Consider the following 71,338-nt stretch of genomic DNA (forward strand, 5'->3'; position numbering starts at 1 on the left):
AGGAAGGTGCCTAGCACTCGAGAAATCCTCTATGAAAGTTACAAAATACTTATACCCATCAAAAGATTCAAAAAATGGTCCCCATACATCCGAATGAACAAGTTCAAAACTTGTTTGGTCCTATTTAAGGATGAACCAAAAGGTAACCTAGTGGATTTACAAAAATGACAACTATCACACTGGATTACTTCTTTACATATATTTGGAAACAATCTTGACAAAACGGACTCAGATGGATGAGTTAGTCTTTGATGCCAAAGGTTTTGGTCTTGAATTAGGTTAGACTTGACTTGAAATCCCTTGAGAAATGAGGTCTCCTTGGATAGGTAATAGAGACCATCCAAGAAAAAACCTTCACCAATCTTCTTCTTGGTGATACAGTCTTAAAAAATGACAGTGTAAGGGGAGAAAGTAACTGAACAATTTAAGGTATGTGTGATTTTTCCAACTAAAAGAAGTTGAAAGGAAATAACGGAACGTACAAGGCTTTAGACTCTATATTGTCAGACAGTGGTTGTATCTTTCCCATACCTAACACTTTAGCTCCCTCCCCATTAGCAACATAAACATGTGAAGGTGTAGGAAGTTTTTTAAAATCATGGAGCTTGTAGAATTGGTTTGTCATGTGATTTGAGGCTCCGGAATCTATGACCCACAAATCATGCAATTGATTTATATTTAAAGCAGTTTTGAAGGCTGTCAATATACCTTGCATGTTGTCTTGTGTGAGCTTTTTCGAGTCAGCTAGAAAGCCTGCAAACTTTCCCAACAAAGTAGTTGAGTTGCCATTTCCTGAGGTAGTAGCCTCATCACTCCCAGAGACTTCCTTCTTCATTTGAAGGTACGCAGCGAACTCATTTATGAGTGTGGTGGGATTGGAGGTAAAATTCAGAAGATCCTCTGAGCCTCTAGTTGACGTGGATTAGACATGATTAGCTTTGTAACTAGGAAACTAAGGCTTCTTCTGAATAAACCTTTCATGTTTCATGAAGTCTAGTTTGAGCTCAGGATGAAGAATCCAACAATGATCCCTCACGTATCCGGTGGCATCACAATGTTTGCATTTGAGATGAGGATTTCTTCCCTTGTACTTCTTATCACTGGGGAAGTATTTCTTATCACTAGAAAAATAAGCTCTAGCTTCCGAATGAGTCATTGTGGTACCAGCGTTCGTAACCTTTTTCCTCACTTCTTCCCTTTGAATTGTTGTACAAATATTGACAAACGTGGGAAGTTCTGGATTCATGACAATGTGGCTGCGCAGATCCTCATACTCCGACCCCAAACTTGAAAGAAGCTAGAAAATTTTTGTCTTCTTCAGCCCTTTTAAGAAGTAGGGTTAAGTCTGTTGTAAATGGACGGTATACCTCCAACTCATTTCACATACCTTTAAGACTTCCAAAAAGCTAAACAAAAGGTTTTCCATCTTGTTGCTTGCTTGCGATATCTTTTTTAAGCTGAAACACATGGGCTGCATTATTTTGATTTCCACACATTTCTTGCACGAACTTCCATAGCTGGAGAGATGACTCAGAGTAGCTGAATATTTCAGCTATCTTACGCTCCATGGAGTTGAGGAGCTAGGACATGACCAACTAATCTTTGTTGAGCCAAGATTCATAAGTGGAAGAGGAAGCATTAGGAGCTTCAATACTTCCATTTATGAACCCTAGCTTTGATCTTCCTCCTAGGGGAAGGGAAATTGCCCTGTTGAACTCATTTAGAGGCATAGAACTCAACCCTTGATTTGGATTTACACCAATCTCCGGTTGATATTGGTGACCAGCTCCAAGTGAGCTATCAGCGTCGGACTCGAGAATAGGGTTTTCATCAACCATGGAAGAATGCTTGAAGAACAGAGTAACAAGTATCACAGAGACACGTTATTCCTGCTCTGATACCATGTTGAGATTTAAGTGTTTGTTTGTATTATGATTCATGAGGAAACAACCACACAAGGATACAAGATATATAGGGCAAGAAGTGATCAACACACTAATCACCTTTGAAACACTCCTACACGGCAGCTCCATAAAACAAAGAGCAGAAAGGTAAGTTGAGGGGTAAAGCAAAAAAAAGCTATAACCACCCTATAAGTATGGAAAAAAAAGAAGATACAATATCTTTGTAAGATATGACTAGAAGTAAGGTGATAACTACACCCTAATAATCAACCTAATTAATAGTTCCAAATAGCCACTCTTGACTTTCAATAACAATGGAGTGGTCGCTGACATTTGGAATAATTAAACTGAAGGAATGCAACTCCCGTATCAACAACGTTCATATCTTCACATTGAGCAAGCAATCCACGACTGCACTCAATATGGAATGAGCATTATCGCCTACTACACCAAACTCAAGGGGCTTTGGGACGATCGTGATGCATTACACGCCATCCCCACCTGCGAGTGTGGAACCATGAAGGAAGTCATGCAACACGAATTGGGGATTTCAACTCTTTTCCTTGTTTATCTTTACTGCGATAATTTAAGCACGACCTACGTGGCAGCTAACTCTGTGTTCCATGCACGTACCCGACACAGCTTGACTACCATTTTGTTTGTGAACGTGTTGAGTTGGGAAGTCATCAGGTTCGTTTTCTACCATCAGTTGATCAACCGGCAGAGTTACTGACCAAAGTACTGCTCAAGGCGAGCCACCTGCTACTGTCTTCCAAACTGGTTCATCCTCCAATGCTCGGTTTGCGGGAGGATGTTAAACAACAATCCTACTCGACCCTGGATTCTATCTAATTTTTAAATTCAAATGTAAAGTTGTTAATTTGTTTTAGAAATAAAAAGGTAACTAAGACTAGGACTCTATTGTACATCAGTATATTAACACGTTCAACAGTAATGAGAAAGATAACCTTTCATGCAATCTATTCTTTCTGTGCTTCTTTTCTCTATTTTCAAACACCCTGTTCTCTAATTTCTACAACAAGAGACCTGGAACTAAATTCTCCTTCCAAGGTTTTAATCTTTTTGTAACTCATTTTTTTTCTCCGTTTGCACTCTAAACTGACTATCTTATAATTTTTTTACACTCACAAATGAAGCACACAAGACCAAATGAGGCTTGTGAAAATCACTAACCATAAACTCTTAAAGGTCAAATAACTTATAATAATTTAATTTTGTGCAGAGCTTTTTGGGGAAAGACGAAAAGGAATTCCAGTTATACAAATCACATTTAGACAACTATATATGCTCTCTACTTGCAGGCACATCTAGTTTTCAGGCCCAATATACCTCCGGTAGTAAGCCACCCTGGGATCACAAGTCCGACTTATAGAAAGCACGTTCGTTCTTATTATACATAGAGCGTCCATATGTCATTGATAATACACCAATACAATCATCGTCGTGAATAAAACATACTGACATGTCATCGAAAAACATTTCTAATAGAATCATCTCATTATACTTCTGTATCAATTTTGTGCTTATATCCAAAACGATATCGCTTAATTACAGGACGGCAGTTCTACAAGGCAAGTGAGAGCAATCTCCAATATGTCACATCAGCATCACTCCTCCTAACATATGCAATGTATCTAAGTTTAAATGGAGGAGTGGTAACATGTGGATCCTCAAAATTAAGTCACATCAGAAACCCTAATCTTAAAGGCAAATAAGCAGGTAGACTACATTCTCGGTGACAATCCAGCAAATATGTCTTACAGGGTAGGGTTTGGGGACAAGTACCCGCAACATGTGCACCACAGGGCTTCTTCTCTCCATCGGTCCATGAGCATCCCGATCGAGTTAGCTGCATGCAACGATGGATTTCAGTATCTGAATGCGAAAAAAAAGCATACCTGCAAAGTTTAAAGCATCCAAACAATCAAATAATTAAATCAAAACTAATCGCAAATAAATTCAATCAAAACTAAATTGGAACAAAAAGTGAAGAGCAAAACACAAATTCGAACAACAAAGGTGAAATCGGAACAAAACTTACCTTCAAATATCGAAACTCAAATCATAAGCTAACAAATCCATCAAGAATCCAAAGGAAGCAATAAAGAGTAGGGAGAACGAAACAAAATTGGACGGAGAAGAACTAGATCTAAGCTAAGTTTCTCCCATCAGTCGCGATTTCAAAAGAAAACGAAAGGGCAATTTCATTACTTGAAACACTAACAGAAAAAACGCCCATACACATGCATAAAAATTGTCTATTTTCGAAATAATTTGAAAGTCTTGTCTCAATTTAAAAGTAAAAGCTAAAAGTATACCTTACGTATAATTTTTCCAGTAAATAACTACCAATATATGTGGCGGATCTAGGATTTTAATATTGGGTGGTCCCAATATAAATGTTCCAAAAAATATTAGACGAAATCAGTGTTCTAAAAATCGGCCTAAGCGCTAGGTGGTGAAGACCCACCCCAATTTAGGGCAAATCGTTTCAAAAAATTGGTTTAGAGTTAGGCGGTCGTAGGCGGCGCCTAGGCGGTCCTAGACGGATTTGGTTTCTTTTTATTTTTATTAATTGTGTGCTTTTTTGTTTTTAAGTTTCAAGGTGGTATACTTGTGGAAATGGTGTACCTAATTTGCAAATGATGGATTGACTACAAGTTCATCGAATTGTGAAATGACTTGGAGAAATTTTGAGAGGATACTTACAAAACAAAGATATAAACTAGATACAACAACGTTAAATAGTTTAGTCTATGTCCAATCCAATGCAAGGATCATGAACAAGAAGAATTTAATCTACCATCCAAGAATACTCCTCATTATGATTATATGCTTACTGTTTGTTAAATATTAAACTTGTTGGATGGATGTACTTTGTGTATTCTTCTACTTCTATTTTTGCATTTTGTCATTTTTTTATTATCCATACAAGTATAGTTTTTTTTTTTAAGTGTAAATAGACACTTTTACAAAATATATAATAAATTTACATAAATCCGTCTAGGGCCGCCTAGGTGCTAGGTCCTTGTCCGCCACCCGACTAGCGCCTAGCATTTTTTAAAACATTGGACGAAATATAACTTTGAAAAATTAAACGATAAATTACAATTTTTCATTCATAATATGTGTACAAACAACATTACAAGCTATAAAGACTAAATTTGCCTATGACGAGGTTTTATATTCTAATGATTTTCGCTTGTAATATCGTTTCATACTCCTAATTTCTACACATATCAATTAAGCAAAACATAAAAAAACCATATCAATTGATGAAGTAAAAAATATAAATGAACTAAGCAACACATGATCCAAACAATATAAAAAAATCATAACAAATTAACAATAACTATAATTTAACATTCTACGTGATTAATTTAGACTAAAACGAAAAATTTACTTAAATTTAAAAATGAAGAGATTAAATGGTGGTGGAGAAAAGACAGCTGACTGGTTGTCCGTGGACCTGGTCGTGGAGGAAGCGGGTGGAATTGGGGAATGGGATAGCCACTTAGGGTTGTTAGTATTGGAATTGGAAAAGTCAGATCTATGTGAAAGTTTGAATTTTTTTTTTTTTTTTTATTAATAAAAAATGGTAAAAACTATATATCAAATAACGGGCTTTAGTATAGGCTCAAAGGAGGGTGTCTTTTCAAACCATTTAATCGACCGCACTGTTTTAATTATATGACCTGCTCACAACCATAGTCTTCTTCTTCCTCCGGTTTCTAGGATGCAGAATACCAGAAACGATGTGCAGCCACGCTCCTCCCCCTTTACTACATGCCTAGACTTGGGTGGTCCTCGGAGGCCCTCACAACCACTTAACCGAACTTCCGGGTAGTCCCGGAACCACTGGGTCTCTTAATAGATTCGCCCCTGAATATATATGCACCAAGTGATCCACTATACTAGAGGGATTATTATCAACTATCAACCCATTCAAAGTCATGTCTTAGTTTGATTATACTTCTCTGTCACAATGAGAGAAATGAGTAACAAATATTGTCATCTTAAAAATTTGGATGCAGACTTCCATACCACACGATAGAACGAGTTGCACACTATCGAATTAAAAACATAACAAGGTTTTACAAACTTTATTTATAATCCAAGATTCTGCAACATGTGTTATGTGTTAACTAGACAATGCATGTCACTTATTCTACCAAGTAACAGAAAATCCCAATCAATCAAAATTATAATGAAATCTCAACAATCGCAAATTTGGTTAACCAGACAATAACGCATCCCCAAATGAATGTTAACCTCCAGCTTCAAACCAAGAAATCAAACCAACTAAGGCAACAAAGTAAGGACTCGTTTGGACAGTGTTTTTAAATAACTGAAAACATTTTTTGAGAATGTTTTTTAAACTAATTCCTAACAAAAATATAAGGTCATTATAAAAAAACATTTGAAGTAATGCAGGTAACTGATGCTTCTTGAACGAACCACTTAAATGCTTTTAGATCTCAAAAATATTTTCTCTCAAAGCGTCTTCGTCACAGCACATCTTCAACTGAGTCCTTAATTGCAATTAAACAAAAAAAAAACCCCAACCAAAAGGGAAAAAAAAAAAAAAGAAGAAGAAAGAAAATAGAATCTCACAAGAAAAAAAAAAAAAAAAAAAAAGGGAAAAAGAAAACAAAGCAAGAGGACAAGTCATCTTCTCCATTCGACGATTAAATCTCAGCAGTTCACACACAGAGATTTGCAGTCCCATAACCGACCCAAAACGATGTCGTTCGCCCCTCGCCAATTCCCACTTTTCCTCCTCTTCTCTCTTCTCGCCTTCTTCTCTCTCTGCTCCGCCGAGATCCGATTCTCCTCGATCCGGTCCGACTGGCGCCCAATCATCCCCTTCGATGAGTTCGGCTTCACCCACAAGGGCCTCCTGGAGCTCAACGTCTCCAACATCTTCCTCTTGGATCTTCCCCAACCGGATCCGGACCTCTCCAAAGTCGGATTCTTCCTCTGCACCCGCGATTCCTGGATCCACGTCTTCCAGCAGCTCGAGGAGCGTGAAATCCGCTGCGCCCTCGATTCGACCCTCGTCAAGCCCGTCTACACCTTCAAATCCCTGAACGGCGGCGATCGATTCTCCACCGTCTTCTCCGAGACCGACGCCGATCAGTACACCCTCCTCTTCGCCAACTGTCTCCAGCCGCTCAAGGTCTCCATGGACGTCAAATCGGCGTCGTACAACCTCGAGGGGAGGAAGAACGACCGCCGTGATTACCTATCCGCCGGTAAAACCATTCTCCCTAGCATTTACTTCCTGTTCTCTTTAGTCTACGCCTCTCTCGCCGGACTTTGGGTTTTCGTGCTTTACGAAAAACGACTTACCGTTTTTAGAATCCATTTCTTTATGCTCGCTGTCGTAATTCTCAAGGCCTTTAACTTGCTCTGTGAGGCGGAGGACAAGTCGTATATCAAGCGCACCGGTAGCGCTCACGGCTGGGATGTGTTGTTCTATATATTCAGCTTCTTAAAGGGTGTCACATTGTTTACTTTAATTGTTTTGATCGGAACCGGGTGGTCGTTTTTGAAACCCTTTTTGCAAGATAAGGAGAAGAAGGTGTTGATGATTGTGATTCCGCTTCAGGTGATAGCTAACATTGCGCAGGTTGTGATTGACGAGACCGGGCCTTTCGGGCATGATTGGGTTACTTGGAAGCAGGTGTTTCTGCTTGTCGATGTTGTTTGCTGCTGCGCAGTGTTGTTCCCGATTGTGTGGTCTATTAAAAACTTGAGGGAGGCGGCCAGGACCGATGGGAAAGCTGCGGTGAATTTGATGAAGCTGACTCTGTTCAGGCAGTATTACATTGTGGTTATATGCTACATTTACTTTACAAGAGTTGTAGTTTATGCATTGGAGACCATCACATCGTACCGGTACCTTTGGACCAGTGTGGTTGCTGCGGAGTTGGCCACGCTTGCTTTCTATGTGTTTACGGGGTACAAGTTCAAGCCGGAGGCGCACAATCCTTACTTTGTGATCGATGATGAGGAGGAAGAGGCTGCAGCTGAGCAGCTGAAGCTTGACGATGAGTTTGAATTGTGATTTAGTGTAGAGATGAAGGAAGATGGTGCCCTTGATCCAATTGGGAAGACCAAGGTAGAGTTTCGTTCATCACAGTGGGATATAGTTTGTGTGTTTTTTAGGTTTCATGTTGTTGACTGCCTGTTTTTTCTTATAATTCAAGTTAGTAGTTAATAGGATAATGTCACACCCTCGTAAATTTTTATGTGAATCGAAGAATATGTGTAACTACCAAAAAATAATGTCTGGCATGAATTTTTGCAAAATGGGTGCGTTATTTCATCATTTTTTTTTTCTTTTCGAATTTTACTTTTGTGGAGCCCTTTGATTCTGCATAAATTTGGTTCATGGTGGAGTGGCTACTTCTGCGAAGTGTATAGTTTTCATGTGGTAGAGAGGGGATTTGGAAAACAGAAACATGATCAATCTAGCCTTAATGGAAGAGAATAGAGATTATAAACCACACAAAGTGATCAAAGATTAATCAGTCCAATCATTTGCAATTTGGGATTGTTGTATGGTGTCGTTTGCATTGATCTTCTTGTGTATCAAATGACGGCATCATTTACTATTGTGTCCTTTGATTTCGCAATTTTTGTTATAACTGATTTCTTTATATTAAGCATCGTGAGATATAGCTAGTGTCTAACTTACCTGCGTACTAGAATTACTGTTGAATGCAAAATTGATACAGGTTAGTGGATGAAAAACGTAATTTGCGTTGTGGCTACGCTTCCTTGCTTCTTCCGTTTCCTTTTGATTTTGGAGTATAAGAGCTCGAGCATTTTTCTCGGTAAGGTGTATCAGTTTTTTCTTAAATTGTGATTACATATTTGCATCAGTCAATTTAGAATTTGTGCAACTTGAAATGATTCTTCTGTGCATGATTATACTGGTAGAAGGCATGTTCCATCCTGTGTTATTATTCAACTATATAAAATTATAACACTAATCTACCCAGAATCAAGCCCTACTTATCTCTAGTTTCATATTGTGTTTATTTCGTTTTCGGCATCCTTATTTTAGTAAATGCTCATGGAGTTGATCTAGATTTCGAATCTTCAAGTATGTGTGTGGCACTACGTCAATTGCTTTTATTTTTATTACAAAAGCAATGTTATTACTGCCACTTAGTACTACGGTCTGGTAATATTCTTCTTCCTTGGAAGTGAGAGATCTTAGGTTCGAATCTCGTGGATGGTGAATTTGATACCAAATTAGGTTGCCTATTGTGTGGTTTTGCCGAACTTCCTCTTCCCCTAGTGTAAAAATAAACATAATATTGTATAAGCCCATTTCTAACCTCACATTTGATAGATTGTCCAAACAAACGTCTTGTTTCGTTACGATGAAAAGAAATCGAACCTCCATCTTTATTTAATCGTGACTCATTTTCCATGTTCCATCATCACTTGATCTTATTAGCTATACCAGTGACTTTCAGGGTTTCAATCTCAACGTTTGCACTTCAAAATAGTCGTCCGTTCTTCTGCTATTGTTCTCCAAATTAAAAATTGAATAACAAAAGTACATCATGACTATTTTGGATTACGAGTGATGGCTCCATCCAGGCTGAGACTTATTTATAACTGGAATCATATTAGGTATCGTAAGATCATGTCAATTTTAAAATAGTGTATGATGTACTTCTTTTAAAGTTTTTTTCTGCATTCGATATGTGAAATTTTAAATTATAATAAACGCCTTAAACCAATAAAAAGCATGGTCAACCAACAACCACTTATAATAAATATTTAAATCAATAATAAATTAATAAAAAACATTTAAAAATTATTAAAAAAATATTTAAAGCTATTGTCAAATTTGAGAGCTAGGGGATTTTTGCTAATGCATGTTATGCCACATAAGAATGGGCATTTGGGTTGGAAAACACGTGTGTTGTCTTATTTTATTTTATTGTTAATTTGAACTTTTTGACATCTCATTTGAAGATGTTCTAAGTCTTGTGTGCGTTACTTTAAGAATTTCATTTTTCTGCCTAAAAAGCTAGGAATTTTCCACAGAATTTTTAGGATCCAATAGGTATGTGTACTAATGGACCAAAATAACAAGTTATAATTGAGCAAACATCTGAATTTTGGAATATAAGGGCATGTGAATGTAAGGGTTTCTCCTTAGAACATGGGAATATTACTAGTGTACATGGCATCGCCATTTCATGATCATCATATTTAATGGAACTCTTAGAGCATCTCTAGAGATGTTAATTAGACGAAATAATATTTGGCTACTCAAAGATGAATAGGAACTCCTTCTTAAGAGTCATAGAGTTTTGTGTTTATGATTAGAACTCTTCATATTATGAATCATAATATGAAGATCTATGCAAAAAATAAATTAAAACTAAGATTTTTTTAGTCAATCTATTGTAGCAAATACATAGACGGTTCGTAATGCTTTTACCAATATTGTTCATTTGTTTTAAACAGTTTGATTACTAAACAATCTTAATTTTAATTGATTTTTTGCAGAGCCGATTTTTATAGGGTGATTTATAATATAAACGGTTTTGATTATAAAAACGAAGTTCTCTAAATAGATAACAAACAATTTTGAGAAATTTTGAGTAGAGATTCCTACTAATCTTTGAATACCCAAGTATTGTTCAATTAGACGGAAAAGACATCAATGGTTTCTCAAAAGGAGATGTCATAATTGAAATGACAGCTAGTTATTTGACTACTTGCTTTGTAGCGGTTTCTTTTTTTTTTTTTTTTTTTTTTCAACAAACAAAATGAAGTCAATTTATTATTTAATGTGTGGGGTCCATAATTCACCAATAGGTTTGGAACTTTTAACTATATTAAATTACTTTTTCTTAAAAACTATAGTTGTGGTGACCAATATATAATAAAATAGTAAGTTAACACACTCATTGGAATAAAAGAAATATGACATCACTTTCAACTTGCCATATCATCCTTCAAATTAAATTTTGACAATTCAAATTTGAGCCTTTTCGAAGGTGTCAAATATTGAACATCAAATTTCAATTTGGTGATCTACATGTTAAATTTACACTCCAACCAATGTGTCTAATTATTATTTTATATTTTAATATATTAATTTTTCAAATCATAGAAATGCCAAAAGAAAATATAAATAGCTACACTTATACGAATGAGGATCGTAGAGATCCTTAAATCGTGTCCATTCATCATACATTGTGAGATAAGCTTTCATTAGATACTGTTCATATTTAATTTTAAATAAAAGTAAATAATTTATGAACATATAATGTACGATAAACATACATGATTTGAGAATCCTTAAGTTCCTCACGAAGAGGATCCTCATCTCACTTATACCAACCATTCATTGCATGGCTAGTCCAAAAGTTTTTATAAAAAAAATAAAGCAATTAAAATAATCAAAGTTTCACCTATACATATAATCCTGACATATCTCTAATTAAAATAAAAATAATAAAAAACAAAAAAAAATTTCCCACTCCCACGTTCTCTATCACTCTCTTCCTCTCTCTTTCTATTTCAAAAAAATAAAATAAAATAAAATCTCACATTTTGTGTGTGCCCATATGCTAGTAATAATAATGATAATGATAATATTAATAATAATAGTAATAGTAATAATATTAATATTTTGCAAATTGCAAGGATACCCTTACATATTTTACAAAATTATAATATTTGCTCCTACATTATTGTCTTTAATAATTATTATCTCACATTAAATACCATATTATTTTTAGGCATTTAATATATTCATATCAATTTATATAAAAGCACAGCAATATTTACCAAACACTCAGACACTGTTTTTTTTTTTTTTTTTTTTTTGTTAAAAACACTTTTATAAAAAAAATGTTTACCAAATACTCAACAACTTTATTTTACAGCTGTTTATTCTCATAACACAGCATAAACATTTTTTTTTTTTTAAAACACAGTAATACCAAACTAGCCCTAAATGGAAAACTTTACAAAAGGGCTCCTGAAAATAACTTTGATGGTTCAGTTATGAACTCTGCAACTACAATTGGTTTTATAATTACGAACGAAGATGAAACTTCGACTGTGGTTTGAGCTCGTTGTCTGGGGGATAACACAATCTTCATTACTGAAGGTTTTGCCTTTACAGACGCTCTTTGGATGGCAAACGGAAGAAGCTTTGCGATGCAGTAATTTAGTTGAGTGAAGAAAGATATATCCTCAATTGTAGCATACAGCAAATAAAACATATCGTGAAGTTGAGTGAAGAGCAATTCAAGAGGCTTAAAACAAAAAAAATTCAGCCCTTGCATATTTGTGCTCCAACCTCTGATTTGGACCCGCAACACATTGTTTCAAGGAGAACAACATCGAGAGCTAAAATTTTGTTCTTGACGATGTTTGGAAATTTTTTATTTTGTGTTTTTCTAGAGTTTGAAGTAGGTTCTAAAAGAAAGTGCAACAACAAAAGTACGTAAGGAGAGATTGAGACATGCTCATTATCGTGTTACAACCGATATAAAAAGTTTTGAAGGTGCATAGGGTACATCTAAGTGTTCTTTTTTTTTTCTTTTTTTTTTTTTTTTTTTTGTTTGAACAAAAGGGTACATCTAAATGTTAGGTTGGGAGTAATCAAATAATTTGGTTACTATTGAAAACCAAAGGAGGGGGCCATGGATTGAGTAAACAATTAAACAAGCAACACAAAGGGAGACCAACCATGTGGTGCTTGTACAATGTCCTTTCTCCATTAACTTTCATTAGTAGTCGGATTATATAAAATTGTTATTCATGACTGAATTATAAATTAAATATTAATTAACGTATTTATTTTTTATTAGTAATTTATCACATAATATACAAATTTAATCTACAAATTGATAAGCACGCATTACTCAAAAAAACTAGCCTATGATACCATTCAATTGTGCTGACCATGACAGCCTGGCATGTAGGTGAGCTCATTACATTGCACCACTATTTTAAGTCACTCCGAGTTTAAAGGAGAGGTGAACCATTAATAAGGAGAGTGAGAGAGACCAATTTAATGAGAAGTTTTATCATTATGATTTATGTGACATCGCTATGTAGTTTTTTTTTTTGTTTTTTAAGTACATCGATATTTTTACAATAGAGAGAGAGAGAGTTTGGTTTAGTCATACAATGGGCAACCTAATTTGGTATCGAATTCGTAATCTACGAGATTTGAACCTAAGATCTCTTCACTTCTAAGTGAAGAGGAATACCATCAAACCGTAGTACTGAGTGATCGCTATATAGTATTATGTATCAAGTATACTCATATTAGCATATTTAATAGAGATGAAAGCTATTTTGGAATGGGCATTTTATATTCTTACTGTCTGAAAATTCTCTAAAAGCTAGTACGTAATTATCTTGGTCCAAAAATGCAAGTAAAAATACAAATCTACTCCTTTTTTTTTATTTGTTAGTATCTTTACATATTTGTATTAACTGTAATACTCATATTATAACACGTCAACTAATAACAACATGCGACGGTGTGATTATCACATTTAAAAATTTCTCTAATTTAAGGTCACCTCAAATGTGATTTGATATTATTTTTTTTCTTTGACACAGTACATCCTCATCTCCAAAGTACCTTCTCTCAGATTAAATGGGCCTACCCCAATTGCCTTCCTGGCTGAAATAGTCCCCCTAGAAGAAAAAAAAAAGAGGTAGAAAGAAAGCAGCAGCCAAAAAAGGGATTTAAGAAGGAAAAAGACCACACAAAAGAAAAGAAGATAGGTAGGAGGAGATGTTCATGATGATGGGCACCAGTACTACTACTACTCCTAGCCCAGAAAATATCAGAAATATTGAAACCACCACCTCCACTTTCCCAACCTGGAAACTTTACGAAAACCCTTCATATAATTCTCAAAAACTTCATCAAAATCCACTCCCACGACAACAAAACCAGCAGCAGCAGTGCCGAAACTTTAGCAACAAGCAACAAGAAGTCCACCACTGCCTGCACCTCCCCATCTCCGCCCGGAAGCTCGCCGCTTCCTTCTGGGATCTCACCTTCTTCAAGCCGGCAATGGAGTCCGAGATGGATTACACGCGAGCCCAGATCACCGAAATGAAAGCGAAGCTCAAATACGAGCGAAAAGCGCGCAAGAAGGTGGAGAGTTCAAACAAGATGCTGGCAAAAGAGTTGGGGGAGGAGAGAAGGTTGAGAGAAGCGATCGAGAGGGTTTGCGAGGAGCTTGCCAGAGAGATTTCTTTCGGGAAGTCGGAGATCATTAGGAATAGGAAAGAGATCGAGGAGGAGAGGAAAATGCTTCGAATGGTGGAGATGCTGAGAGAGGAGAGGCTTCAGATGAAGCTCACCGAGGCGAGGCTTCTGTTCGAAGAGAAGGTGTTAGAACTGGAGGGGTGTAAACAAATGTTAAGCGCCGCAGAGAACTCACATTTCAAGATCAAACACAAGAGTGAGTACGCTAATGTTGCTAGTTTTAATAATTCGAGTGAAAAGTCTGGTGCTTTTAGTGGTGATCGAAACAATGACTCTGTTTCCAGTTTTTCTACTGCAACTTCAAGGGAAGTGCTTTTGGGTGAGAAAGCAGCTTTTAGTGAAAACAGTGGAGGTTTTTCATCAATGGCGGTTCAGAAAAGATCCTCACCAGAACCAGAAAATCCTCACATAAAGAGAGGGATCAAAGGATTTGTTGAATTCCCAAGAGTTGTCAGAGCAATTGGATCAAAAAGTAGGCATTGGGGTACAAAGCTGGAATGCCAAAAAGCTCAGCTCAGAATTCTGATGAAGCAAAAGAGCCCCATTAGATCCAATAGTTTCACTATTAGTTGAAAGATCATAATGTGAAATGGAAAATCGACCAAAATAATCGTTTTTTTAAATTTTAATTGCTGGAAATGATTAGTTTCTCAGTATGTCTCAATATGTCGTCCATATCTATTCGTTTTGCCATCCATTTTTATGGTTATGTCATTGATCAATCCAGCAATTAAGATTTGATTTCTGATTACTTTAGTCGATTTCTCATGTTAATTTATTCTTGATTATCTTTTTCTTATGTGGATTGTTGAAAGAGTGGTATGATTTTGTGCTTATTGTACATTTTATTGTATGATGAAATTAATCAGAAAAAAAAAAAAAAAGGCTTGCTTTGGATCTGATCCAACTTCAAAAATTTTGTAGACTTTTATAGTAAATGTGTGATGCTTTTGACTTGTGAAGAACACATACACATGCTTCAATTTTAGTCCACTCAAGTGTGTGTTTGTACATTTTTGAGTTTTGAAGACACTTACACATGCACTGATATGTACAAGCTTCATTTTTTATTTCACTTGAGACGCTGCATTTTTAGTAAATGAATAATTATATGGTTTATAAAACAGATTATATGGAAAATTGAGCAGGCGGAGGAATGAGACCTCGTGGGGGTGGAGGTGGTTCTAAGGAAGAAAACGAGGAAAGTTGTGAAATCATGTTTCCGAATTTCACTGTTATAATCTACGTATTTGTAGTATTGAGATTTTATATTATTTTTTGAGAATTTATATTAGTTTATTTGAAATTAGATTTCAATTAAACTAGTTACGAAGAGTGAAGTTTGGAAAATTATTATTTACTCGTTGACCTTTTGAAGTCACAAGTAACGTTTTCGAATAGGTCTCGAAGCCACGAGTGCATAAGCAAAAGCTGTTGGCGAGTTCGAATTATAACGGTATAGTTACGGACATTTGAAGTTGTGAAACTATAGATTGTGGGAATTATTTTAATTTCCACTTAGGGGTAAAAAGGCCCAAACACTTTTTGGGATGAAGGGACAGGCCATTATAAGTGGAAATGGGCAAAAATTAGATGGGGGAATTTGTTTCCATTCGGCTAACTAGGCACCATAACACCACATCTTCAGCCGATCCAAACTCAGCCATCTTCCACCATATTTTCAGGTAATCTTCAACCATCCCACACCTGCCACATCTTCCATCAGCTTCCATCTTCCATCTCCACCAAAAATCAAGGGTTTTAAGGCCTAATTCGGATAGAACTCCATAGGAGAAACTGGGGGTTCTCGACGATGAATTGTTGTTTCGGAGAGCATCACCATTCATCATCACCCTTAATCAACTTCCCTTGGACCCAGGAACTTGACCCAATAGGTTGTAAGGGCATTGGAACATCGAGGAAATCGAATTGAAGAACATCCACCTTAGGGTTTTCGGCGGTTCGTGGCCAGTTTGAGGTGTTTTCCGGCCAAATTGGCCTTGGGCGTAGGTATAAAGTTTACTCTACTTGTTGAGATCTTCATTCTTGTAAAATTTAAGAATTTTTGGAAAAAGTCGAATTTTTCGATATGTAACATTTGATTTAAGAAATGTTGTTGGTTGAATATATTTTCGATAAGGTCTGCCACTTGAATATTCTAACAATTGACAATCTTACCATTGAGTTGACACCAAATTTTAGTATGCTATTGTAGATATGGTTTACGGACCTTAGGGAATTACTAGTGAAAATCTAGTGGGCCTATATTGGTTAGATAGTGACTTGAATATATGAAATATGATTATTATCTTAAATTTTTATATTAGTATCATTTGTGAATATGAATTGGTCTTATAATTATGATTTCTATTGAAATGTGAATTTTATATATTTAGCCATAGACCTATGCTAATTAACTATGATTTGGCTTGTGTATTGTTGATGTTTGTGATATATATGTGTTTAATTAACATTTTAATAATGTGAATGATAATTATGATGAATGTTATGATAATTATGGGATCTAAATATTGTTTGATAATTATTTGGATATGCTTGCCAACTGAATACCTATTTGAACTTGGCACTATTACCTAACATGAGATGGAGATGGAAGTCGGGAGATGAGTTAGGTACTTTATTAGATTTTTAGTAGAAATAGTAATTAAGGGAATTCTTTGTGTTGTGCTCCATCTGACTAGATGCTAGTCGATATGTGGAATTGATAGCACGTATGCGTATAATTATGTTTAATGTGTGATGATGAGATTGCACCACATAGTTATGGTACATGGATGGTCATACTTGGTATATCCGTGATGGGGGGACCATATGTATTCAGAGGTGATCATGCTTGGTATATCCACGATGGGTGATCACTGCCTGCACGATGAGTTTATGCCTATGGTTCTACTCGGTATATCCGCGATGGGGGACCATACGCATTCTAGAGGCGATGATGATTAGTTGTACATGGTACATTTTGGGCTCATATTTGGTTTGGTTCCGTTGAGTGGTTCGGAACCTGAGGTTGTTGAATTTCGTGGAGTGGCCTAAAATCCCATTGTTTGGAGAAGTAGGCTTGGCTTAACTATGTCACTCTAGCCTTAGTTATATATATATTTGTGTCAATGGTTTCTAGAGTCTTGTGAATTGAGTTAGAAAAGATGTTGGACGTCTGAGTGACTCCTTCAGGATTTTCTATGATTCGATTATGATTTCATAAGGTATAAATTTAGAAGATATGAGAATGATTGTTATTACTTTGATCAAATTAATTAATTAATGCGGCTATATGATGGTTTTGTGTTTAGTCGGCTCTTAAATATGATGTGTGTTGTGAATTGCGATATCATGATGAAACATAATGATTTATATGTTGGATGTGAGAGAAATCATGTTTTCATGGAGATTGGTTATGTAGCCTGAGTCCAAGAATTATATGTTGTCAGGTTATATTGAATGATTGAGCAATACTAAGCTTTTTTGCTTGAACTTAGTGGAATAAACGTCTAATTTTGTGATAGTGAACTACGAATGGCTTGATCCCTATTGAGGGTACGTAGGCAGTCTAACGAGGAGGTTAGATGCAGCCATAAGGTAAATGAAAAATTTCTTTGCAATTTGATTCTCGAATTGTGATTTGCCATATTCCTGAGACGGTGAGTGGAATAAACGTCTGATTTTGTGATAGTGAACTACGAATGGCTTGATCTCTATTAAGGGTACGTAGACAGTCTAACGAGGAGGTTAGATGCAGCCATAAGGTAAACGAAAAATTTCTTTGCAATTTGATTCTCGAATTGTGATTTGCCATATTCCTGAGACGGGGTATGTGAGATATACAAGTAATTGGGTGACGTCACGTGTCGATCCTGGACGTATGTTGGGATTGGAGTGTGACAAAAGCTAATGCGACGAAATGGGTGGAGATGGAAGATGCGGCCATAGATAAAGTGGGTTGGAGCTGAATCTGGGTGGGGATTGAGCAATGGGGTTTCTAGGGCTTGGGATGATGCTCATTTGCAATTAAAGGTGAATTTCTTTGGTTTTTTTAGGGTTTGGAAGTGGAAGAAAGCAGAGGAGGAGGGTAAAAAATATGAAGGGTCCGCAGCGACGACGAGTACTGAGAGGTGGACGACAGCGGAGGCTTGCTGATGAATCTCAAGTCATTGTGCTTAAAGATGGGTTCTGGAGGTTCGTGACGGCGAAGAAGAAGGAATTGGAGGCTCTGAGGTCGCAGATGCCTCTGGCTTTGGGTGATTGTGTCGATCTGGCAAAGTTCGTGATGGAGGTGATATCGGAGGTTTTCTGGTGGACGATAGAGTAGAGAGGAGTGATATGGGGTATTAAAAGGAAAGGGGTTGCAGAGGAAAGAATGAGAGGGAGGGGGTTGGGGGGAGGTAAAAGACGATGTATGTGTTTTTATTTTTTTTAGATTTTTAAATTTCACGTGCGCTTTAATGACACGTGGCCTCCAGTTATTATCCACATGGACACTACGTCATCGATTAACGGCAGAGTTAACAGCTTGACTAACGGATGTATGAGACTGTCCCAAAATTTACACTTTAGGTATGATTCTGAGACAAAAAAAATTTGATTTACTAAATGTTGAAAACCATGAAACATGAAGATAGTAAACAGATATTTACCCAAAGAAATACTATAATTAATAACAGTAAGATTTAACCCCTAACTAAACTGAAAGTTAACATATATATATATATATATATATATTTTTTTTTTTTTTTTGAAATTAAATTTTAAAAAATTGATGACCCTTGGATTGGCTGAGATTTAATCTCAGCAGTCCAATGATTTTCTCTGCCCTAAATCAAACTTTCTCTCATTCTCAAAGGCTCAAATCAAAGCAATTGCTATTTCTCTATCTCTCTCTCTCTCTCTTTCTCTCGCTGAACTCTCGAAATTCAGTCTCGAACCTCAACTATGGCCAACCATGAGTCCACAACCACCCTTTCCAGTCTCCCTTCACCACACCATTGTCACCACATATGACCTAGTAACCCATCACCAGTCGATTTGCTAGTTTTGTCTCCGATTCTCTCTCTGGATCGACCGAATCTCGAGTCTTAATTGAAGTAATTGTTGATTCTTTCAAATTATTTTCAAAACATAGGGTTTTACTTCGAAATAATTTTCGAATTAAGATCGGTTTCGTTTTTTCAATTTGGGGTTTGTGAAAATTGGAGTTTTTTTTGTTTTAAATGAGTTTTCGAAGTAATATTATATGACAATGTTGTATGTCTAGATTTAGAAGAAAAAAAAAATATCTTAATAGGTCATAACGAGTTAAGTCATTTTACATGTTAGGTAAAATAATCCGACCTGTTAATAACCTATTAAAATAACATGTGTTACATAAAAGTAACACGAACATAACAAACATAACTCGTTTGCTAGATCTAGATATACATGTTGTTTGCAAGTACTGGCCTCTATTTATTACCATATTGAAGTCCAATCTCACTCGTTGGTACCTATAATCTCCTGCTTTTGGAAACTTAACACTGTTTGATTAGACGTGAAGTAAACGTTATGTGCCACATAGAGATCGAGAGAGAGAGAGGGGGCCTTGTTGCCAGCTGCTTTTACGAGTTTTGTCCTTATTTATAAGAGGAAGTTATGTTGGAAGCTTGGGTAGCAAAGCGCAACGCATGGCTAAAATGGCGGCACCACCATACTCTAGCAAAACCCCCCACCACACCACCACACTCACACACAGTAGAGAGAGAGCTAGCGTGGGTTGTATTTAAGGCTATTTTGTGTGTGAGAGAGAGAGAGGGAGAGAGAGCTAGCGTGGGTTGTATTTAATGCTATTTTCCTTTTGGGGTTTTGTGCGTTTGGACATTGAGGAGGAAGGCAGTGAGAGAAAAGCTGTTTATTTAAAAAAAAAAATTTCAATTTCTGAATTTGATTTCATATCATGGGACAAAGAAATGGGTTTGCTGAGAAGGGAGCAGCAGCAGAAACAGAGTGGCTGGGTTTGATGATGCAAAAATCCCAGCAAACCCAACAAACCCAGCAATCATTTCCTCGGAAGAAAACGATGATGGTGATGCATCACCATCATCATCATCATGATCCTCTGCTTGCCAGTGCAGGAAGAGAAGCTTGTGGGGTTTGGGATAACAGTCCTGCTTCTGGTGGTGGACTTTTGTTTTGCAACACGAGCAATCCAGTCTCGAGTTGTCCGACTGATTTATATCCTGTCGGTTCTGATTTTGTCCTCCCAAACTCTCTGCAGCACCATCTACCTTGCTCTGATCACAGCCTGGCTTTCAGTTCCACAGGTAGAGTTCCCACCTTTTTCTCTTCACGAAAACAACAAAGATTCCAACTTTAACGAACAGTTTAGTAATTTTCTGGTTTATTTTTTATTTTTTATTTTTTCCTGTTGGGTTTTATAAATTTTGAATTTGAATAGGTGGAATGGTGAATGCGAATGTGAGAGTTCCTTTTACATCAGCTCAAAGGGAAGAGCTTGAGAGACAGACAATGATTTACAAGTACATGGACTCTTCCCCTGCCCCTCCCCAATTACTTTTACCAATTTCCAAGTTCCCAAATTGTAAATATTTCTGCTTTTTTTGTTCATCTTTTTAAATCTTTCTACAATACACTGCAGTATTGCTTACTTCGGCACTTACAGCCGTTACATTCAACCCGTAGGTTGGATCTAACGGCTCTAAGTTCCCGAGAGCTCCGATATATTGTAGACAGACCCCCATCGTTTGGTCATTTTAATTCCTTGTCTTAAAAAAACTTCCTTTGTTGTTTGGTTTTTTGTTTAGTGGTGAAAGGTTCACTGGAGTTGGGGATTTCTGGGAGCTCAGATCCGGAGCCATGGAGGTGCAAAAGAACAGATGGAAAAAAATGGAGGTGTTCCCGAGATGTAGCTTTTGATCAGAAGTATTGTGAGAGACATGCTCACAAGACCAGGAACCGTTCAAGAAAGCCTGTGGATTCCCAAACCCTAAACCCCAACCTCCTCACCACCAACAACAACAACATGAGAAGTCCTAGGTCGAATTTTTTCAGACAAAACAGCATCAGCAGCCAGACAACTCCATTTTCCTGCAACGTGGTTCCTAGTACTGCTGCTGGTGGATCACATGTCCAACCCAGGTGGGTTTGGTTTTGGGTTAGGTTAGGTTTGGGTTCAATTTTGAATGCTCTGAAACATAGGACCCAAACCCATCAAGTTCTGTTGCTTTGTTCTTAATTATTGCCTCTGAATGTGCCAATTAGAGAAAATTACCTATAACAGAATGTCAATATAGCAGTATGTCAAGCCAATCAGTCACTGCAATGTGTTTTTAACGTTTTCACTTGGCGTAACATAACTGGCTTGTGATACAGTCACAGTAGCATCTCATGTTAGGGAAGATGGTTCTAAAGAAACTTACAACAGGAGGCCATTGTAGCGGTGCAATGTGTTTTAACTTTTGCAAGTGACCCTTTGCCACAGTGATAGAAAGGTGTTGAGTCATTGCATGACGGCGGGGGTTCGAACTTTGGCTAATCTAACATCTAACAAAATCTATCATTTGACAACAAAAAGAAAAAGATTTTATTTTTTTACTTGGCATTGCAAGAATGAATTGTGATATTGTAATAATGGCATCCCGTTGCATAAGTTCTCATGTGATTTGGTTCTTTCATGGATGTTTCCATTGTTTTGTGTAATAAATGTTGTTTTTTGTCCTTGACCATGGAAGGTCCTCGGCATGGTTCATGAATGGGGAAGCCCCAGCTGTGGGTGGTTCAAACCAAGAGTGGGAACAAATGATGCCATTCAAGTTGAGCCTAAAGAGGAGCAGCAGCAGCTGCCCCTACACCAAGCCTACTAACACAGATGTGGATATTCCGAAGCAGCAAACTGAAAGCTCACTAAATTTGCACACAGATTGCACGGGTGGAATCCAAGGCCTGCAAACTCAACAGACAAGGCATTTCATCGATGCATGGTCCAAGTCAGCATCAGCAGAGAGAGAAAAAGATAGGGTCTTTGTTTCTTCAAACCAGAAGCTTCCCCTTTCATCTCTCACTCTATCAATGCGTGGTGGGAAAGGAAGCAATGAAGGGAGAGAGAGTACCCAAATGGGGCTTGGAGTTTTGGGGGCAGAGAGGGAAAGTGTTGGGGATTTGAAGTCTCAGTGGACGAACCCAATGTCTTGGATGATGGGGTCACCACCTGGTGGACCATTGGCTGAAGCTTTGTGCCTTGGCATTGCTGGTGGTTCTAATGGCAGCGACAGTGGCTCCACCAGCTATAGGAGCTCACGTGGAGATGGTAGGCAAGAATATGATTTGATTAACTAAATGTTTGATTTGAGGAGGGGCAGTGGTGGTTTGTTTTCACCTAAATATTTGAAGTTTTAGCTTTTGTGTCTTTGACTTTTGAAGTAGATCAAGAATGGGGAAAATAATTGCTGTTTTAGTTGATTTTGTTGCATGCATAATACGCCATTATGTTCCAGATTTTAGAACCACCAAAAAAGAAAATTTTGAATTGTTAAGTTAAATTACTTGCAAGTGTACAAGCGAATATGTAAGAATGAGACCGTACTAATTAAATTTCACTCAATCTAGGATTTCAAGATCGAGGGATTTCAACATAAAAGTTAAAAAAATAAATATTAGACTAATTTGGTTCCACATTACTATTTTCTATTGAATTTGGTTCATTTAATAAATTAAGATTAATCTTAAAGATAATAAAATCAACAAATTTTTCTCAGCAACATAACCCAATTAGTGACTCTACAAAGATAAAATTTGTTATTGTAACATATATATTATTAATTGGGAGTTGGGACTAGAGTTTAGGATTAAAAAACTTAAATGAATTTGGAAGAAATAAAATTAGGCAACTAAAGGCCGTAGAACAACAAATTGTGGTGGGGAATAGGGTAACTTGGGTTTAAAGTTGGAAGGTTGCGACCATTGAGGCTACGAGTTCTTAAATATAATTTGGAGATACTAGAAAAGACCGAAGTTATCGGGCTTTGTAGAGAAAACAGAAATATTTTAGTTTTTAAAATTTTTATGATAACTTGCCTTAAAAACGTTGCCGTTTTGGCTAGGCCTTTTTAAACAAAATTTAAAAACTTTTTCTTCTTATTTGTTATAAGCACTGCTGCCTCCACATCTATGTGGAGGCAACAAGGCACTCCACTACACCTGCCTAAATTGTTGGAGGGTCCCGAAAATCGATCACAAGTGTTTTTTCAGGCTTCCGAAGGTTCCGGGACACCCTCCCCCCCCCCCCCCCTGGCGGGTCCCTATATGGATCCGCTGGCAATTTGTTCAACCTGATCTCATACCCTGCTCAGATGTACGAGATAATGGCAACACCCATGATGCAGATTGCCGAAGCCCTAAACCTCATATTCTACCAAACTTATTCAGCCTTGAAAAACACTTGGTGCTGAAGAATTACCCAAACTAAACAAGCTAACTCATTGCAAACCAAGCGCAATTCGGAAAAATTAAGTATTGAACTTACACGGTTTGTCTCGAAATAGGTTATATCCACGAACGATGATGATGATGATCCGATATCGATTACAACAATAACTATCTGCTTCTTGCTCACACAATTGAACTCAACTTACAAATTCTCAGAATCTTCCAAAACTTGTGACTCTTTAAAACTAGGGAGAAAAAGAGACGAAAGAACTATGTATAAAGAACGTTGTTAGGGAAATTAGATGGATGAGAGGCCAGCCTCTCTGCCTACCTGCATCTACGTGCTGTGTTGGCCTTGGCCAGCTTTGATAAGCACTATTTCGTACACCGCAACATGATTGAATACTCAATTCAAATCTCCCACATTTTCTCTTCCTGAACCCAAAATTCCAAGATCCATTCGGGTATTTTTCCCTTTATTAATTGGTTTCTATCCCATAGAAGAGTAAGGGATTGCATCCTACATCGATCGTCTAAGTAATAATACTGATGTGGGATAAAAAAATTATGTGGTGCTTTAAGGTATCGAATATTCTTGACTTTTAAATTTTTTCGTCAAAATAAAAAATCAGTCTAAACAGTTAAAAAGTTTAGAATATTCGACACTTTGATTACTAGAACATTAGAAAACAGAGAAAAAATCTCATTTTTTTTTACCCCAGAAAAATGAAAACAGAAAAAAAACTCTGCTCCAACAAACTAATCACAAAGTTTTCATTCCCAGTTCCAAATGAAATAACAAATGAAAGGTGATGCTTCTACACTTTTCTTTTTAACTCCTATACACACCAGATTAATTTTTGTCATTTGATTTTCTTCAATTCATTTGATCCAAGGGCTGAAAATTGAGAAGAGTGTGTGGAAGGTAAAAAAAGGTGTGTGAACCCCCAATGAAAAACTAGTTTCACTTTCATAATCACTTACCTCATTTTAATTCTCGTAGATCATCTCCAATGCAAGGACTCAAATCTTATATTTGAGTCCAAATGTAAGGTAAACATCTCCCATGCACATGAAAATTAAAATTCATATTTGGGGTTTGAGTCAAAGTGAGATCCAAAATTGAGTTCCAATATGAGATTTTGAGTCTAAGGTAAAAATACCGATGTCAACTAGAAAAAATGTTGTTCAACGAAGAAAAATGACATATGAATTTTGAGTCTAGTGTTTTCTTCTCCAAAGTAAAAACCCGTATCTTTAAGACTCAATTGGAGAAGAAAACCAAAATACATAAATTCACCACTTATTTGGGACCCAAATTGAAAATTTGGGTTTAAAATTTGAGTCTTTGCATTGAAAATGCTCTCAGATCAGTGGTTGAACATGGAGAAATATCTCCCCCTATGCTATCGGTGTACGACGGCGAGTTCTCCCTCCCATGGTAGCCATTATTTTGTACACTCTTGAAGCTAGGACTTCTCAAGTTATGGCTAAAGCTACTATAACCAATGCCAACACAATTATGTGGTTGTGGCTCAGCCGGGACAGGGTACGAAAGGCGTTTCTTGGCTGAACCGCCGCCTCTTTCTCTCTCGGGTGTCGAAGGCCTTGTTCTAGGTGCACTAAGAGATTGAGCCTTGGCTTTTGCGGATTCAGTAGCAGCCATGTAATTTGGTGTTCCAGAACGGCACATTGCACCCTTGAAGCCGCAATAAGCATTGAAGCCTGATAGGCTTGGTGTGTGTGCAGCTGATGAGCAATCGTATTTTTCCTCTTTTGGGCATCTTGGACTCGCCGACCGCACTTTCAGAGTTTTTGGTTTTGAAGGAGAGGGTGTTGCGGGCGAGAGATGATCCATGTTCTGTGATGTGTGTAGGGGTGAAGCTGAAGCAATGGCGTAGGAGGCTGGTTGTTTTTGATGTTGCGAATGCGAAATTCGAACACTTGGAGACGTGTACAAGGAAGGCCTGGAATTCGTGTCGATTTCAACTGTTTTTATGGAGTCCCTTTTGTCAATTGAAGCTCGGCTGCTGTTTTCGAATTGCTTTGTGGCCATCCATCTTTCCAGCCATCTTGTTCTCTCTTCTATCTCTGCATCACCCCCTGCAGACAGGTTCCTCCCAGGCCTCCATATCTTCAATTAGGCATCAAAGTATTAAAGACAATAGCTTGTTTGACAGAAACTTATATTCACATGACGGTATCCTAAACCAATCACTAACTTTTTGACATGGCATTGTACGATGAGATTGGGATACCGCCATTGTGCCATCTAGATTCACGAAATATTTCTTCTAAAATAAGCACAAAAGTATTAAAAGAACCATATATTAGAGAGTGAGGGAAAACTTTATCAACCTGATGAGAGAAAGCATAAGCAAGAGCCTTTTCGCGCTTTAAAGCAGCTTCCTTTCGACTCTGCAGTATGGGTTCAAGCCCATCGTCCCAATAGTCCTCACCACTAAGAATTTTCTCTCTAGACTGTTTGATGCAGCGGAATATAAGAACGAGGAATTAGACAAGCATCTAAAGCCAAGAAAAGAACACCAGGAAACTACTAACTTTAACTGAGAAAACCCTCAAGTTTTAGTTCATGACTTCATATCAAGCATAAGTACGAAAATAAGAAGCATAAATGCGAAAGCCACTTACTACGATGAATAAATTCATGTTATCTATTATTATGCTAGAAAGTGAAGAAATAGCAGCAGCTGCTTACTATTGACTTTCTGTCACGAATATCCTGAATTCTGGATTCCCACAAGTGAAGGCCTGTTTCAGCAAACATGGAGTTTCGACCAGCATCATGCGAAAGCCTTGATCTCTCGTTGTGAACCTGATCTTGTACTCGAACCAGAGCTTGCATGCATTTCAATGCCAGCTTTGCTCGCTTCCGAACGTTATGACCTCTCACTAAAGCTTGAAGCTTTACCAGGCCCTTAAGTGCAAGTAGAGCTCTCCTTGCCTTCAGTCAAAAACCACATTTGCATTTGCAATATGTCAAAAAAATTCAAAATAACAACCGTAGCGCTTTTGCAATATGTGCACATTTGCATTATCATATATGTAAGTAATTGAATTTATTGTGCTCTATTTTTGTGTTTTAGGACTGGTTTGGGACTGGTTTGATAGAAGTCACTTTTGTTCATAGCGCTTTTGCTAGATGTCCTATGTTGAAATTTTTATTGAAAAGCCAAATGCGTCTTAAAAATTACTTGGGAGTTCATCCCGAAGAAACAGTTTTTAACTTTTTCTACTCAACACAGTCAAAAGTTAGTTACCAAGTAACCTCTGAATGCTGTTTGAATGAGTGTAGCAGCATAGTGTTCTCTAGCGAAGTTATTCGGTCTAGTGAGCCGAACATTTTCTTCTGCCGCTTGGGCAGTAGCCACTGCTGCTTCGGCTGCAGCCGCAGTTGCTGCGGCCACAGCAATTGCGTGCCTCTGCTCAGCGTCCAAAACAGGATTCACAGGTGCGGTTGCACCTACAGTCACTGTCCTTGCTTCACATTGTTGAACATGAACAGTTGGCTTCCGGAAAAGCCACCTTCTCTTCTCTCTCTTCTGCGTCCATATATAAACCAAACAATGAGCATTGAAACATATACAAAGCGATAGAGATTAAAATAGTTTAGAATATCGTCTCGACAGAAAATCAATTTTTAATTTTGTTACCTTTTCTTCTTCTTCTGGTTCATGCTCATCTCTTCTTCTGCTGCCTTTTTGCTGATCATAATCTTTAGTGGGAGACCTGAATGCCCTTTTCACTATAGTCAGCCATGAAGTCCCACTTTTTTTCCCCATTTGAGTGTTTGAGCAAAGCTTTGCTGCATTACATGAAATTTAGCCGAATAGGGCAAGAGAAGAAGGTGAAGTTGGTAGAGAGAGAGAGAGAGAGAGAGAGAGAGAGAGAGAGAGCGAGCTTGAGGGTTGTTTGGTTACATGCAATGCAGGAATCAAAGTACGAGCTCTCAGGTCTCCAATATATTGTAAAAACAATGGTGTTTTTTTGTGGCATGCGAAACATTATAAAACAAATGGAGGGGAGGTGTCAGATATTGTAAAAAAATAATGTAATGAGTTCTGAGAGAGGAAGTGCACACAACGAGAGAGGGACAGGTTTCAATGGAGGAGAAAGAAGAATCCAAAGCATCGTAGCTAGGGCTTCTTTGATTGATCAATGGCTTTAAATTTCACCGACAAAAATCTAATGGCTTCACATGGCATGAACAACTAAAGGACGACGTAGAGAGAGAGAGAGAGAGAGAGAGAGAGAGAGAGAGAGAGAGAGAGAGAGTTTTACAGTGAGAGAATGTGGCCAAATGGGAGTGTCGCTGTTATTGCATGCATTTGAAGTCCTCGAAGACCACCAGCTCGTATTCATGGGTAAAAGCAAACAGTGTGGGGCTTCGTTTTCCCAGTAATCTCAGTCAAACTAGTTTGGTAGGGTTTCTCCTTTGGTCAATTTTGTTTATGTTAATTGTACTTAATTAAAACACAGTTACAGTGTACTAGAACTTAGCCTTTCTTTTCATGAGAATAACTAATGAGTTTGTGTTTTCTGCCAGTTTTTCTGAGATTAAATGGGGAAGGTTGAAGGATACAATTCACCAGTTACCAGTACCAAATAAATCTCCGAAATCCATGCGGACCCAACTTGTGTAATACTGTCAGTGTCACATCATATTTACACCTTCATAATGGTCAGGCCGGACCACTCACCTCAAATTAAAAACTACAAAGAGGTTGAACTTTAAACCATTTTCACGAGTATCTTAAACTAATCATGCATTATTTTTGTATTTGAATTATTTTCACCTAATACAGTAATATGTATTTAGCTTACAATATCTTCATCGTAACATGAAAGTTCTTCTATTTCTGCGATTTTTCTAGCAATATATTTTGAAATGTGAATGAAACTTGAATGCATCCTAAACTAGTAGATTTCATAGTTCAAATGTGTTAAGATCTATCCTTGAAAGGCTACCTTTGTAGGTGTATACAATTCGTTCTTTTTTGGGTTTCATTAAAGTAAATCGAACTCTGACCTATTATAATCCCAACCTGTTAATGAATTGTTAAAATAAACAAGAGAATAAGGCATTAATTATGATCAACCCTTTTATAATCTTGTGTGGAACTTTTTCTTCATCAACTTCCTTACCAAACCTACACACCAAAGTAATTTCGCACTCCCTTTTTGTCCTCTTACATTTTTTTGTCCTTTTAGCCTTTAGATTGAATAAAGGAAAAAGGAAATTAATCGACAGAAACAAAGGGAAGGCCACAAAAGTAGAAAATCCGAGCGTAAAAGTTACCACCCTTAACCATAAAGTGGGTTACAAGACAGACCAAACTTTGCCAAACCCTGCAACTGAAACTTAACAGTAGCTGGTGAAAAAATTGAGCCTAATCCCGATTCAACACACAAATTTTACCCCTTCACAATCATTGTCATTCACCCTGGATAACGAGCACATCCTCTCCTGGCATCCACTTCAATCCTCGGTGAAACTTCAAACGGAAAACAGTAAAGAAAGTGAAAAAGCTTCAGGAAAGTACATATTAGCCAACTCACATCATCCTTTTTCAGGACCAAAGTTCACAGAAAAACCAGAGGCCTCCAAAACGCTTTTTGTTTAGGAATGATATGTTCATCATTCAGTCAAGCAAATGTAAACATTCATGATGCGATCGGAGTTCCACCTACTCACCGTAAACTGACCTTTGTTTCTGGAGAACAAAGCAGTCTAAGCAAAGTTTAAGCTTGATACCACTGGTTAATGTCAATCTAATTCAGAAGGTTTCCGCCCCTTACATTGTTCCTTGCTAGCCTTAAAGATTGATCCCTCTCTTCCACAAATATATTAGATTGCCAGTTAAACCTCTTTGCATAATTCGGATGGGAAAATGGATGAGCTTTGGACAGAGACGAATACAAAAGCACGGAAGGGCAGTGACAAGTCGGCATCGACTATGTTTGTGTTTAAAGGTGTTTTAAAGATTCCGTACTTTCTCTAAAGGTCAGTACTTCCCTAGATTCAGAAGTGATATTTTCTCCACTGATAAATCATCAGACTCTTCGCCACAAACTTGTGGCAGGCAAGAAGCATCGTCGTTCTACTTAGATTCTTCAAACAAAGAGCACACCAATATGTTCAACTCTATATGATTGAATGGATAACTATTAGTTTTACCCCGTTCAAAACTTTCTAGTGTAGTAAATACTTCATTTGTTGCGCTAAATTTTTGCAAGTTGTTATGGTCAATAGAGTTGAGCACAAGTCGTCTTGTTAATATAACAACTGATTGGCATAAAGAAAAATCGCTTTAATCCAACATCGCTAACTATGCAACTAGAACCTATGTTCCCCTGGATCAGTGAAAGGCAACAAACTCTGGAGACTGAAGTAAGTTTCAAATAATTTCTAACCTACTGCACAGACGGCTGAAGCAATCAAGGAAACTCGGAGGCCAAGAATACCAAAAGATGTAGGAAGTAATCCTTGACACACTGATTACTTAGGGACTGTTCAAATATCAACAGCTTCTCCAATCTTACTCGAGTACAACAGTTTTATAGCATAAGCAGAATTAAGACTTTAACGGCTCATTTACTGCCTAGGAGTGGGTTGGATTACATAACTCACTATATTCAGGGTACGTTGAAGGAAGAAACAACGAAATGTTTTTCCAACTTGGAGGTAGAAGATGGACTACTCGTTAAGGAAACTTATCTCTTTCAGTCCCCTCAAATGGAAAAATTTATTAATCTCTACTTTCAACATACCTCAAATATTATGAGTTATATAATCCAATATTAAATACCAAACGAGCCCTAAGCATGTAAAATTAGTATATCTTGACAGAAATCAACTACACTTAGGTCCAAGTTTATCTAGAACTACACCTGAAATACACAATTGAGACAATGGAATGAACAATCCTACTCCTAAATCTCCCTAATTGTGTCTTCCAAACTTCAAATTGTTCAAAGCTTCATGCAAATCAAACATCTTCCGATCTTTGCAAATCAAAAACATAGATATATATATAACTATCAACAGACAAAAGCAAGATAGTACAGTAGAGAATTAGAAGCCTTTGGTTTCCATCAGAAACACAAAAAAAGCCCCAAAATTAAGAGAGAAAGTGCTTACAAAAACCCAATTTCGACATGAAAACAGAGATCTTTGCATCTCTTGTTCTTCACCGTTCAGCTACAAATTGGGCAAAGCACCAACCCATTCTCATTACACTCAGGACACTTCACCACCACCGTCGTCCCCTGCCGCTGCCCCACCACGTCATCCTTCACCACAAGCACCATCTTTGAGCTCCCATTGCACTGGAAGCAGGGCAAGAACCTTGCCTCCCCACACCCTTCACACACAGACCCAGCTTTTTTCTTTGGACACCCAGCAAGAATCTCAACCAGCAAACCCTCCTCCAAAATCTTCAACACCTCCTCAGCGCCACCTATATACCTCCCCTTCACAAAAACCTGCGGCGGCACCGCCACATCCTTCCCTTTCTCCTTCATCAAATCGTTCAACTCTTCTCTGAACCCGCGATCCATCGACACGTCACGCTCGACAATCATCACTCCGAGGCCTTCTATGGCCGCCCGGACGGCGTTACACTCCTCGAAAGTCCGCCGCACTCCTCGCAGCGTCGTAGTGTAGACCACCACTTTGCTTTCTCCTCCCGGTGGGCATATTTTTTCGAACCGGTCAAGTGGGTCCTTCTTGTTATAGACCCGGAAGACGCCGTCGTACGGAGATTTGAAAATTGCCCGATTCGGGTTGGAGTTTTCTTTATCGGGGGTTTTTGGATCATTGAAAACAAAGGGTTTGGGCGGCGGGAGCGGCGAGAATCGGAAACTATCAGCGTCGAGGCCGGCCATAAGCTCCCATGAGTTAATGACTTCCGGGTCGGACCGTAGCGGCCTCGGGTCGGACCATAGCGACCTGGGTTCGGACCAGAGCGACTTGGGCTCCGACAGGGGGCTCGGAAAAATGGACCCGAGAGTGAATCGAGGAGGAGGGGTCGGCGGAGTGGTGGGAGCAGGCGGCGGCGGGTCTAGAGTAAGAAGGCCGTAGGTGGAGGAAGTGAGCGAGACGATGTGGTGGCTGAGCGCGGAGCTGCCGAGTTGGGAGAACTCGTCGTCGTGGTTGAAGAGATTGGAAGAAACACAACCCATGTTCTCGTTTCCCGAATTGCGAAGTGTGAAGTGGCGGAGGAGTGAAAAATGCTGCGAGCTTGAGATGCAGAGGAAGTAGACTTTTTCTGGAGTCGAATTTAATGTTTATTTTAATTTTATAATTGGGTTGGGGAGTTGGGAAGTAATTCTAAATTCGTAAATTTAATTTGTTTTTGAACGAATTGAAGATTTTTTATTTTTTTAATTTTTAATTTTTAATTCGATTTTGAAATGGGGGATTCTGTAGCACGTGAGATTTGAGCGCTAAAATTTAATTCAAATTTATAGTGTGGGTGGGTGTTACGAAGAGGAGCGTTACCACTTATTGCGTTACCGTGTGAGGAGGGAGAACCATACGTTTCCTTTCCCTTCCTTTCCAATCAAAAGGTTCTTGGTTTCCACAATGGGCCTTGTGGTTTCCAATCTAAATTCTACACTCCATCACCATTTCTCTTTGTGTAAATCGGTCCAGTGTGTCAATGGAATTGGGCTCTTTTCTTGTCTCTTCATGGGCTTTCTGTATCTGATGGATCATTCTCTCACGTGATATTAGGTGATTGTTAGCAGTCGGATGGTCCCATACCGTATACTCAAATCTACGTCTAATAGTTGTTATCATTTGAACCGTGCATGTCAACGATTGTTTTTAACAATTTTCAGCTCAATGTATGTGAGTTGTCAATGCTCCAACATGTTATGTTGTATTATTTAATATTTAAATTTCATATGAAAGCAAGTATTTTGGTGTTTTGGATTAATAAACATTCTAATATTCCGGTTATCAAGTTATCATTTTGCATGTTTTGATAATTTTCTTCTTCTCGTCTCCGTTTCTTTTTACGTGTCTCCTCCTAACTGTAAGAGTACTAATCAAAAGATCTTTGAAAACCCAAATTACTTAAAAAAGGGAGAGGATAAACTAAATAGAAGTTTAGAAAGATTTAGTAATGTACCCACGAAACAAGAACTAGACAAGTACATGAGACTTATCTTAGAAGACAAACCAAAAGAAATAGAAGTTAACACGAGATGTATTAGAAAAGGTAGAAGACCAAATAAAACAATTAAGACTAGAATAAATAATATTGAAGAAACACATAATCAATTACAAAGAACTATATAATACATTACAGCTATGAATAGTGTCGATCAGTTTACAAATTATCTATCTTTCATAGATTGGTCTGACAAAACTAAAATTTTAAGAATAAAAGAAAGACTTCTAGACCAACTTTCAAAATAAAACTAATTACAGCAATTTTAGATCAAATAGAAGAGTTTTTGGAAAATCTTGATGGATAAATATAAAAATAGTAATTATTTTAAAGAAGCAATTAAAGAAACGGATACAATAATAGACCAATCAGGAATAACTTTTAGTCAATTACAAGCAACATGGATGAGTGGATTTTGTGTTTCGATGAGCAGGAGAGACTCCTTGGTCTGGTTGTGTTTGGGGTTTGGTCCCATTCCACCAAAATAAAATTGTGAAAGAGAGAGCTTAAGAGCTCGTTTGAATTTGCTTTTAAAATAACTTGAAGCGTTTTTGGTGAAAATATTTTTAGAAATAATAATTAGTGAAAATGTTAGTAAATCTTGTAAAAGCACTGAAAGTGCTTCCTGAAAAAAGCACATAACTGGTGCTTCTTGTAGAAAACACTCAAAATGCTTTTGGAACCTAAAAACATTTTCTTTAAAAGTGCTTTTAGTCATTTTAAAATGACATCCAAACGAGTCCTAACTTCCCAAATGGAACCAATTGCTCTTAACAACTAGCTAATATGTGGTTTATAAAGTGGCACAACATGATTAACCATAAAAGTTTGAAATTGAATAACTAATCGATTTTGCCAATCATGCAAGAAGGTTTGTTCTCCAAATAATTAAAGCTTGGCTTAAAATTCCATAGAGTCAACAAATTACATTATTAGTTTGTACTAAGTAATTATGATGAAGAGATAACAGCAAAATTGTCGTCCCAAATTGAAGATGATTCGTTCCTTTCTGGAAAATGCTTTCTAGTGGGTTTTGTCGGCAAAACCCATTCAGCGGATGTAAAATGTCTTCTTCTTTCTTAAAACGAATATTATTGAAAAGGTTTGCTCATTTTTGAAGAATCATTTAAAATTAAGAAATACTAATATGAAAAATATATTTGGATTCAGCGTCAACTACAGTACTGGTTGAGATTTTAACTACAAAATTAGCGTCCAAATTGAAAACTTGGTATTTGGTATAGAAACCTAATGATAACATGGATTGATGATATATTCACATACACTTGCATAAAAATTAACAAGCTGTGTTTATTTAGTTTTCCATGTTATTAATAGTTTCATATTGTATAACGTGATGCTATATATATTGATCTGCTGAAAGTCTTGTATTATGCGAATAAGCCTTGAAGATATAATGTAAGCATGACCTTACACCTTTCGCTCGTCGAAGTTACAAACTCCAAACACACAGGAGAAAGCAATATGCTCAAGATTGTTTAGTTAATGATGGAAGAACGTGTGAAGGTAAAAAAGTCTCATATTGGTTAAAGGAAAAGTCTTGCAAGGGTTTACAAGAAGTTAGATTACTCTCTATATTGCCAATTAGTTTTATAGTGAAACCTCAACTTTTTTCTTGATATTAGAGCAGTTTGAGTTACTCTCATATTGTTAATTAATTTTAAGGTGAAACCTGTTGGGCTACTCCCCATATTGAAAGTTATGATCTTAGGTTACTTATTTCTTGTACAAATCTTCCCTATATGTACAGTGACATTCTGAATTGATTAAGCAACCAATCAAAGAGGAAGCATATCTTAGTTCAAACCTCCCAATCAGGAGGTACTTTTTCTTTTAGATCATGACACTAGATAAAAGATTGTTAATGACCTCGTTTAAATTAACAAATCTTCAAAGTTTTGAGCTTAACGACACGATCGAGCGACTAGTCGCTAGCGTTGGCCGATCGGTCGTCAGCATGAAACTCGTTTAGCTTAGAGACTTTGAGCGATAGCTTGTACATCCTTACTTCTAGAATCTAGGGGTAAGAAAATTTAGCACAAATCAGTGATTTACCTAGAAATTAAGAGTCGTGTGCATGACCAATCACTATCGCCTATGAAAAGATGCTTGAAAGAAATCATCCTAAGTAGCTATCATGTTTGCTATAATGGGGATGCATGGAGCCTTCGATATGTTGATCAATCAGATGGAAAATCTTTTGTAATCTTTTTCTTTTTCGGTACAAATTTGGTGTGCGGGATTAAGTCGTATGACTATGGCTGCCCCTTCAGTTATCTGATGTAGAACGCTCCTTTCATAGGCTACCATTATACCATCAATTGGTCGTTTCTGTGCAGGCACATACTTTTCTGAAAGTTTATGTAATCGCATAGTCTTCCATATGATCATTTTCCCGGTGTGACGAATGATGTGATTCAATTCTTACTTTGGTAGGCAACAATATCTTCTAGGTCTTTAGCAAAGAAACAACATATCTTCCGGGTCAAGTCTAACATATAATTACTAATACCAACTTCATTGAATTATAGTAGTATTCTTGCTGTTGTTTGAAGTATTATAAGGGTTGAGGTTTTTAGATAAAATTTTATTGAATCCACCTTACTTTAACATTAAACGGCTTATATATATACTCTGGTATGAAAGGGCTATTTAAGCCTTCGAAGCTTTTCAGAGATAAATATTATTTTTTAATTCACCAAAGTCATTTTAAACGTTTAGATAACCCTGGGTCTTAAAATATTTCTTCTTCAAGCCATCAAATCAACTTTCACCCATTCTCGTTGAACAAAACCCTAACCTCTAAAGGCACAAACATGTTGATGAAAAAACTCATGACTGAATAATAGAACATGAAAATGGCTATTTGGAGGTTCTACATGAGGTATGACTTTATATTTTTTTTCATTTACATCAATTTGAGCGATGTCATACTGCTTGTGAAACCTTAAATCCTTATATAGACTCGTCTCACCGAAAATATGAAGATATACCTGTGGATACCTGCTAAAAACTTGCACCGTTTCATTTTCTGCATACCCTTAGGTTGGAATGTATGCTTGCACCGTTTCATTTTCTGCATACTCTTAGGTTGGAATGTATTGCAAATATGCAGAAAATGAGGTTAGAATAGTTTACAAAACAAAAGGAGGAGTATTAAAATAACTTATTATTTCAGAATAGGTGTGGAAATTTTAGTATGCGAGTAGTATCCAATAAAATGTGAGCTGTTAATAAAACTACCCTAATTGTAATTGTATTCAAAAAATAAAAACTAAAGTCTTAGGGGGATGTATTCAATTGAGAAGTTGAGAGATTTTAATGGATTTATAAATTCATGGATTTTTATGGAGTTCAATTGATTTGTAGAGATTCCATATAAAATTTTGATTCAATTCTCTCGAAATCTCATGGGGAGAGATGAGATTTGTGAATGCCTAAAATACACTACGAAATCTCTCCAATTCCCTCTAATTTCTCAACTTTCTCAAATTCTTTAAAATCAATTTCTAATTGAATAAACCTGGAATGTTATAAACTTCTTTAAAATCTTAATTGAATACACCTAGATTTCTAAGGATTTTAATAAATTATCTTAAAATTCTAATTGAATACTTCTTGAATTTCAAAGAATTATTTAAAATCCTGATTGAATACCCATAGATTCATTAAAAGAATCAAAATCAATCAAAATCCCAATTGAATACACCCCTTTAGTGTTTCAGTCTGGACCATGAAATGTTTATTTAAAGCGAGTGTTACGGTCTAGTTAAACTATGTAAGTTAGAATAGTTTACAAAACAAAAGGAAGGTTTTTTTTTTTTTCCAATTTCATAAGGCAGGTTTTATGCAGTGTTCTAAAAGACCCCACCTAGCACCGCCCAAACTTCGCTTAGGTGTTAGGCTGCTGGTCATCGCCACAATTAATCTCTAGGAGTTTAAATAATAAGAAAGGGTGCCTAAACCTACCTAGCCCTCCTAGATCACTTACACAGAAAATTAGATAACTTCCATTTTGTATTTTTTTTTTTTAATAAATTGTAAGAAACTTGTTGGATACTTGGATGAACTGTCATTATATGTTTGTTCCCCATGTTTTGAATATGTAAATAGTAATTTATAATTTATATGTCATTCTAGACGCTAGATTCCTACTTGCCACCTAACTAGTGGCCAGTGCCTTTTAAAACCTTGATTTTAGGTTTAGTTTTTTTGTTTTTTTAATTTTCTTTTAGGATGGTGGGGAGTGCTTATTGAAGGAAATGAAAGGAAAAAGGTAGGCTTCATACATCTCAGGCATTAGCACTCCGTTAAAAGTCATTATTTAACTAAAAAAAAGTATATTACTAGACTTAAGAGTTAGTCTTTTTCCCCACAATTAGCGTGTAATATGGGCCATATTGCCCTGAATTTACGTGTTATCATAAATGGGGCCTAAGGCATGAGCTGGTAACCAGAAGGAGGGATACATATATACAAACGCTAGGGTTTATACGAAGAATTGCATTATTTTTTACTTTTCTTCTAACTAGCTGGTGGCCAGGTTAGGTCTAGAGTAATCCTGCAACTGTATCTAGGGTTTCGATTTTATAAATCTGTAGTGGAACTGTGGGGACAAATGAAGATGTAGAAACATCGGCGGTTCGCTGTAGCCCGACCTTTTAATACACGTGACAATTAATCTGTAGTGGAACTGTGGGGACAATTATTTTGATTACCTTTCTTCTAATTAGTTGGTATCTACTGGTCAATTAGGTCTCATTCAAATCACTGGCTTTTATTGTCATGTGTACTGGATATAGGTCTTTTTAGCTTTTCTTAATTAATTATTAGCATATGAGTATACATAAAGTGTGTGAGAAAATTTTTTATTTTTGTTTTTGAAATAGAAGAAGAGAGGAAGAGAGTGATAGAGGGTGCGGGAGTGAGATTTATTTTATTTTATAATTAGAGATATGTTAAGATTACATGTAGGTGAGATTTTGAAAAAAAATAAAAAAAAAAAAGTAAAATTTAGTTGTGTGAAATTACATTTCTACCTCATATTTCTTATTCATGTTCTGTTTTAATTAGAGAATTAAACTGATAATTTCATAGAATCTTGATTGACAATGAATATTTTATTAATTATTAGAGATGTCGTACAGTTATACTAATCAAAATAATTGTCCTCGCGTGTTGGATCGTTGTAGCCCGACCTCTTTTTTACGCAAAAAAAAAACTCTGATGAAAAGTTTCCGTTTTGGGACGGAAGAAAAACAACATTCTGTAATGTAACTGTCAATGCTGTAGCAGAGAGCGGCAGGTATATATATATAATCACTAAACACCAAACGTTAATCTTCTCCACAAAACAAGGATGGGTCTTCTCCACGGAACGAGGATGGGCATGCAAGGCTGCTGCCCAGCCACGTAATGTTTGTGCAAATGTGAAAGACCTCGAGCTGTAGTGGTTCTAAATTTGTACACCCTAGCATATTAATATTAATATATTTTCATGTCAACAATAAAACTTGAGATTTTATGGTATTTAAAATCTTACGTCTAATGAGCTATAAAAATAAAGGCCAACAAAAATATGGAATTTTTTTTCAAATTTTGATTGAATAAAAAATAAATATAACGATATAATTCCTTTTGAAAATGTATATTAATAGACGTTAAGTACATGTATGCATATAGATATATATATATATATATATATATATATATATATATATATATATATCAATCAATCAATCAATTGGAAACAAAGTTAAAAAAGTGCCAAAAGAATGTATCCAACATTGCTATGAATTTGACCAAAAGAAAATGTTGTTATAAATGATAAAATAGTTGTCACATGTCAAAAGAATGTACCGTACATTCGCCATATATAATTATCTAGGGGTACAATTTCAGCATTGTTCCAAAAATAAAATGTTTTAATATGTAACACATAAAAATGTTTAAAAAGAATGTACCCATATACTTAAATGAGTACAATGGTGCACGTAATTATAAATTTTAAAAATGTGGGTTCATCTTATACAAAAAATGGGGAAGTTTTATATTAAAAAAAGGGGGTACATTTTATATAGAAAACAATGCGTACATTTTATATAAACAACAATGAATACATTTTAGATTAAAAAAATAAAAATTTACATTAAAAAATGGGTAAATTTTACATATAAGAAGTGGTACATTTTTAAAGATACATGGGTACATTATAAATAAATTATGGGCACAAATGAAATGGAAAAAAAAGTATGAGTACAAATACAAATTTTAAAAATATGGGAACAAAAAAATTAATATATGGGTACAAATTAAAACTGTAAAGAAAAATGGTACAAATTAAAAAAAGGCTGGAAATTAAAAATGGATACAAACTAAAAATAGTAATATGACATACCTCGACCTGGAATGTCAATTAGGATTCCGAATCGAGTTGTGCTGGCAGACACCAATAAGGTGACGAAACCATAAAGTGTAGTGATGTGGAAAATATGAATAAATTTTAACCTAAAAATGCTTAAATACAAGAGTGCGCTGTGAGCGGGAATGAACCTAATTCACACGTGATGACAAAGCATAAGTACAGTACAGTAAAATAGGGTGAGAATTATACCATCAATGATAATCGCCTACACCAAGATTTGCCAATAATCTTCGTCGATACGAAAACTCTGCTATTAACACCTGGAGAGGCGAAAAACAAGGGTGAGTGGGCCTAAAAATAAGTTTTAATAAAAAAACCTTTTGAAAGCGTTATAACCCCTCACCGTAAAACCCGTATAGTTTACAAAAAATAATAATACTATGTAGGTATAAAAACCAATGCATAAGAGCAGCGAAAACTGAAGTATGCCATGTCATAATATCTTAGCAATAATAAATGTAAACCAGGTGTGAAACCAATATAAGATAGTATGCCAGTCAGAGTCACCTAACATGACCTATACGACTGGACCTGTAGCTTATCAATCTAGGCTAGCACACGAGTCGGAGTCACCTAGTGTAACTTGTACGACATGCTGGGTATAAATACGTACGCTCAAGTGCTATGATTACGTGAAGGCTATGCGATAATTCACGGGTCACCTATTAGTTGGAACCACCTATTGTGGTCTGTATGATAGGCTGACACCAGACTTGGATCCAAGGTAAGCGTGTGGTGTGGGAGGTGAACAATCACATGAAGGTTGTGCCCTGGTCCCGTGCGGGAGCACTAATACTAGGGTGCATCCATGATGAGCTCTAAATAAATGTGTGCATACCAATGCAATACAACCCATTCAATCACATAATACTCACCCGAAGCTTACATGAGTCTCCACAACATCATACAATACAATTCACAAGTGTAACAATGCAATATTTAAAATGTAACTTATTTACGACATTGCAAGCAAAGCATAGTGCCATATAAAAACATTTCTGAAAACCGTGAAGTTTATATATATATATATATATATATATACACACACACACACTATAAAATGGAAAAAGACCCACTCACCTGAGTTCCGCGCTACAACTCCCTAGCACGAATATCGAGGCATCACGAACGATCGTCACTTAGAACAAATATTTAGTCACATCTCAGAATTCTTAGTGATAGAACACGTAACTTACATAAAACACATTCCCCAAAAGACATTCTAAAATGATTTGAAACCCATTGACCAAAAGTCAATCGTCGGTCAAAGATCAACGGTAGGGTCCATAACCCTACGTAACTCGATTCGGAAGATCTTCATCACAGATTTCCAATCCCTAACTTACAAAGATCCACATTATACTTCTAAAACATTATACTAAAGTTTCATTACGTTCCAACGGTCGGATCACTGCCAATTGTAAATTCAAGTGGCAGTCAACGTTTTATTTTACAAACTTAGGAATCCGATTCGGGAAGATCCGCACATCGGATTCCCGATTCATTAGTTCTTATTGTTCTCAAATATTATTTACTTAACGTATCAAAGTTTGGTGATGATCCAACGGTCGGATCGTCGATTGCTATAATAATCAAGCAGCGGACCTTAATGGAACTAGGTTCAAACAATGGAAATTCGTCAATCAGACTTCACGTATAGAATTGGAGAATCAAACTTAGTCTAGAAAGGTCAGGGGATGCCTCGGCCCACGCGCCACCATACAAAGCAGTCGGCCGCCCCGACTTGTCAGAAAAATCAACTATTTCTAAAAATTCTCAAATTTCATAGAAATAAAGATCTCGATGAGTAGAGCAAGTTTTATACCTGTGGCCAAATCCAATTTGGCCAGGAAATGCTTCAATTCGTCTCGAACCCGCTAGAACCCAAAATTTTGGGTGAGCTTCGATTCGCCAAATTTGCAACTTCGCTATCCCCAAACTTGTTTGGGCTTTGTTCCTGACCACTAAATGAGTGCTTTAATGGTGAAGATCGAGTGTATTTCATTCGGAATTGACGGATTGCCACCAAGAGTCCCACGACGCCATCACCGTCATACACCATGAAAATGCCTTATTTGCTTCAAATTTTTGGGTGATCAACTAAGGAGGAGGGGTGTGATGATGTTTGCAGGTGATTTGAGGGGGGTGGGGGTCCTAATTCAAAGGAAAAATGGTGGGAATACGTCGGAATTCACTCGGGGTGATCGGGTTTGGAAACAGGTCATGGGTCAAGGGGATGAGGAGCAGGTTCCTCTCTTTCTCTCTTCCCTCCTTTCCTTCCTTTCTTCTCTTCTCCCATTGGTTTTCTCCTTTTCTCCATTTCCTCATTGGTCCCGTTCCCCCTTTATTTTCCATCTCTACCGCCCATATTTTCTTTCCTTTAATTTGGGCCACACACGTGGCTTTCCAAACTTTGTTCCAAAAATCTGGAGCATTCCAGAAAATAATAAATTTACAAATTTTCCCTCGACTTCATTCATTAATAACTCCTTTGTTATAACTCCAAATTACGTTCTGGTTGGGCCCACGCGTTCGTAGCAACGAGTACTACGAGGGTACGCCAAGAAAATGGATCTTACGTGACTCGACAAGGCGGTCAAAAAAGTCAATGCATTTGCCTCGAAGGGCATTTTCAAAATTTCACATTTTAAAATTATAAAAATCGTAGTTTTTTTTTGGGGACGGGTCGTTACAAAATATATGATACAAAGTTTAGTTATAAATATAAATATACCAAATGTAACGTTTCTAACACTAAATGAATATATTACTATGTAACATCCCACATCAACCAACAGAAAGAGGGTGATTTGCCTTATATGTACATGCCCGCCTCCATATAGCACAAGGCCTTTTGGGGACTCATTGTCTTCGAATTCCATTGGAACTCCGAAGTTAAGTGAGTTTGGGCGAGAGCATTCCCAGGATGGGTAACCCACTGGGAAGTTCTCATGTGAGTTCTCAGAAACAAAATTGTGAGGGTGTGGTCGGGCCCTAAAGGGGACAAAATCGTGCTACGACGGAGCCGGGACTGAGATATGATAGAATGGTATCAGAACCACTCTATCTTGTGGTGTGAGTGTGTTGACGAGGACATCGGGCCCCTAAGGGGGTGGATTGTAACATCCCACATTGACTAACGAAGAGGGAGTGATGTGCCTTATATATACATGCCCACCTCCATATAGCACGTGGCCTTTTGGGAACTCATTGGCTTCGAATTCCATTGGAACTCCGAAGTTAAGCGAGTTTAGGCGAGAGCATTCCCAGGATGGATGACCCACTAGGAAGCTCTCATGTGAGTTCCCCAAAATAAAACCGTGATGGTGTGGTTGGGGCCCAAAGCGGACAATATTGTGCTACGGCGGAGCCGGAACTGTGATGCGACAAAATTGTATCATAGCCATGTTGGAAATGTGCCCTAAAACCAATCATATGATGATACTTTACGGACATTTCAAACTAATGTAGTTTAAATGTAAAGGGCAAAGATTATTGTTTGAGCCGTCTCATATAAATGTTATATGCTTAAACGATAAGTCCAAGGAATATGTGATTGGAAGAATGCGATCTAAAGAAGTTAGATTCATGAGACCATTCTTTCGTTGACACATCCTAAACGTTCCTGATCATAGGATTGTCAATTGGGCATTGACAGTCCGTTAAGATCAGTACGTGCTATGTCTTCTCTCAGGGAGAGTGACTAGTCTCGAGTCATTGGTGTGTGTGACATCAAGACAAGTACATAGGTGCTCAATAGAGAATGAGTTCACTGAACACGATCAACGAAGAGTTCTCATATTCATGTCACATGAGAACTCATGGTTGGGATAATGCAAATTAGTCTTTTGACCTGAGGCATCACAGTTGTCTTGTGGTTAGGTCCTTAATCTTTGATTATGTCAAAGTCACTCCATCAGGAGGGTGTCTACGACATCGTTGGGGTTAAGCCACTTAGCCATGGAGGCAAGTGAATGCGCAACAAGGGATCTCTAACCTTCAAACTGTTTGAGGGAGAATACTCTATGATATGATTAAGAATCTTTGGCCAAAGTATGAATGAGATTTAGGAATGTGTTCCAAATCACATTCAAGGTAATCATATAAGCACAAGACTCACATTGGATAGTAGACATGAATAAACTATCAAACCAAACAATGTGGTCAAGAGTATTGTATTAGAGAAAGACCGTATTGCATTTGTAATCCTAAAACTGAATAGGTTCTCCACCTCTTCTGATTAGCTTGGGTAACCATGACATGCTGCTAGGCGTCAACCATGGTTTGTGGAAGCCCTAAAAGTGTATTATCACTAACGGGAGAATTGAAAGTAAGTTTCAATTCACAATCGATTTGAAAGAGTTTGAATCGCCCACTGCCTCGCTAAAAGGAACCTAATGGATCGTACACCGTGTAAGGTAGAGATTGAAGATTCAACGGAGATGAGTAAGAATAATTAAATGGTTTAATTATTTATGGCAAGGATTAATTAATATGTTAATTAATCAAACAAATAAGTTCGTTAAAGACCTCGGGATAGTTTTGGACCTTAAGGCCCAATGGGCTTCGAACGTCAAGTCCATTGACTTAAGTTGTATGACAACTTAATGAATAATGATTCACAAAGGCCCAAATAGCCCAATAAATCCCCTTAGGCTGGCCATTTAGAGGAGGGTAGTGAACTTGGCTTAATTGCAAGTTTGCCACTCCATTGTAAGGTGGTATAAAGACATCTTTATAGCCATTTCATCCTTAGGGTTTTCTAAGGAGTAAGGATGAGAACACAAACTCTCCTTTCTCTCTAGAAATGGCCGGCCACCCTTGAGGAAAACATCTAGCAATCTTACTTCCTCAAGGTCACTCATTTCTTCTCCAATCTTACCTTGGTGTGGAGACTTAGAGGTTCTCAATTTTGGGAACTTGGAGAAACCTTTTCATCCATCCAAATCCATGGATCTAAGATGCAAAGAATGAAGGCCCTCTCTTTGGGTGATTAGCCTTTGCTTATGCAAAGAGGAATCTACAAAGGTATTGATTTCTCAACTCACTTTGTTTTGAGTTGAGTCTTGGTTCACCTATCTACTAGGCTTTGAAGTTCATGGGTTAAGTTTTGTTTTTGAGTGCATATAAACATGATTCCGCCTTTTAATTGTTAATTGCATGTTGTTGATGTTGCTCAAATGAACTTGTTTTTCACAAAATCTTCCTTCAAGCCACTTTACCGTGTGGTGTGAGTGTGCTGATGAGGAAGTTCGGCCCCTAAAGGGGTGGATTTTAACATCCCATATCGACCAACAGAAAGGGGGTGATGTGCCTTATATGTACATGCTCACCTTTATATAGTACGTGGCCTTTTGATGACTCACTGGATTCGGATTCCATTGAAACTCCGAGGTTAAGTGAGTTCGGGCGAGAGCATTCCCAAGATGGGTGACCGACTAAGAAGTTTTCGTGTGAGTTCCCAGAAACAAAACCGTGAGGGCGTCGTCAGGGTCTAAAACAAACAATATTGTGCTACGGCAAAGCCGGGACTGGGATGTGACAACTACATGAATATATTTAGTTATAAAATTTAATTACCTTGACATGTAAATACTTTATTATTGAAATAATGACATTCATTAAAAGGATGAAAACCTAATTTCTCATTTTATTTAATTAGAAGAAGTACTTTATACAGTGCGCATATTAGAATATAAGTATCTAATAATATGAAATTAGTTGATAATGGATGAAGATTCAACAGTATTTAAATTATGAGGCAAAGTTTTAATTTGGGGATGTAGGATCATCCACACTCTTAATACATTCCTTATGGGTCAGTTTAGCATCCAACTCAAAACCAATTTATGATGAGTTAAGAGGGCTAAAATGATATAAATTATTAGGGAAGGTTTTAATTACACAGACTAGTTATCCCAAATTGTCCTCACTAACATTTGACTAGATTGAAGAAACTTAAGGTTCTACCCCAAAATTTACTGGTAATGGGAGAGTAGTCAAACTCCTTATAAATCTACTCCGAGTTCCTTAATTTCTCGATATGATACATTTTAGGGTAAATTACACAGAATTACCTTAACTATTGGGTCATTAACAGTTTCATACCTCGTCTTTAAACAGTTTCAATGTCATACCTTCCGTCAGTTGTCTGTCAATTTTTCTTTTAAATGCTGACGTGGCTTAATACGGGGTCCACTTTCTATTAAAAAATTAATAAAATAATAAATTACCCTTAAAAGAAAAAAAAATCCCAATCATCTTCCCCGACCATCCTTTCTCCCTCTGCCTTTCTTCCCCCTCCCTTCTCCCTCCCTCCCTCCTCTGCAAATCCATCATTCCTTCAGCCCACCCCCCGACCCTTCCTCCCTTCTCCCTCCATCCCTTTCCTTTCTTCCCTTCCCGTCTTTCCCAAACCCAGAACCCAGCCGGCGTCCTTCCCTGCAACCCAAATCCAAAACCACTCCCGCCTCTCCTCCGCCACCTCTTTGAACCCCTCCCTCCGTTCATCTCCTCTCCTTCTTCCATTCATCTCCTTTCCTTTCTTCCCCTTCCGTCTTCCCCAAACCCAAACCTAGATTCCACCCACCACTTCCAGCAATCCTATCCACCACACCCAACCCGAACCCAGAACTGGGCCGGCATTACCCCAGCTTCAACCGTCGTTGATTGCATTATCTTTAGCATCGATGGGGCCAGTTCGATTCATCACATTCGAGGGTCACGCAGACGAGCCCGAATTGCATCTCGTTGACTAGCTGGTGGGCTGGTGGATCGAGATCGAGAGCTTAAAGAGGAGGGTGAGTTTGGTGGAAAGGCGATCATGCTGGATGCACAACCACATGTGGCCGCGACGATGGTTGAATATTGTGCCAATGACCATGGATTTCGAGGGCGGGTCTGCTGGGGCGGAATCGCCACACCTTCATTTTGGGTGGGTGAGGTGGAGTGCAAAGGTTGGGTAGGTGCAAATGAGAGAAAGGAGGGAGAAAGGAAGGAGGGTCGGGGGGGGGGGGGGTAGGGTGAGGGAATGAAGGATGTGTAGAGGAAGGAGAGAGGGAGAAGAGAAGGGAAGAAAGGCAAAGGGAGAAGGGATGAGTCGGGGAAGATGATTGGGATTTTTTTTAAGGGTAATTATTATTTTATTAATTTTTAATAGAAAGTGGACCTCGTCTTAAGCCACGTCAACATTTAACAGAAAATTTGACAGACAACTGACGGAAGGTATGACATTGCAACAAATTTGAAGATAAGGTATGACATTGAAACTTTTTAAAGGTGAGGTATGAAACTGTTAATGACCCAATAGTTGAGGTAATTCTATGTAATTTACCCTACATTTTATCGTGTGAGGAAATTTCAAGTTTAACATGTGGACAATTTACTAGGTAACATGGAGCATATGCCATTGGACTTCACACTTGGGTTAACCTACTCTAGACCTTGAAACCAAGGTTCTAGCACCTAGGCGTCTAAGCGGGGCCTAGGCGATATTTTTTTAATTTTAACTAAATTTATTATTTCATTTAAAAATGTCTGCTTATACTTAAAAAAAATATATAATTGCATTAGAATACATATATTGCAAAATATAATGACATATAAATTATAAAGTATTACGTCATATTGAAAACATGCGGAATAAACATATAAGAGTGTTCATCCAAGTATCCAATAAGTCTCTACAATTTATTTAAAAAAAATGCAAATGGAAGTTATTTATTTTTTGTTTAAGTGAGAGTCAAGACCTTTGCATGTGCTTAATTATAAAAGTTTGGCTACTTTCTATATTGTTAATTGATTTTATGATAGAATCTTAAGTTTCTTGATGGTTTAGCAAAAGTTTGGTGCATTTTTGAAAGGTCAATGGCCACATATACTCCACATCATTTGATATGCGTTTATGTGCTTGGCTTGAGTATTGCTATATGTGAGGAGGAATGTGAGGATGTGCAGTTGTGTTCCACCTCAACAAGTTAAAGGATCTTGCACATACTTATAAGAAGTTAAGCTTCTCTTCATGTAATAATTTTGGCCATTTTAAGAGAGAGAGAGAGAGAGAGAGAGGATATTTTCATATGATCATTATGCTCTAATCTTATCTTTATTGGTAAAGGTGGTCGCTTTTGCTACACCATATTTCGTACGTAAGTTAGGTGAAGTTGTGAAATAAGCCAAGGATCTTACTGTTTATGGACGCGAATAACAAATTGATTTGTTGGAACTGAATGACCTCTTACCAATGTCATAAACTCCTTGACCAAGCCAACTATTTATATATATAGTGCTTAAGCAGGTTTCATATACACTCATCTACAATATTGACATCGATCATGACCAATTGCCATGATACCAAATATACGATCAAAAGTCAGCAACATGCTATCATTGAAGCATAACCTAAGGACATAATTACAGGTTAGAAATTCGACAACAAATTAACTCACTTTAATGGAAAGACATGTTTATTTAAGTAAAGATAATGGTATGACAATGCCACACTATCTCATTATCACCTAATTTATTTATTATTTATTATTCATTACAAGTATTCCCATGTAAACATTTACGTACGTACTTCCTAGCTATTTATATTTCTTATAGGTTAAGCTACTATATCATATATAGTATGTATGTCGTTTCAAGGGCATCCCTTACACCGACAAGTGGCAAAGCGGGTCCGATGATGACGGTGATGACGACGATTTGGTGAAGTTCCACAGATCATTTTCGTTGTTGTATACGTCGGATTGATGATGGGATGAACTACTTGTACGTAGGTATGGATATGATAGTTGTACGTCATGGTCATGATCATTAGGAGGAGGAGGGGAAGAACAAAAGGCCATGTTTGGATCTCCAAAGCAAGACAAGTGCTTTGGTGTCAGTTGATCTTGGCCATTGAGTTGACCTAGTTGGGATGCCACAAGCCTATCAAGGGTAACCCAGTCATTTACCCTTCTTTTGGGGTCCTCGTGATCATCAACTAGCTCATTATTGTCGCAACCATTGCTTTGTTGGTTTGTTGAAGGCGGTTCAGTTTCTATGAACATGTCATCAATGGCCTGATAGCAAGCTTTGAAACTACGATCCTGATCGAAAGCGGGAAGGTTTGGAAGAGTTGGGCTCTCAAGCCTTGGCAGATGCATAAATCTTTCTGAGATGTTATTCATGGTTAAGGGTTCATCATGATTTTCGAGCTTGCAAGTTCTTCCCATGTACATTAGTATTTGATCAAGAACACCATCGTTTCTTGAACCAGGTATTTGGTTGTTTGATGAGTCCATGGAGAATGAGGCTTTTGGGCTCTCTAAGGCTTTCTGATAGTTCTTCTTCTTGAAAACTCGGCAAACCACCCACCCCTCTTCGGTCATCGACTCCCCCATTGAGCTAGAAACCTGTATGAATACACATAGTATGTAACAAATTTAAGAGTAAGTATACATCAGCAAATGTGTACAGAAAGAAGCAAATATCTGAATAAAAATATTTTAACTTGTAGCATTTATAGTGACTGAGTGACCTTGCTTCCATGATCTAGTGAGATTTAGACTGAGGTCGTTCTAATTTCTTAAATAGAATTGTGTACGTATAATACATAAATAGTACTTTGTGGAATGGACACAAGAATGCAAAGTGAAGTGTTTGATTGATTTTGGAACAAACTAAAGTGTTTGATAAATATCCGTTGTGTGAAATTGAAGAAAAGGAGAGAATGGCTTACGGTGGTGTCATGAGTGCTGTTGCTTTCGTCAAGCCTATATTCATGCATGATCCAATCTGACTTTTGTCCATGAGGAGCTCGACCCTTATAAAACACAAGTGTCTTTCTCAATCCAATTCTTTTGAAGCCGCTATAGATGATCTTGTCCCGCCCGGTGGCCTTCCAAAACCCGGCAGTCGTTGCTCGATTGGTTCGAGTTCCGGTTGGGTATTTCTTGTCCTTATGACTAAAGAAGTACCAATCATTTTGTGGAGTGGAGCCTATTTTGCACTTCTCTGCATTATGTCACAAAAATGAATGAACCAAATTACAAAACCGCCATGAATCGTGACTCTTATAGATGAAAATTTCACGACGAGTTTATATATATGTACGTACCTTGAATGTCCCATGGCTCAAGCTTATTAAGATCAACTTCTCGAATTACATCAAGATCAATCCTCTCAAAGGCAACTTTCTTCCTAAGATAGTAGTGAAGAAGCTCCTCTTCAGTTGGATGGAATCGGAAACCCGGAGGAACTTGAGATTGACCATTTATTGATAGACTCATATGATCATCAGACATTATACACAAGAAAAAAGAAATCAAAGAGACAAAATATTGGTGGTGATGAGCGAACTGGATATGGAGAGCAGATAATCGAATTGAAGGAGAAAACACAAAGGAGGGGTTTGATTTCGTAAAGGGTACACCGCAGTCATCATAATTTATAATGGGAATAGGGCATGAAGGTCCAAAAATGCATGAAAAGCTTAGGTATCATGGCTATTAGTGTACTTAGAGTGGGGTCCATCCCTTGAAGAAGAGCCAACCACCTTAACTATAGAAAATAGAGAGTGAGAGTGAGGTATATGAGAAATTTTTTTGTCGTGTATTTACGTCATTTGCTATGTGATTTATCATTTTACATGTTATATAATATGCTATGATATGATTGTTATGTTCATATTTTTGAGTATATTAACAAACAAAGAAATATATTATTGTTGTAATTCGAGTGAAATAATTATATGAGTAGTGTTACATATACAATCTATTTGTACTATTTTTTAAATAGAAGTAGGGTCTATTAACACATGTAAATCTCATATCTATTTCTCTAATAAAGGTAGGGCCTACCAATATATGTGTGTCTTATCTCTATTAAAGAGATGATACGAATGATGATACAAATAAATGGTCAAAATTGGTAAAAATAAAGGTAAAAATTAGTACAAATAAACGGTAAAGATTATTGTAGACATAATTTACTGAACAATTATAGAGGTCTTAGAGAGAGAGGTGCGGCAATAGTAGAGAGAAAGAGATAGGTAAAATCCATACCCTTTTAGCATTACAACTCTTAATAGATAATCAACTCCTTATAGGAATATAAGAGATATTATTAGATTTACTAGGATTTACATAATCATACTCTTAATTCAATAAAATTGCAACAAAGATAACGATTTTATAACTATATTATATAACGCTGTTAGTATACACTAAAAAGATCTCTAGAAGATTAAAAGTTTGTGGGCCAGCCTAATATAGGTTGTAAAATGGGGGTCCACATGATAAAATGCGTTAGAGGCAACAATATTATTGTGAAGTCAGTGTGTGCTGGGGGCACACACACATCTCAACCATGACCCTTGACCTTAATATCCATTTGAAAAGCTCCTCTAAAACCACAACTAGCCAGGCACTATTACCGTCCGAGTAATACTAGAAAAATTATCTATTTAAATAATGTTTTATAAATTATATGACGAGTTTATTGATGATTAAATTATTAATTAACGTATTTATTTTGTATTGAAAACATATCACTTAATTATAAATATGATCTAAAAAATTGATCTACTTAGCATTATTCTTATCCTCATTCATCAATCCCTCCATAATCTCTCCTCAAAGGAATCTCTCTCTCTCTAACTAAGAAGACATGTCACTCGTTTTACTTGTGCAACCACCTCAACGACAAGAAGGGCAAGAGAGAGGCAGAGATGATGGGGTCGGAGCCACTGAGCTTTCATATGGTCCCTCATCAGAAAAAAAAGACATGATGGCCTTTTGTGGCGGAGAGATTTTAATCAGTTGTGGGTCGAATGTGGTATGTGGATTTCCTATATGTTTTAATTTAATTAATTTCATTAAACATATGTTGCATTTCACCATGTGAGGGGCAAGGCTCCACATGAACACAATGATTTAACAATACTGTTATAAATATTATATCCTTGATACAAATTAAAGTGTGTGATCAAAAGAGTACTAAACTATAAGTGATCATCATAAAGTCGTATTATATTTGTGTTCAAGGTATAAACAAACTGCACAATTGAATAAGTGCAGTACATGCTATATCAGGAAATTTGGGTGGATGCATGAACGTGTAGAAGATACACAAGTGCCCTACTTCATCTTCAAGTACTACTTGCGTGGGGTACGTTTTGGTACCGATTACCGATCACTGTTGAATGTTTTATCTACGCTTTTGGTATTTTACATATTATTGGTAAAGTAATTTTCTAAACTATGATTTACAAATAGGAGGGAACAATGGTGGAGTCATGATTCTATAAATGTGAGGGCATTAACTAACATATGGTTAAGTATGAATCAATATATGATATCGCAGAACACTACGGGTTATATGTCCTGTAAGCTTCAAGTTGTTGAGGTGTATTGAATATTTTATAGAATAACAATATATCAGGCCTCATGGCTTGTTTGTCCTCAAGTGGGGGATCTACTATGCTAATAGGTTGCATCATAGTCAATTTGTTTCTACAAATTCATAGGTCCAAGTTTTAACTTTATTTTTTAAAGGAAAACTAATGAAAAAGACTTAAAAACTTTGAGTTCTAACGATATGATTGATTTTTTAGTGTAAAAATATAATTTTTTATTAAAATAAACAGTAGATGGAGTTTTTCGTCAAAGTTCTTTTTTTTTTTTAATGTGGGCAACTACCTACACTAGGCATAGCTAGCTTCGCTAGTGGAGGAGGATTCAAATCCAAGTTTAGAGGCAAGCATGTTGCCTTATAGCGAATGACCGAACCCACATTTACCACAGTTCTACTAATATCGAAAATGAAACAATAATCATGTATGAATTTGTTTAAAGCTGAGCATGTTGCCGTATAGCTCGCTGACTTAACCCACATCTACATAATTCCATTAATATTGAAAATGAAACAAATAACTGTGCATGAATTAGTGTATAGATTTGGTCAAATTCCAGTTTGTTCATCTACAAATTAAACAGCCGATATCTCTCTAAAAAATGGAAGCCTGTATACCGGCTTCTAATGTTCAGAAAAGTGAATTCTGGTTATTCATACAGGGACGTCGATTATGACTACGTACGTGTGTATGGCTGTGGACGTCAAGTTGGCGGTTGGTGCAAGACTTGGAGACAGTATATTATATATATATATGCTTTAATGATGCGAACCATCTATCTTTTAGAATACCATTCATAGATTATTCTTACAAAAAATTAGACAAATAAAAAATTATTAAGATCTTCATTTGTAATGAAGAAAATGGACCAATAGGGTTCTACAAAAAAAACCTATACATTTAATTCAACGATCATATGATTTTGGATTTTGGTAATTTTTTGTAGATATAATTTTTGAGGGAAAACGTAAAAGATAGATGGTTCGGATCGTTAAAATACATTACAAAGTGAACTTCACAAAAACATATGGCAAAAATTGTGAGAAAAAAAAATAGTACCACGGATCAGTCCCAAAATACACACACACACACACACACACACAAAGGTTGTTAGAAGACTTCAAATCAAACTTACGAAATTTTTTCTTCAAACGATCGAGTGAATGACCTCCAGTTGGCACGTACGAATTTGTGAAAGCTTTATTATGAAAGTTTTTTCTTTAAGAAGGTTTTTGTTAATTTAGCTTTTTTTTTTTTTTTTCCTTTTTTTTTCATGTCAAGAAGTTGTTTGTGGGTTTTCTAGGACTACTATATGTAGAGAACTTTCGTTATAAGTGCTTTCATTGTGAAAATGTTGAAATTTCATAAAAAAATCAAGCGCTTTCGGGGAAAGCAGGTGGAAATGCGGTTTATTATTTTTTTAAGTACCTATATGATCCACAAGTTGTTTTTGCCAACATAGACATAAAGTGTCTTTCGTCGTTAAATATATACTTCTAACCCTTCCCAAAACAAATTTCCAGCTGTCTATTACATTGTCATTTGTCTTTTTTATATTTTGTGGAAGTAATGAGCTCACTTCTCAACTTTTTTTTTCAAAATTTCCATGAGGAATGGGGTTCCAACCCCTTATGAAAGTTAGGAAACAAAGTTAAAATTAAAGTATGTCTTCTTTTCTTAATTAGCTTCTCAAAACACTTTTAAGTTTTAACTCCAACCGATCTCCATTGCCAAAAATATGCTCCAATCCAAAGAATAAATGGTTTTCAGTTGAAGAGACCGGAAAATAGTTGTATAACACATTCTTAAGCCAGAAATTATTACATCCAAAAGAAAACCTGATACTCATTTTACCGTACTTCAATTTTTTTTTTAAAAAAAAAAAAGAAAGAAAGAAAGGAAAACCATCTTTCTCTCATTCTTCTTCAATTCCTTCTCTTCTTGTGCCTCTCCTCCCTCTCCCTCCACCCACAAAAAAAAAAGTATAAATGACGTCATCAACCCTATAATTTGCGTAATCAAAATATAAGGCATGCATTTCTTTCCAAAAAAAGGTACGATATTTTATTTAAGCAATCCCCATTTACCTACCTAATTAGTCACTCGAAATCGCATTCGTAATCTTAGTTCAAGATTTTTTTTTTAAAAGTCTATGTATAACAAAATACCCTTTTGGCCATTTGTTGAAGATTTTAGTGCTGCTTTCTCAGTCTTTCGAACCCTCAAGCATAACACTGCACCGACAAAAATAACGGTAGGACGCACTAGCTACCAATATAATTTTCACAGAAGATTTTCTGTTATCTGATTTTTTTTCATGTGTCTTTGCCATAATCATGAGTTTTATTTCTCCAAATTCAATTCTACGCCCTAATCATGGTTTATGAGAGACTAATTGACTCAGCAACCACCTCTCACTAACCTGCACTGGACAGTGGATAGTGGACATCTCATCTCTCCCTTTCATGTTATTACTTCGTGACTTCATCTTCTTGTTTGTTGTTCCTTTTTTATTTAAAAAGGAGATCTGGTGGCTTTGTCACGGTAGTCTACTTTTTCGGAGACTGAGAAGATTCATAGAGACATTTCAATTTTCTAATGGCCACCATCGTGAGCCAGAAAACGAACTCAGGACGTACCATGTAGAATACGAGTCTAGAATTCATCTCCCAACACTAAGCCACCCCGAGGTGGATACCTTCTTGTTTGTTGTTGATTGTGTATAATATTTCTGATTGATTACTTAATGACAAAATATAATCACTAAATACCTTGCGAAAACGCTATTCAATTGATTAATTAATTTATGGTCACCTAGGGACGTGCATTTTGACAAATCGTGAACAAAGATCCAAGTATAGTATAGGGAGGTACAAAGAATATGGTGAGGGTTGATACGTTAAAAACTATAAAATCAATATAGGCGATGCTGATTGTTGAAAGTGTATGCGTTGTCCATGACGTAATATGTGTGCGAGCGGCAAGACGTATAATTCTCTGGTTTTGTCGACTCAAGTCTTTTCAACGTATTGCTGAGGGTTTACATGGATTTTGTATTAATATCGTGTATGTATTTATTAGTACTATAATTTAGATTCATGAAATATTGTCAATCACTCTATTACAACATGTAAACTGGCCTTGAAAATATTAGCTTTTTTTTTTTTTTTTTAATTTTTTTTTAATTTTAATTTTTTTTAATGTAAGCCCAATTGAAAGTATAACCTAACAAGATACCTCCGTATTGAGTATTGCCAGTAGTATTGAGTCTCTTCAGAATATTTGCATATGAAAATGAATGATAGAATTCTAACTTAATACTATAGTTTAATAGTATTATTTTTTTTTCACTTGTAACCCAAAATTTCATAAATGGCAAGTACAATTCCAATTTATTCCCCTGCCGCAACTGTTTTAAAAATTGGCACGCATAGGCACTAGGCGATGGAGTGATGCAAGGATTTATGCCAAATCATGGAGGAAAATCAGGTAGGGGTTAGGCGGGAGCCTAGGCACTATCTAGGCGGGAACCTAGGCACTATCTAGGCGGCCTAGGCGGTCTAGGCGACTGTCTAGGAGAAATTGAGAAAGCCAAAGGAATTTGAGTCCCCTCGCGACAGAAACGGCTGCATGAACAATAACTCGTCAACGACGTCAAATCTCTTGAGCATGATGAATGGGGTGGTTTCCATCAAGCGTTCTTGTCGAGAAAGTAGCCGCCATATCCGTTGGGATGTAAAATTTGAACCCAGATTGAGAGAGGACAGAGAAATTATGGTTTAAAACTCTAAATCGTCTGATGCTTGGGTGAAGAAGAGAAGAGAAGTCACCGTAGAAAAGAAAGGAGTTTGCTAGGCCTATTTATTAAGTATAAAGTGGGCCATCTTTTTAATTGAGGTACACTACCCAAAAACAAAAAAAACTTGCCAGATGGAAAATATTTGTTGCGGAAAATAAGATTTCGTCGCCGAATATTTTGGGTGAATTTGAACCAATTGTGCCGCAGTTGAGCATTTCTATCCAATTGTTACATAAACACAATACAACGTCTCACTATCAGAGGCGACCCTTGAGTTTAGTTGCTTTTGGTTTAATATAGTATCGACAACAATAGATGTTTTTCCTCGATCCTACAACCTCATCTCCCTATTGCCTATTGTCTTCTTCTGTGAGTTTCGCTTGATCCCCCGGTCTGTCCTTCTCTAGTTGCATATCCTGTTCCAGAGTTAGAGATCCATTGCATAAATCCCTTCAACATGAATAGGCTCGTCAAGAAGAAACAGCGCCGCAACTATTGCAAAACACCTAAGAGGTTGTGAAAATTCCAACTTGTTTATTTGTAACTGCCCTTTCTGGGCTGGATGTTGGTGTAGCCTACTACGAGGATCCCGTATCAACAAACTCTCATCGGACAAAGTTTGTTGCGCGAAAATTGTTGCTCGGAAGTTTACCGGAAATTTTTTTGAATCCATCAGGCTACCATTTTTTCCCGACAAAATTACAGATGACACTTTCTTCAAGCAAAAAGGCATTTACCCGACCAAAAACTTTACTGGGGCAAAGTTTAAATTTATGTACAAAAATTATCCCTTTATTTTACTCGACGAAAGTTTCGTCGGATAAGCTTTTTAAAATTGAAATTGAAAATATAAAACCTTAACACGACGATTCTATTTGTCGGGCAATATTATTTAATATTAAAAAATATATTAAATTATGTTTAAATTTAATTAATTAATTTTTATGATATGAATATCTTAATATTAAAAAAAATTTCTCATTAATAAACCTAAATGTTCATACAATTATATTAAAATTAAAAAACAAAATTAATTTTTATGGGAAACTGCATGCTTCACTCGTCCAATTGTTTCAAAACTCAGAGCTAAAACGACTTTTAAGTTGTGATTTTTCGTTTCCAACCGTTGAAGGATTTTGTCCTTACCTAATCTCCGAACGTTTGTTTTTGGTGATTTTTAGCGTATGAGATCTCGAATTATATACAAACAAGTTTCACGTGTAAGTCGTTGAAACTAGTTTCGTAGAATGCCACGAAACCCTTCCAACCTTTTTTCAAGAACAAGTCGTCCTCTTTTAGTTTCAGTTTAACGGCCTAGGAGTCCCCACTAGGGTTTCATAGCCCATCAGTCTCTAGTATACCTTTTAACTTCTCATCCATTTTTACACATGCAGTTCACCGGCAAAAGTAAAAATCCAACCGAGTGGGTTAAAAACAGAAGAAAGATAGTGGGATTTATAATTTACACCTGCGCTTCACCGGCCAGTTTTAATGAATTTGAACCCTCGAGGAAAAAATTGTTGGTAGGGTTTATAATGGGTCATTGTGGCTCTTTGTCTGACGTATCATGAATTTAGCCCGACAAATAGTTCATCGAGCAACGACACCTCTACCGGCGAATTACTTTCATGCCATCGGGCAAAAGCTGACTTTATAAGCGCCAATTTTTTTCTTAGCGTGAAATCTTGGCTTGACGAAGGTCACTTTGCCCGTCCAATGTGTTCGTTGGGCCAAGGTCTCTGAAAAACAAAAATGCTAACCACGGTTGCCGGACGAAGAGTTAATTTTTGTCGGGCGAAGTTGTTTAACTTGACAAATTCGCTTCCGTCAGGCAAACCTTAGTTGGGCAAATGGTAATTTCTGATAGTAAGAGTGCATAAGAAGAAAATAGAAGTGCAAAATATTGGATCATGATTCATGCCAATTAATTGCGTAGAAGAGAAAAATGTAGGATCTTTAATATGTGTAGGCATTGAAATTGAGGCGGGAGGCGAATTATAGATTGGTAAATTCTTTTCATAATTGATTCAAAATATTACAAATATTTTAGGTTGCTGTTATAGCCAGCCATAAACTCGTGTTCTCGACCGTAGTCGTCAAAACCCGATGAATGTATTACAGTTTTTTTTTTTTTTTTTTTTTTTTTTTCATTTATTAAGATGATTGTTTTGTTTTAAAGGTCAGTCCTAATTTTTTTTTAATTCATTTTATTGCTTGGGAAATACTCGGCACTTTGAAGAAAGACAGAAACTGGACATGAAGGAAAGATACGAAACTCTTGAAAGGCTTACATAAGAATACTTTTGAAGGGCGTTCGGTACGCACCTCATGCAAATACTTAGAGTTCTATGGAGGCGAAACCGTTCGGACTCCAAAAATAGGATTCTTTCAAATTTCAATATGCATCATTGAAAAAAATATTTTGTTTCCAAAATTTATACATAAATAGAAATGTAACTAATTAATTTTAAAAATATAGTAAAAGAAAATGTTGATGATAATATATTATGTAATTCTGGAGATTCCAAATTTTGTCCGACTCAATTCATCACACTAAAGAGTAACTTTTGGGTGGGTGTGGGGAGGGGACAAGAACATAATTTGGGATATGTTTAACCATCCATAACCGCAGCCAACAGTCATAGGCAACTTTATGAGCAAAAACCCGTGTGCAAATTTAGCCCTCATAATTTTCTTTATCTATAAAAAATTGTATTCTTTTTCAAAAATGGATATTCTGAATAGTAACAAGTTGTTATTTATAATAGGATTAAGTACGTAAAATCCTTCTACTTTTTCATGTCATTTTAAATTGGTCTTAATATTTTTAAACATTTCAAATAAGTATTCAACCTATTGAAAATATCACATTCGTTAAGTCCCAGTTAATTTTTCCATTAATTATACATGTGGGTACAATGAGTCCCACTTATTTGCTTACTTGGACACTAAATAGTAGTTTAATTTATTAAAATAATAAATACTAATTGAATGCATGAGTGTTATCCTATAGTTTTTCCAATACATTAAAACGTAATAAATTATGAAGAAGGCTAAAACTTAGCTCTACATGGTTGGAAATGAAAAATTAAAGGTGAACTAATTAAAAGTCCCTCACAAAACATTTTTTTTTATAGAAAAATGTTTTTGTTGGTAATGGTGGTGATTGTGTAAGGTGTTTTTTGTTCATTTTATATTGAGTGTTGATAAACCTACCTCACTGTCTTATTTCCCCACCCACTTTTTAATAAAAAATTTAAGACCAAAGAAAAGAAAGACCCCTGCTATCTAGGTTGATGGGTTTGTTCTTCCCCATCTTCTAGAACAACCCACCTCTCTAGATCTTCAAAAAATCAAGTCCCCAGTACCTTTGACCTTTTTAATTTGATCTGTTTGTTTTTGTTGTCAATACCAACAAACAACCTTGGACTAGGATTGGCTTATCTATCCACAATCCACATAAGCGGAGGGAGGCGTAGATGAAGTGGAACAGGGTGCTCTCGGGGTGGGGTGGTGTGCTGGAGGATGGAGAAGGCGCTGAAAATTGTGTAAAATGTAAGTAAAATTATATAGATGTGATCCTTATTGTGCATCTTGATCCATTAAATCGTTTCTTTGTAGATTTCGTTTTACTCAATAAAAATAAAAATAAAAATAATTTCAATATAATGATTATTTTAGGAATAATAGTTGGTGGAAAATAATATTTTAATTTTTTAACATTTTATGGTGGATGGAATTATAATGTAGGTTTAAACAATCAGACACTATGATGGATCTATAGTAGCATAAAAAATTAATTACCATTTTATCTTCTTACAAAATGACATATAAGGACTGAGGAAAAAACAATTTCTCTATCCACCTGATTCCACCCACCCTGCAACTATACCTCGATTTCCTAAAAATCTATTTCTTCAGTTTCAATTCCTTGAAAGGAAAATTTGATATAGGTTCAAAATTTTAAGTCAATATTAGAAATATATCAGTTTATTAAAATAAGTATGATCCCTTAGGTTAGGATTATTTTATTATCAATAATTATCTCTTTAATAGTAAGATTTATTATAAAAATTAAATTTCTTTTTAATTATCTCTTTAATTATTTCTTCTTGTTTCTTTTTATGTTATTTCATGTCCTTCTTCCTGATCTAAACTCCATTTTATAGACTTTATTAATAATTTTTATAATCAACCTATATCAATCACAGGTTAATTATATTCGTATATCTATATTTAATTCTTTTTTATAATCAACCTGCATCACAAATTAATGTATCTTTCTTATAGATATATTATGTTGTTGTAACTTTTATTTAGGTTTCATAGCTCCCTTATAGGTATATATACATTCATATATTTGTTAATTGAGTTAGCATCGTATATTTTGCAGATGGATTTGTGTTAGTATAATAGCATTTTTTTTTTTGTTAAAAAGGTATTATGTAGATTTTATTGGAATTAGAAGATGCTTGAAATTAGAGGATATTAATTTATTTCTAATATTTAACAAAGAAAGATAAAATGAGTTTAAAAGGAATAAAAGTGAAGAAAAGATAATGCTAGACTTAACCTAAAACCATATTAATTTTTTGGACCCATATCTAGCCCCTTCTTTCAATCGTTTTATTTTATTTTCTATTCATTTGTAAATTTACATATAAATAATCAAATTAAACTAAATAAAATAATTGAATACATCACGAATGTGCAACCTACGACCTCATACCCATGTCCATAATACACATTACTACTTTAGGCAGCAGTGGTAAGGGTTTTTCTCATTAAGGCCCCACTGTACCAACTTAAAGTGTGAATTAAAATTAGTTGACAGGAAGGTCCAATTTGATTTCTTGAACCTTCTGAACTTGATGAAACTGTGATATATTATCTCAGCAGAATCTTGCTAAAGCAGCTTTTCCTACAATTATTAGTGAATGATTTTACATACTATGAACAATTATATGTATCTTTAGGGTCCCTAACCAATATAAATGGAGACTAATTAAACTGCCGTTACAAAGACGGGTCTTTTCCTACCCTTTGTGTGTTCCATAGATTTTTTAATATCACGTGGCTGGGGTTGCTTCGAATCTCATGAAGTATGCCATTGAAATATGTCAAAGTTGTAACTTTCCTTCCTTTTCTTTAATTTGATTCTCCCTTCACCAAATTTCCCTTCACCAAATTCTTTTTCTTTAATTAATTGTGAAAGGGCTGTTGCATCGCTTCAATCGTGATCAATAATAATTCATTGCAATCTGTTCAACTAAAAGATAGGGTTTAGTCTTCATAAAGTTGATCAGGACGAGGTAGCTTAAATTTAAGCAAAACCATTACAGATACCTTCTTTTCTCATTACTGATTAATTATGGATGGCATGATGAGTTCATTTCTCGGCAATTATGAATTAACTAGATGGTTAGATCACCAAACAAAAACAACACTTATGCAAGGTTTTAAAAGACGCTAGGCGCTAGTTGGGCGGCGGGTTGGGACCTAGTGCCTAGGCGGACTAGGCGGATTAAGTAAATCTATTGTATTTCGTGTAAATAAGTGTCTGTTTATACTTAAAATTATATATAATTTCATCATAAATTAGAAAATAGAATGACATATATATTATGAAATATTGGAACATAATGAAAATATGAGGAACAAACATATAATGTGTTCAACAAGTCTCTTAGAATTTATTGGCAACAAGTCTATTACAATTTATTGGAAACAATAAAATGCAAAAGGAAAGTTATCTATTTTCTATCTAAGTGAGTTGCAACCCAGTGTTGACCCTAAAAATTACAAAGCCTACGTGGCGCATAGGCCGAGTAACTAATGAGCTAACTATGTCTTTCAGTTGAATGTGGGGTGTGCCAACTCGTCGGCCGAGCTCGGCCTAGGAGTAAAATTTGTTGATGTTGCGTTGAGTGCGTTGCTGACTTCTTTTGTCTTGCGACTGCGGCCGAGGAAGGGACGAGTCTCGGCCTTTGGATTCTCGAGCATGAAGACAAGGCTGCTAATTCTGCGAAGTTCACGAACCGTCGGCGCCGGATTCGGTCACAGTGATTATATTTGTGAGAGTATAAGCACGTCGAATCGACACCAGACTATATGGACACAAGTACTCAAATGTGATGTATGTCTTGATGGTAAATGTGGTTCGGCCGTTGGAATGCCGAACACTGAAACTCACTTGTGAGTATCTAATCATAAAACCACTCGACGTCCAATGTGCCGAACGTTGTAACTTGTAACACCTTACTTCACCGAGAAGGCTAATATGATGACCTATGCCCACAAGGATCCGGAAACCCTTCTCGACCGAGACTTGGATAAATAACTAGTCGGCCTCGACACAGTGCTGTTTATCCAAACTGAAAATGTTCCTCGGTCGATTGATTCTACGGCAACAGTGCTGTTTATCCAAACTAAAGATGTGTCAGCGGAAAAAGAAAACGAAAAATCTCAAGTTGTCTGAGAGGTTTGCGCAGAGCAATTGTATGTTGAATTCGAGAGCATGATTGTTGCATGATGTCTTGTATTCATAGTACCAAATCCTCCTTGGGATCGAGTTAAAATCATACCTGGATTGGGACTTCTTGTTTGCTGGTCGAGAATCCAATTTGCACTAAGACCCCTTATCGTATCAGGACTTCTTCGACCCATTCGCTCATCCAAACTACTCCTTCTTGAGATAGGATTCGTTCATCCTTACTGAACGGCTTGAGACCACTAGGTAGCCCATAACATATTTAAAAACTTTGGGCTAAACATAAATCCACACTCGGCCCAATAATATTATTTTGGGCTCGAGCCTAAACATTGCCCCCTCGCTTCTGAGGTCGTCAATCGTCAATCCTCGATCGAGCCTTGACCTTGAAGAAGCGAAAACGTCTTTTGCCATTAGACCTAACCGTCTCGATAACCACCACTATGCGCATTTATGAAATATGATTGCATGATCTCTGTTTTTCTCGATGTCCTGCCACATGTCGATTCTTCGATAAACTTAATAGCCTTTAATCATGGCCCTCGAAAACGTGCGCTTGCCGAAGCGTCTTTTCCTCATCAATGCATTAAATCTGCCACTGCACGCAATCGTGCGTCCTAAAACCTCGAGAACCTCGATCCTATCCTTGGAGATTCTTAAGATATCCGAAATGATTGACCATTTCCTGGTCGATTTTTCCCTTAAATTTGAAAATCAAAACGCTTCAGATCATCAAACGTTTGACCTTCCTCTCAATACACCTATAAATATTTGAAATCCTCCTATTCGTACATTTCACACTTCCAGAAACCTTTGAAAAATCTCTCCGCCATTTTGCTTTCGAAATCCCAGAAAAACAAACTCTTATCTTAGAAATCCTCCCAAGCATTCCTCCAAAACTCTTATAGGCTTTCCAAAATGACTTCCAACACCTTTATTTCTAAGCTCAACGACGAATCCAACAAATGCAAAAGCTTCATCGATTGGATTGCCATCAAAACCCTGCGCTTCGAAAGTGACCTAAGCACTACTCATCAAATCCTGGGGCCACTTTTCAAGGATGTAGTACCTTCGTCCATCACCACACTCTTCAAGGCTCATTGCCTAACACCCTTACTACAAGGGTTCCACTGGTTAAAGTAGGACCTATTGAAACCCTAAGAAGCCTGGCCTACGACCAATGCCAACTGGGCAGCTTGGGTCGTCCGAATGGAAAATTTCTTCATCCAAGAGTGGAAGGCTCTTGGTATCTACGATGCCATCAAACTTTTGACCATGGAGCTAGCCATGGTAAAGAACTCCTTATGGCAACGCTAAGTCTCTGGTGCTCGACCACCAACACTATGGTCATTTCCTTTGGCCCTCTCGGCCCTACCATCCTTGATGTCTTGGCTATTCTTAGGACTCCTCCCTCTGGCATCCCGATAGATACCGCTCTCTTTGGACGTCTGTCGAATATAAACCTTAAGGCGCTCTTTGACGATCGAGCCGTCGAAACACTAAGTCGAGATGGTCAAGAGCCTTCAAAAGAAGAGGTTCAGAAGCTACACAAGAACTTCTTCAACTACAACACCCCCATCCTTTACTTCGCTGGCTGATGAGAGGCAAGTCTTCGGAAGGGAGAACATGAAGCCTTCCTATTCTACTGGTACAACAAATTTATTTGTTGTACCGGATCAAACAAGTGTTTGGTCAAGAACATGCCAGTGGCCGAAACCCTGGCCAGTGGTCATACTCTAGCGCTTAGCTCGGCCGTTCTTGCCAATCTTCTCCGCTGCTTGACCGAGGCGACTATTGGAAAAATTGACGCAAACCAAAACGGTCCCTTCTAGGTCTTCTAACTCTGGCTACAAGTCTATTTCGCCACACTTCGGCCAGACATCTCTGCCTTTCAACCTATTACCTTGTTCGACCTTCAGTTGGCATCTCGGTCGCCGCCTCCTCACCAGGCCAAAGAAGTCTTAAAGTACCTCTTCGGCCTAGAAGTCCTCTCCGACGACGAATTTTTAGTGTGTCGTCGTCAAGAGGACCCTTGCTCTATCAGGCTTCCAACATCAGCCTGGAGTGAAAGTGAAGATGCTGCCCTTCGCTAGAATTAGGGGTCGATCGTGCTAGCACATGACCTTCGCCTTGGTTGTGATTCTCACCAAGCGAGTTGGGAAGTCTACCACCCCCACTTCACGGCTCGACAACTTAGATACCTTCAAGGTTGTCCGGTACCTCTACTCACTTCCCGTTCCCTCCTCAGCTGAGAACGCCTTTCTGGCTCATCAGAGAGGGAGTGTAGAGACTCCGAGAAAGAGTTTTAGGATCGGTTCAAAACATTTCAGCTCCGACCAACTCTTCCTAAATCTCTCAGAACAAAAATCTTCGACGACTGATGGGAAGAGTACACTGGAGCTTTCTTTGGGGTTACGGTCGAAAACATCACCGACAAAATTTTCGACGATCAGCCAAAGAAAATCTCTGCCCCCTAATCCAAAGAACCAACACAAGGTAGACGACTACCTTTTCTTCTATTTCTCTTTTCTATTGTCACTGATCCTTGTTAATGTGATCTCGTTTTCTCAAATGGTCGGTCGTCGAAGAAAGTGGACGTGATCGCTATAGCTACGGCCAAGAAGAAATCTGCTCTCTCTAAGAGAAGCAAAACCACTGTGCAACCTTCACAAGGCAAACAGTCTCGTCTGAAAGCTGAAGTGGCCGGCGAAGCTCTCTGACCCTCAAAAGGCATCAAGAACTTGGCTAAGAAGGGGGAACGGGAGATCCACGTGATTTCCAACCATACTACTGGGATAACCGCAACCAGCAACTCTCCCCTCGCCCCGATCGTCCATGCCCAAACGGAGGAACGACCAACAGCATCCTGCCAAGCAACCCGAGCCGTCCCTAGGGTCGTGGCTAATCTAGGGACTGCTCCGCTGGTTGAGGGACCTTTAGTCTTGGGGCCAATGGCTGCATCTGCCCTGGAGAAAATAACCCTACTCGTCGGGACAAATTTCCCCAAGAAACAGTTGACGATAATCTTAGAAGAGGTATGACTATGTCGCTAGTGACCCTTCTTCAATTTATCAAGTTTACAAATCTTAACAGCTTTTTGTTTTAGGACGATGAGAGCGACGAGGGTCACGAGATTCCGCTGGTGAGTCGCCCTCGACCAACCAAACCTCCTTCCGCCAATCTTCCCCTCGTGGTCGAGGCGGCTGTTCAACCGGATCCTCCCATGATCGATCGTGGGAAAAGACCCCTGGTCGAGCTTGAGACGACGGTAGAAATGCCGCTCCATCCATAAGATGAAAACCTCGACATTCCTCCACAAGAAGTTACCTTGGCTTTTGTAAGGCTCACTCCCCTTTCTTCATTAATTTTATTATGACGCATCTGAACCTAGGAAAATATTAAATGTCAGGTGCCCAAACATTCATTTCACCGACAATTCTATGCGCCGAAGGGTGTGATCTACATTTCCTGGCTACCTCAGTGGCCATCAAATGTAGATAAACTCCATCGGCCACGTGAATTAAGAAGCAGTCTTAGACACTGGGCTCGGCCATTAAGTTCTCTAGGTTCGAGCAATGAACCAGAGGACATGGCCGAAGTCTCCTCTCGGTAGGTTTAGAAACAAATTCACTCTATTATGCATTCCATATGATTTTCCTTTTGCTTACAAATTTTCTTTTCTGTGCAGCCTTCGTGGGAAGTTAAGCTTGACGCCTTAATTGCAACTACATCAGGAGCGGTTGGCTCCTTAACGATAGCAACCAAACCTTCCGTTTAACGGCCGAACCAGATGCCCTTGTCAAGCTGCATGAATTGCTGTCCCTTTCAGCATCACAAATTCTTGAGTGATAGGGCCTCGACTTCGTAGGGGCATATCTGAACAATCTTGCGGCTGATGGTCAGTTAAGCAACAAAGTCATTACTCGAGCATCTTCTACTTTGGAACGAACTCGAGAATATTTCGATAGTTTTGAGAGAGCTCTTTGGGCCGAAGATGACTTGAAAGCTGCGATGGTTGTTCAAGAAGCTTTACATCCACGGGTTAACATGCTGAAGACAAAGAAGGAAACAGTGGCCGACCTCGGTCGTCAAATTGCCGAACTTCAAAACTGAAGGTTGGCAATTGCTTTCGAGCTTACAAGAGATTTCGAGTCGTGCGGCAAATCCTGCCTGACCGAATATGCGGCTAGTGTGCGGTAGGTCGAGCAGCTGAAGATGGATAAGAGGAATTGGCAGAACGAGGTCACGATGGGTTAGGTGAGGTGGTTAGAATTGAAGGCTGTTCTTGAAACTTTCTTTTCCTCCTCACCTTAGGGATATTTAGTTATAAACGAATCAACCATCTGTACTTGTATACTCGTTTTTGCGAGCTTATTAATGAAATAAACTATTCTTGCATTTCCCCCATGACCGGATAATACTTCCTTAAAAATTTCCCATTGATTGGTAATTTGTGAATTAAACCAGTCCGATCTCTAAGATGATATGCTCCCTTGTCGAGAACTTTATGTACGATGAACGACCCTTCCCAATTCGACGACCATTTACCGAACCTGGGGTCTTTAATTTCTACGGGTAGCACAATTTGCCAAACTAATTCTCCCTTGCCAAACGTTTTCTGTCTAACCCATTGATTATAGGCTCGCTCGGCAATCTTTTTCTGCGCCACTAATAAGTTATAAGCGTCAAGTTGCATTTCCTTCAATTCTTCTAACTCCTGCCTTATGGCCTGACTGCATTCGGCACTAATCAAACTACTCTGTTCGATTACTCGGAACGAATTTATACTAAGCTCAACCGGTAATATTGCGTCCTGTCCATATGTTAAGGCATATGGAGTTGTTCTGGTGGTTGATCGGAGTGAAGTTCGATAAGCCCATAATGCTTCATTTAGCTTCAAATGCCACATCCTCGACCTTTCTCTTACCATTTTTTCAAGAATACCAATCAAAACTTTATTACTTGCTTCGGCTTGTCCATTCACTTACGGATAATAAGCATAGACTGCTCGAGTCAAATTTTTAGGTTCGTCGCATACTCTTTGAACCTGTCGGCCGTAAAGATTGTGCCATTGTTAGTTATGATCGTTTTTGGTACTCCGAATCGAGTCACAATATTTTTTTCTACAAAATTGCAGACTTTTGTGGACGTTAATTCGGCGTATAATCTTACTTCGACCCACTTTGTGAAGTAATCGATTGCCACTAATATCCATGCGTATTTTACAGCTCCAGAAGACAGCGTGATTTTGCCAATTACGTCCATTGCCCATCCTTTGAACGGCCATAGTTTGGTAACCGAATGGAGTAATTCGGCTGAGACTTTCTGTGTAGGCCTATGAACCTGACACTGTATGCATCATCAGGCGTATTCGATGCAATCCTTCAATATACTCAGTCAGAAATAACCGTGTCAACGAAGCAGCCAAGACATCTTACGTCCGGATTTGTGAGCTCCACACATCCCTTCGTGTACCTCTGCTATTACTTGGGCAGCATCTTGTAGGCCGAGGCACAATAATAGTAACCCATCCTCACCTTTTTGATAAAATTCATTCTGGTACGACACATAATTCGTGGCGTGGACCCTCGTCCTTTGATTGTGTCTATCGTTGGGGTTGTCGAGATATCGTAAAATCACATTTTTCTAATCGTCCGGTAATGTCTCGACAACACATATTTCTACGGGGTCTCCTTGCTCTAGCAGCGATGGTAAAGACATCACTCTCGTGCGTATGACATGATTGCGCTGGAAGACTTGTTGATTGACCAAGGCTGGGTAAGATCGTAGTTCTGTGGGCGTTACCCGGCCTAACTTGCCCTCCGTGAGTTGTGCTCCGGAGGCTATTTGGGCGAGTTCGTCTGCGTCAATGTTTCAAACATGCGAAATGTGCTCAATTGTAATCCGCTCAAATAACTCGGCCAAATAGGTGGTAACCATGTGATAGGGCGTCAAAGTACAACTCATGCAATGAAAAATGCCATTTAATTGGTTACTCACTAGTTCGGAATCATTGAAGATGAGGACACGGGCTGCTCTTAAGTCATGGAGGACATGAAGGCCGATGATGAGGGCTTCATACTCTGCCTGATTATTCACACAGTTGAAATCTAACTTGAGAGGGAAATACCATCAGTAATGGTCGGGAGATTGAATGACGATACCAACACCAGCTGAGGTAGCGGTGCTATATCCATCAAAGTGCATCATCTAGTAGTTGTCGCGTGTTTGGACTAAACCAATTCGACTTCGCTGCCCCCAAAACCATAAGGAGAGGGATGCTAGGCCAAAAAATCGGCTAGGACTTAACCTTTGATGGTCTTTTAGGGGATGTACTGCAAACTAAACTCGGACAATGCCATGGTCCATTTCCCAATTCGGCCTTTGATGATAAGCAGAGTAAGCATGTAACAAATAACATCTGTTTGGGCGATGACTTGGGTAACTGATGGGAGCATGTAACGTCGACGTTTGGTCGCGGCGAAAAACAAAGCTAAGCAAAGTTTCTCGACGGGTGAATAATTGATCTCAGGTGAATTCAAATTTCGACTGAGATAAAAGATAGCTTGTTCACACCCAGAATCGTTATCTTGCGCGAGGAGGCAACTGATGGACTTGTCAGCTGCCGAAATGTACAGTTTGAGAGGTCTACTACGACAAGGCGGTATGAGTACTAGTGGCATGGTAAGAGAGACCTTGATTTGTGTGAAAGCCGCTTGATGTTCTTCGCGCCACTCAAACTTGTCAGTGTCTTTAAGTTTTAGGAGTGTAGATAATGCTTTCATTTTGCCTACCGAATTAGCTATGAAACGGTGGAGAAAATTTATCTTCCCGAGCAACGGCTAGAGTTGCTTCTTGGTCGTCGAGGGTGGAGCGCTAATGATTGCGCGAGCTTTATTTTCGTCGACCTCGATGCCACAATGGTGCATAAGAAAACCCAAAAAATTACCTGCCGATACACCGAAGGCGCATTTGGCCGGGTTCATTTTGAGATTATGTTGACGCATACGAAGGAATACTTGCCGAAGATCATCCAGGTGCGTTCGGCGACTTTTCTATTTCACAACCACATCATCGATATAAGTTTCTACGACCGTACCGATCAAATCATGGAATATCGTATTCATAGCTCGTTGGTATGTGGCTCCGACATTCTTGAGGCCGAATGGCATGAAGACCCATTCGTAGGTGCCGAGTGCCCCCGGGCAACAGGAGGCGATCTTATGAACATCAGCTTCAATGATAAAGATCTGGTTGTAACCGGTATGGCCGTTCATGGAGGATAACATTTCATGATTGGCTGCGACATCAATCAATAAATCCGAGATTGGCATTGTATATTCATCCTTGGGAGTTGCCAGATTTAAATTACGAAAATCGATGTAGATGCGTAGGGCTCCATTTTTTTTAACACCGGGACGATATTGGCTAACCATTAGACGTATCGAGTGGTCCGAATAAACCCGGCTTTCAAAAGCCAAACTAATTCATCCTTTATGCCAAGCTGTACTTCTATCGAGAACAGGCATGGGGGTTGTCGGAAAGGCTTACACCCTACTTTGATGCGTAATTCATGTTCGACGAGGTTTCGATTAAGGCCTGGCGTCTCATGTTAATTTCACGCGAAACAATCTTTATTTATGGAGTAGTATACAAAGCTCGACCTTTATGGGGGACAGTAACAATGCACTAATAAACAACAGTTGAGGCTTGTCGGCTGTGCCAACATTTATTTCTTTTAATGGGTCTTTGACTTAGGGCCGATTGTCTTCGAGTTCGGCTGGTGCGGCCTGAACTTTGTCTAACGATAAAACTGGGCCGTTATTTGCTTTAGCCTAAAATTTGATTAAGTTTACACCCGAGTGTGGTTGCTTGGCAATGGCATACCAATGAGCCAGCAGACGTTCCATGGTAGATGAAACCGCGGTTCGAGGCCTTTCTTATTTGGCGACGTCAGTCATCAGCGTTGGTAATTAGATCAGCCAAGTCGAGTTTCACCGAATCCTGCTATACAGTCTCGACGTCTACCTCGATGGCTTTCTGAACTGAAATTCGAGTCGGTCGTCCGTCTTCGTTAAAACCTTATAGGGTGATGTAGCCGATGTGATCGTCATAATAACGAGCCTGAATCATGTTGGTTTTGAACGACTGATTATCGGCTGGATGGACTACAACCGATTTGCCGTTCCAAAAGATGAGAACTTAGTATAACGATGAAGGAATGCAACTTGTTTGATGGATCCAATCGTGGCTGAGCAATGCATTATAGTCGGTCTTTGAGTCAATTATAAAGAATGCAGTCATGTGGTTGCGACCTGCGACATTAACTTCTAACAGGAGTACTTCTTTGGTTTGATACTTGTCGTCGATGAAGCTGCTCATCATAATCCCTAATGGTATGAGCTCATCATTGGAGTGACGTAATGCCTTTATGATGAAGATCGACATGATGTTAACTATGGCTCCACAGTTGATAAACACGTTGGAAATGAGATATCCTTCAATATGAGCCGTGACGTATAACGGCTTTAGATGTTGAAGATTAACAAAAGGAGAGCAGGGGAACAATTCAGCCAGGGCTGCCGTAAGCTTGTCGCTTTTACTGATTTCCTTATCTTCCCCAGTAGCAATGAACTCTACTTATGTCGCTTCTTCGGTAACCATGTCCTTATCCAAAAAATTTGACTAGTGGGTTCTTGGTTGAAATTCACCCAGGAGGATATGGAGCATGCTGATTTCCATGTGCTTGAGTACCGAAGGGCCCATCGGGTCTTGGTCGTCGACTTCCAGATTAGGAAATGTAGTATCAGTCTTAGGAGTGTTTTCAACCAGATTATTTATCGCCTTGGTATGTACCTGTTCTTAGGGCGCGTTGACTGAACCTATTCCATTTTGGTCATCTTCCTCGAGCTGGTTTATTTTCGAAGAGTGATTGTGTTCTTGTAGTGCTTTCCAGGCTCGTTCGTCGTAGGCGATTTGGGCATTCCTTGTGTCTAGGTATGCATCTAAACGCGCCACTCGATTTTCCTCATCGGTCGTAAAGCCGAAAAGAGACACGGCCGAGAAGACTTTGAAATGATATAGCAGGTGTTGATGGTCTTCAAGTGAGAAAGGTAGCTCGACGGTGTCTATATCTGTGTATGGGTCGACCTCAAAGCTGAGGACTTGAGCCTCACGTATATGCTGGAACCTAACTTTTATTGCCGAATTGGTGGTTTTCTGAATAATCTGTTCAGCATCAAGGCAAGTTAATGCTAGGTCGAGGGCTTCCTGACATACCTTGGGCAGTCCATACAAGTCATTTGCGGAATATTTCTTATGAAATTCTCGCATGTACTCTAAATATTCACTGAGGAATGGA

General features: G+C 37.7%; 7 protein-coding genes across 8 annotated transcripts; 3 read left to right on the forward strand and 4 right to left on the reverse strand.

The window, feature by feature from the left end:
* The first annotated feature begins 6,536 nt into the window (after positions 1-6,536).
* LOC125469378 (protein CANDIDATE G-PROTEIN COUPLED RECEPTOR 7-like) lies at positions 6,537-8,957 on the forward strand. Its single transcript, XM_048566641.1, has 2 exons — positions 6,537-8,049; positions 8,669-8,957. The coding sequence occupies exon 1, from the start codon at positions 6,670-6,672 to the stop codon at positions 7,993-7,995; it is 1,326 nt and encodes a 441-aa protein (XP_048422598.1). The 5' UTR covers positions 6,537-6,669; the 3' UTR covers positions 7,996-8,049; positions 8,669-8,957.
* Positions 8,958-13,679: 4,722 nt separating this feature from the next.
* Positions 13,680-15,110, forward strand: LOC103950795 (protein BRANCHLESS TRICHOME). 2 transcript variants are annotated; one of them, XM_048566643.1, is made up of 2 exons: positions 13,680-14,407; positions 14,496-14,758. In XM_048566643.1, the coding sequence occupies exons 1-2, from the start codon at positions 13,729-13,731 to the stop codon at positions 14,621-14,623; spliced, it is 807 nt and encodes a 268-aa protein (XP_048422600.1). In that variant the 5' UTR covers positions 13,680-13,728; the 3' UTR covers positions 14,624-14,758. The 2 variants fall into 2 exon arrangements, with proteins under 2 accessions (XP_048422600.1, XP_048422599.1); XM_048566642.1 differs by having other exon boundaries at positions 13,680-15,110.
* A 4,736-nt stretch (positions 15,111-19,846) lies between these two features.
* Positions 19,847-22,680, forward strand: LOC125469341 (growth-regulating factor 8-like). Its single transcript, XM_048566572.1, has 4 exons — positions 19,847-20,525; positions 20,660-20,803; positions 21,027-21,360; positions 21,954-22,680. The coding sequence occupies exons 1-4, from the start codon at positions 20,159-20,161 to the stop codon at positions 22,555-22,557; spliced, it is 1,449 nt and encodes a 482-aa protein (XP_048422529.1). The 5' UTR covers positions 19,847-20,158; the 3' UTR covers positions 22,558-22,680.
* A 2,126-nt stretch (positions 22,681-24,806) lies between these two features.
* On the reverse strand, positions 24,807-27,747 carry LOC125469398 (protein IQ-DOMAIN 17-like). Its single transcript, XM_048566712.1, has 5 exons — positions 27,321-27,747; positions 26,928-27,209; positions 26,366-26,611; positions 26,005-26,127; positions 24,807-25,780 (listed from the first exon to the last, which is right to left on the reverse strand). The coding sequence occupies exons 1-5, from the start codon at positions 27,447-27,449 to the stop codon at positions 24,980-24,982; spliced, it is 1,581 nt and encodes a 526-aa protein (XP_048422669.1). The 5' UTR covers positions 27,450-27,747; the 3' UTR covers positions 24,807-24,979.
* A 2,926-nt stretch (positions 27,748-30,673) lies between these two features.
* Positions 30,674-32,179, reverse strand: LOC103950700 (uncharacterized protein At3g28850). Its single transcript, XM_009361923.3, has one exon. It carries the CDS (start codon positions 31,849-31,851, stop codon positions 30,865-30,867), a length of 987 nt encoding a protein of 328 aa, XP_009360198.2. The 5' UTR covers positions 31,852-32,179; the 3' UTR covers positions 30,674-30,864.
* Positions 32,180-47,806: 15,627 nt separating this feature from the next.
* Positions 47,807-49,714, reverse strand: LOC125469405 (NAC domain-containing protein 43-like). The gene is made up of 3 exons (XM_048566718.1): positions 49,394-49,714; positions 49,016-49,290; positions 47,807-48,689 (listed from the first exon to the last, which is right to left on the reverse strand). The coding sequence occupies exons 1-3, from the start codon at positions 49,578-49,580 to the stop codon at positions 47,946-47,948; spliced, it is 1,206 nt and encodes a 401-aa protein (XP_048422675.1). The 5' UTR covers positions 49,581-49,714; the 3' UTR covers positions 47,807-47,945.
* A 16,650-nt stretch (positions 49,715-66,364) lies between these two features.
* On the reverse strand, positions 66,365-66,907 carry LOC125469366. Its single transcript, XM_048566612.1, has one exon. It carries the CDS (start codon positions 66,905-66,907, stop codon positions 66,365-66,367), a length of 543 nt encoding a protein of 180 aa, XP_048422569.1.
* Between the last annotated feature and the right edge of the window lie 4,431 nt (positions 66,908-71,338).

This window comes from the organism of the source record quoted next, unplaced genomic scaffold, assembly GCF_019419815.1.
Source record: "Pyrus x bretschneideri cultivar Hongxiangsu unplaced genomic scaffold, Pyrus_bretschneideri_v1 Contig42, whole genome shotgun sequence".
Lineage (NCBI taxonomy): Eukaryota > Viridiplantae > Streptophyta > Magnoliopsida > Rosales > Rosaceae > Pyrus > Pyrus x bretschneideri.

Bases quoted from the DNA above. Each gene is read 5' to 3' on its own strand.
- LOC125469378 (XM_048566641.1), top strand. From the start codon at position 6,670: ATGTCGTTCGCCCCTCGCCAATTCCCACTTTTCCTCCTCTTCTCTCTT.
- LOC125469405 (XM_048566718.1), bottom strand. From the start codon at position 49,580: ATGTCTGATGATCATATGAGTCTATCAATAAATGGTCAATCTCAAGTT. The intron at 49,291-49,393 runs GTACGTACATAT...GACATAATGCAG, and splicing joins TGAGCCATGGGACATTCAAG to AGAAGTGCAAAATAGGCTCC. The intron at 48,690-49,015 runs GTAAGCCATTCT...GTATTCATACAG, and splicing joins ACAGCACTCATGACACCACC to GTTTCTAGCTCAATGGGGGA.
- LOC103950795 (XM_048566642.1), top strand. From the start codon at position 13,729: ATGTTCATGATGATGGGCACCAGTACTACTACTACTCCTAGCCCAGAA.
- LOC125469366 (XM_048566612.1), bottom strand. From the start codon at position 66,907: ATGGTAAGAGAAAGGTCGAGGATGTGGCATTTGAAGCTAAATGAAGCA.
- LOC125469398 (XM_048566712.1), bottom strand. From the start codon at position 27,449: ATGGGGAAAAAAAGTGGGACTTCATGGCTGACTATAGTGAAAAGGGCA. The intron at 27,210-27,320 runs GTAACAAAATTA...ATATGGACGCAG, and splicing joins AACCAGAAGAAGAAGAAAAG to AAGAGAGAGAAGAGAAGGTG. The intron at 25,781-26,004 runs GTTGATAAAGTT...GCCTAATTGAAG, and splicing joins CTTATGCTTTCTCTCATCAG to ATATGGAGGCCTGGGAGGAA.
- LOC103950700 (XM_009361923.3), bottom strand. From the start codon at position 31,851: ATGGGTTGTGTTTCTTCCAATCTCTTCAACCACGACGACGAGTTCTCC.
- LOC125469341 (XM_048566572.1), top strand. From the start codon at position 20,159: ATGGGACAAAGAAATGGGTTTGCTGAGAAGGGAGCAGCAGCAGAAACA. The intron at 20,526-20,659 runs GTAGAGTTCCCA...GAATTTGAATAG, and splicing joins CCTGGCTTTCAGTTCCACAG to GTGGAATGGTGAATGCGAAT. The intron at 20,804-21,026 runs GTAAATATTTCT...TTTTTTGTTTAG, and splicing joins AATTTCCAAGTTCCCAAATT to TGGTGAAAGGTTCACTGGAG.